Source organism: Arachis ipaensis, chromosome B9, assembly GCF_059453495.1.
Source record: "Arachis ipaensis isolate K30076 ecotype BB chromosome B9, ASM5945349v1, whole genome shotgun sequence".
In the NCBI taxonomy this organism is placed as follows: Eukaryota; Viridiplantae; Streptophyta; class Magnoliopsida; order Fabales; family Fabaceae; genus Arachis; species Arachis ipaensis.
Genome location: NC_142444.1, coordinates 107,270,376 through 107,342,464, shown reverse-complemented (window position 1 = coordinate 107,342,464; position 72,089 = coordinate 107,270,376). Strand labels below are relative to the sequence as shown.

At 37.6% G+C, this 72,089-nt stretch overlaps 3 non-coding genes and 1 pseudogene across 3 annotated transcripts; 2 read left to right on the top strand and 2 right to left on the bottom strand.

The window, feature by feature from the left end:
• Nucleotides 1-8,655: 8,655 nt before the first annotated feature.
• On the top strand, nucleotides 8,656-8,759 carry LOC148545813 (small nucleolar RNA R71). Its single transcript, XR_015901300.1, has one exon. It is a non-coding gene; the product is annotated as a small nucleolar RNA R71 (small nucleolar RNA).
• Nucleotides 8,760-18,284: 9,525 nt separating this feature from the next.
• Nucleotides 18,285-18,392, bottom strand: LOC148545812 (small nucleolar RNA R71). The gene has a single exon (XR_015901047.1). It is a non-coding gene; the product is annotated as a small nucleolar RNA R71 (small nucleolar RNA).
• Nucleotides 18,393-28,675: 10,283 nt separating this feature from the next.
• Nucleotides 28,676-28,783, top strand: LOC148545811 (small nucleolar RNA R71). Its single transcript, XR_015900738.1, has one exon. It is a non-coding gene; the product is annotated as a small nucleolar RNA R71 (small nucleolar RNA).
• A 20,156-nt stretch (nucleotides 28,784-48,939) lies between these two features.
• On the bottom strand, nucleotides 48,940-70,670 carry LOC107619798 (uncharacterized; annotated as a pseudogene).
• Between the last annotated feature and the right edge of the window lie 1,419 nt (nucleotides 70,671-72,089).

The window sequence follows — 72,089 nt, the reverse complement described above, 5'->3', positions numbered from 1 at the left end:
CTGTTACTTACTTTTCATCTCTTTTCTTTGCAATTTACAATTTCCTGTCAATTGTTCTTCTTGGATCTAGGAAGGCATTGAGATCTAGACTTGGTTTTCTAGTCTCTGGGTCCTGAGATCTGAATTTCCCATTTTCAGTTTTCTGTTTACTGCTTCTTATGTTCATTTACTTTTCTGCTTCATATCCGGTTCAATCCCAATTCCCTTTTACCCTTCTGTTTGATGCAATTTAACTTTTTCTTGTTTAAATTCTGCAAATCCACATCCCAATCCCCTTTACATTTCAAGCAATTTACATTCCTTGCACTTTAAGATTCCGCAATTTACATTTCTTGCACTCTAAGTTTCTGCCATTTAATTTCTTGTTCTTTAAGATTCAGCAATTTAATTTCCTGCTCTCTTTAATTTCATGCAATTTACATTCTGCAAATCACAAATCACCCAATCAACACTTGATTCGCTTGACTAAATCAACCACTAAACTAAAATTGCTCAATCCTTCAATCCCTGTGGGATCGACCTCACTCCCGTGAGTTTTTATTACTTGATGCGACCCGGTGCACTTGCCGGTTAGATCTGTGGTGTTTTGGGAGAGATTCGTTTCTCACCAAAATACTCATCAAGTTTTTGGCGCCGTTTCCGGGGATTGATTAGATTGACAATGATTAAGCGAGGTGGTGGTCTAGATCAAGCAACTTTTCTTTATTTTTCTTTAAATTTTGACTAACCCACTAACTGTTTGAATTTTTGCTTAAGCTAACTAAAACTTCATTCTAGCAGTAGATTGAAGTGTAACTGGTTTGTGTGCTCTTATGTTCTGCTTGTATGTCAGGTACAAGAAGAGCTATACCCAATTTTCATGAACAAGACGAAAGAACTCTCAGGAGGTTAAGAAGAGCTGAAAGAGGGAAAAGTATTGTTGGAGAAGGGGAATCAGACGAAGAATTCCACGAGATGGAAGGAGATACATCTAATCCAGAAGGAGGAGTCAATAATCAACCACAACAGAGGAGAGTATTGGCTTCCTATACCTTTGCAAATGCTAGACATTGTGGAAGTAGCATTCTCACCCCTAATGTCAATGCAAATAACTTTGAACTGAAACCACAACTCATCACATTGGTCCAGAACAATTGCTCATTTGGGGGAGGACCATTGGAGGATCCAAATCAACATCTATCTACCTTCTTAAGGATCTGTGACACTGTCAAATCCAATGGCGTGAATCCTGAAACTTACAAGCTTCTGTTGTTCCCGTTCTCATTGAAGGATAAGGCTGCACAATGGCTTGAAACTTTTCCCCAAGGAAGTATCACTAGTTGGGATGACTTGGTGACTAAATTTCTAGCAAAATTCTATCCACCCCAAAGAGTCATCAGGCTGAAAACTGAGGTGCAGACATTCACACAATTAGATGCTGAATCCTTGTATGAAGCATGGGAAAGGTACAAAGCCTTAATCAGAAAATGTCCTCCAGAGATGTTCAATGAATGGGACGTGCTACAAAATTTCTATGAAGGCCTGACATTGAAATCTCAGGAGGCATTAGATCATTCTGCTGGAGGTTCACTACAACTAATGAAAACTGCTGAGGAAGCTCAGAATCTTGTGGATATGGTGGCCAACAACCAATATTTCTTTGCTCATCAAAGAAGCCGCCAACCATCACAAAGAAGAGGAGTAATGGAATTAGAAGGAGTGGATTCAATCCTAGCTCTAAACAAGATGATGCAGCAGCAAATTCAACAACAATTTGAGCAAATGGCCAAGAGGATTGATAGTCTCCAAGTTGCAGCAGTCAACACTAGCCAACCATCAACCACATGGGGACAGAGTGAAGAAACTCAAGAAGAACAACAACAAGAGCAAGTTCAGTATATGCACAACCAAGGACCCAATGAAGTGTATGGTGATACATACAATCCATCCTGGAAGAACCACCCAAACCTCAGATGGGGAGATAACCATACCCAAAACCAACAACCATGGCAGAGGAACTCAAACCAACACAATCCAAGAAACAACCAAAATCACAACCAGCAGCAGACTAACCAAAACCCCTTCAGAAAACCTCAAAACAACTACCCCAACATCAACCAATACCAATCTAATAACCAACCCACCAACCAAAATGCCTACCATTCACCACCCACATCTCATAACCCACCTCAAGTATCACCTGAAGCCCAAAGAATCACTCACTTGGAGGCCATGATAGACAAAATGTTGAAACACCAAGAAATGGTAGCCAAGAATCAGGAAGCCTCTATAAAGAGCCTAGAGAGACAGATGGGGCAAATCTCCAAGCAAGTATCTGTTGAGAGATCTTCAAACGCACTGCCCAGTGACACAATTCCAAATCCCAAGGAGGAATGCAAGGCAATACAATTAAGGAGTGGAAGAGCATTGACAAGCAACAATGACACTACAAGGAAGCAAGCAGAAAACATCAAAGAACCAACAGAGGATGAGAATCAAACAAAGGCAGATGAGGATAAGGAGCAAAATGTGATGCCAAACAAAGACACTGAGAAACTCAAAGAGAGGAACAACCAGCCACATAGCTCAAAGGAAGTAGCTCAGGGGCAGCAGCAAATGGGAAAAAGCATCACACCCCCACTGCCTTACCCTCAGAGGTTCAACAAAGAGATGAAAGACAAGCAGTTCCACAAATTCCTTGAGATTTTTAAGAAGCTGGAAATCAACATTCCCTTGGCTGAAGCACTTGAGCAAATGCCTCTATATTCCAAGTTTCTGAAGGATCTTATCAACAAGAAAAGAAGTTGGCTTGAAAGGGAAACCATATTACTCACTGAGGAATGCAGAGCCTTGATTCAAAAGGGGCTTCCTCCCAAACTTGAGGACCCAGGGAGCTTCTTGTTGCCTTGCACCATTGGGAAATTGACAATCACTAAAGCAATGTGTGATCTCGGAGCAAGTATTAACTTAATATCATCCTCCTTGATGAAAAAGCTGCATATAGAAGAGGTCAAACCAGTACAAATGTCTCTGGAGTTGGTAGACAAGTCAATGGTATACCCCAGGGGTGTAATTGAAAATCTCTTGGTCAAGGTGGACAGTTTTATATACCCTGCTGACTTTGTGGTTCTAGAATCAAACGATGATGATGGTGACTCTGTTATACTGGGAAGGCCATTCTTGGCCACTGCTAGAGCTATCATAGACGTAGAGGAAGGGGAATTAACTCTCAGGATGCACGACCAGAGCATCACTCTGAAGGTATTACCAGAGGCACAATTCAGCAAGGAGAAGAAAGACTATATGAAGAGTGCCCAGGAAAGTCACAGCAACATCCCAATGCTAAGGAATGTGCAGACTGATGAAAAAGCCCAAAAAGATGTTAGAGTACTGGCCACTGAGAAGGGAGGTTCCCAAGGAAAGCCTACAACCAGAAAAGAAAGATCAACAAAAGGAAAGATGAAGCGCAGAAACAAAACAAAAAGGGGTTGGAAGAATAGAAAGATTCCAACAGAGGGGCTTTCTAAAGGTGACAAAGTGCAACTGGTATATCAACAGCTGGAGACAAATCAACAAACCGAGGATTACTACACTGTCAGCAACATACTATCATTAGAACATGCTGAAATTGAACACCAGAGAACAAAGAAGAGGATCACGGTCAGGGGAGACAAATTGAGGCCCTACAAGCACCAACCACCATAAAAGAAAGCTTCAATGTCAAGCTAGTGACAATAAAAGAGCGCTCCATGGGAGGCAACCCATGCTTTAAGATTCTTGTCATTTTACATTCAATAAATTATGATCACTTGATGCATGAATTCTTTTCTCTTTTCATGAACGTGTCCATTTATTGCATGCACTATTTTGAAACATATGCTAAGTTTGGTGTGTCTTCAAGCACACTTAACCAATATCATAAAGGATTTTGTTTCACATGCTTAAAATGTTTTGATAGAGCATATAGCCGAACACTAAGTTTGGTGTCCACATAGCTTCATGAAAATTTGAAATTCATGCATCAATAATCATACTTTTGTTATTTTTCAAAACTTCATAAATAGAATTTTTTTTATAATGAAGGCATTAATTGTGATGAACCCTTTGACAAGAAATAAGATTGGTGTTCATCAAACCTTGATGCACCAATTCAAGGATACAATTAATCCTTCATGAAAAAAAAGAGAAAAAGAAAGTATGATGAAAACAATTCTTATGAACATTTAAACTTCACTAATTGGAGGAAGAAACTCATTTTCTTTATATATTACCAAACATCAAGTTTGGTGTCCTCCAAAGGAAGTGTCACGGTTCACATGAGATAAGAATTGGTAGTTCACATATTTTTACTAAAAAGAACAATATTGCTGCGGTAGGATAAGACTAATGTATGTGTCTTGTTGTGATGACTAGGAGGTCAAAGAATCTTCAATGAAAAAGACAAGACAAAGGAAAGCATAGCATAAGGACAAAATCCTATCACATGCTTCAAGGAAGAAATCTGCCACTCCTTGAGAATGATCACGGCAAAGGCAAGGGAAGGAGAAGAGCAAATGGAAGAAGATGAGCCACACACGGAAGAAGAGCCACAAGAGGAGGAGGAGCAGCCACATTTTTTCGCACATGGCAATATGGATATGACTCAAATGCAAGAAGCAATAGGGAGGTTATCTCAACAATACACAAGAATCCAAGCAAGGCAAGAGGAATATCATTCTCTGTACATGCAAAACCAACAAGCACAAGAAGAAAGAGAGCTAAGAATAATAAACAAACAAAATGAATTCGAGTCAAGATTTCTTGCAATACAAGAAGAACATGCCTTTCAATCTCATGAATCTTTTGGGAAGCTAGAACAAATGCAAGCTGAAAGTTTGAAGGCTTTCAAGGAGTTCACAACACTCCAAGAAGCAAGGTATGAAGTGCAAGCTGATTATAATGTCAATAGCCAAATCAAACTAAACTATATTGGAGAACATATGCACAATATGGATCCGGCATTCCCAACCTTTGATGAATTTTTCAAAATGAGAAGTGAGATGGAAGTGAACAGGGCTATGAGACTTGAAGATAGAGTGGAAGAAGCTATGAATAGGGCTGGCTTTTGGCAAGATCAACAAGAACCAAACAAGGATGGTGGGAACACTAGCAGCCAAGTGTATGAAAGGAGAAAGAAAAGGCATGACAAATGAAAGGTGGACTTGCTCCTTGTTCATCACAACATGCATTCTATCTGTTCTAATCTGTCTTTGCATTTTTAAGTAGTCATTTAAAAGTCTTTGCATTATGTTTGTTTCTTTCAAAATAAGTAGGCTAGTTTATGTGTTTGCTTGTGTGTTCATTTTCACTTAACAAGAAGTATGTATTGTCCCCTGCATCTTTAAATTCAATAAAAGAACAGTTTGAATGTGAAGTGAAATGGTCTCTGTTAGATAGAAGTGGAATAAAAGTAAGTGGTGGTATGTGTGTGATTGTATAATAGCTCACTTTTAGTGAATAAAGAGCTAGGATATCTCCTTCTAAGTAAAGAGTGGCCTACTGTCTATGAATCTCAATTGAATTGAATTCCTTGGTTAGAAAGAAAAACAAAAAGAAGGAAAGAACAAAGAGAGCCAAAAAAATGGCAAAACAAAAGAAAAACAAAAAGAAACAAAGCTGGACACCAATAGCTTGAACCTTAGAATATATGCCTGTGGTGTCTTTGTATTAGGATCTGCTTGGATTATTAAGCTCTTTGGAGTGCATCAACACTTGGTGACTTGGGTTAACTCACCCGGGATCATCAGCTGAAAGTCCACTATCAAGAGTAACCTAACTACAAGGCATTTAGTAGCCCAAAGAGGTGCTGGGCATCAATGTTTTAAGAAGGAATGTGAGCCAAGTGTCTATGGTGAATAATGTGTCAAGTATAAAGAAAAGAAAATGAACTTGCTACACATGACACTCAAATAAAGCTTTTGAATAAAGTAATAGCCAAGGATAAAGGAATAATGAGAGGTCATAGCAGTATGTCATTTGAAGCTTGAAGGAGACTTTCTAGGCCTAGAAATCAATAAGAGGTGAGTATTTACATATCCACACAAAACCCCATGAACTATCAATAATACTCTGCTAGCATGAACTTCCTCTTCCATTTCATTCTTTCTTCTTAATAATTCATTTCTTTCTTGGGGACAAGCAAGCTTTAAGTTTGGTGTTGTGATGACAAGTCATCTTAGCCTATTTTAGCTAGTCTTTTTCTTTTGTTTTCATTAGAATTATGCACTTTCTTAAGCCACAAGCAAGCTAATTGAGTAGATTTTCATGTTTCCCTTGATTGAACCAACCATATATGAATTCATGCCATTTCATGAGGTTTTAGGCTATATTTGTTGCATATTATGAAAGATTGAATATCTCATGATTTTGAGCATAGCTTTGATTAGTTTGGTTGATCAATGATAGGTGAAGAAAGCTTGGAGAAAGGTTGAAGCAAAGAGGAATGGCTAGGAGTGAAGAGAGGACAATGGAATAAGTGAAATTGAACCGGGATGCATGAAGTTAGCCCCAACGTTAGCCCCCTAACTTGGAGGCCAACGTTGGGCATGAAAATCACTCCCTGGGCTCCCCACGTTTGAGCCAACGTTAGCCCCCTAACTTGGAGGCTAACGTTGGCACATGACATTGCAACGAAGTGGCCAACGTTGGCTCCAACGTTAGCCCCCTAACTTGGAGGCTAACGTTGGAACTTGAGAAGTTTCCCCCCTGGGCACCAACGTTTGCGCCAACGTTAGCCCCCTAACTTGCAGGCTAACGTTGTTACTTAAATTACAAAGGAGGAAGGCCAACGTTTGCGCCAACGTTAGCCCCCTAACTTGGAGGCTAACGTTGGCGCCACTAGCACTAAGCATTGCCAACGTTAGGGTCAAAGTTAGACCCCTAACGTTGGCACCAACGTCCAAACCAGAAGGATGTGGCTTGCTGCTATGAAAAGTTGGGGTCAAAGTTAGACCCCTAACTTTGGCCCTAACGTTAAGACCAGCTTTGGCCAACTTCAAAACCGGTTCAATTGGTTCAATTCGGTTCTTCTTCAAACTTCAAGAGCAATCAACCAAGGCCTCTTTCAACCCAATTTCACCAAGAACAAAGGCCCAACTCAAGGCTTGAAGATCATTTTGGAAAGTGTATAAATAGGATAGAATTCAAGTTATTAAGGGAGCTTTCCTTTTGGAATTTTCATAATAGTTTTCGGAGAGCTTTTGAACTTTAATTTCTTTGTTTCCATTGCTTTCAATTTCATTTTACTTTTGTCTTGGATCTTGGATTGGAGAATTGAAGAAATTCTGTTTCAATCTCAATCTTGGATCTCGCTGTTTATTTACTGCTTAATTGAATTTCCGTTTCTGTTACTTACTTTTCATCTCTTTTCTTTGCAATTTACAATTTCCTGTCAATTGTTCTTCTTGGATCTAGGAAGGCATTGAGATCTAGACTTGGTTTTCTAGTCTCTGGGTCCTGAGATCTGAATTTCCCATTTTCAGTTTTCTGTTTACTGCTTCTTATGTTCATTTACTTTTCTGCTTCATATCCGGTTCAATCCCAATTCCCTTTTACCCTTCTGTTTGATGCAATTTAACTTTTTCTTGTTTAAATTCTGCAAATCCACATCCCAATCCCCTTTACATTTCAAGCAATTTACATTCCTTGCACTTTAAGATTCCGCAATTTACATTTCTTGCACTCTAAGTTTCTGCCATTTAATTTCTTGTTCTTTAAGATTCAGCAATTTAATTTCCTGCTCTCTTTAATTTCATGCAATTTACATTCTACAAATCACAAATCACCCAATCAACACTTGATTCGCTTGACTAAATCAACCACTAAACTAAAATTGCTCAATCCTTCAATCCCTGTGGGATCGACCTCACTCCCGTGAGTTTTTATTACTTGATGCGACCCGGTGCACTTGCCGGTTAGATTTGTGGTGTTTTGGGAGAGATTCGTTTCTCACCAAAATACTCATCACTCAGCTGGCCCACTTGTGCTTCCAAATTTCTAATGGAAGATCTTGTTTCATTCATGAAACTCACAGTGGCCTTAGATAGATCAGAGACTAAATTTGCTAAGCTAGATGGATTCTGCTCAGAATTCTCTGTCTGTTGCTGAGTGGATGATGGAAAAGGCTTGCTATTGCTAAACCTGTTTCTTCCACCATTATTAAAGCCTTGTTGAGGCTTTTGATCCTTCCATGAGAAATTTGGATGATTTCTCCATGATGGATTATAGGTGTTTCCATAAGGTTCACCCATGTAATTTACCTCTGCTATTGCAGGGTTCTCAGGATCATAAGCTTCTTCTTCAGGAGAAGCCTCTTGAGTACTGTTGGATGCAGCTTGCATTCCATTCAGACTCTGAGAAATCATATTGACTTGCTGAGTCAATATTTTGTTCTGAGCCAATATGGCATTCAGAGTATCAACTTCAAGAACTCCCTTCTTCATAGGCGTCCCATTATTCACAGGATTTCTTTCAGAAGTGTACATGAACTGGTTATTTGCAACCATGTCAATGAGTTCTTGAGCTTCTGCAGGTGTTTTCTTTAGGTGAATGGATCCGCCTGCAGAAGTATCCAATGACATCTTTGATAGCTCAGATAAACCATCATAGAATATATCCAGGATGGTCCATTCTGAAAGCATGTCAGAAGGATACTTTTTGGTCAACTGTTTGTATCTTTCCCAAGCTTCATAGAGGGATTCACCATCTTTTTGTTTGAAGGTTTGAACATCCACTCTAAACTTGCTCAGCTTTTGAGGAGGAAAGAACTTGGCTAAGAAAGCCGTGACCAACTTATCCCAAGAGTTCAAGCTATCCTTAGGTTGAGAGTCCAACCATATTCTAGCTCTGTCTCTTACAGCAAAGGGGAAAAGCATGAGCCTATAGACTTCAGGATTTACTCCATTAGTCTTAACAGTATCACAGATCTGCAAGAATTCAGTTAAGAACTGAAAAGGATCTTCAGATGGAAGTCCATGAAACTTGCAGTTCTGCTGCATCAGAGAAACTAGCTGAGGTTTCAGCTCAAAATTATTTGCTCCAATGGCAGGAATGGAGATGCTTCTTCCATGTAAATTGGAATTAGGTGCAGTAAAGTCACCAAGCATCCTCCTTGCATTATTATTATTTTCGGCTGCCATCTCCTCTTCTTGTTCGAAAATTCTTGACAGGAGCTTGCTGGATAGTTATAATTTAGCTTCTCTTAATTTTCTCTTCAGAGTCCTTTCAGGTTCTGGATCTGCCTCAACAAGAATATTCTTGTCCTTGCTCCTGCTCATATGACAAAGAAGAGGGCACAGAAAAATAATAATAATAGGGATCCTTTTTACCACAGGTATAGAGGTTCCCCTGTGTGAGTAGAAGAAAAGAAGGAGATGAGAGAGAAAGAGAATTTTCGAAAATAATTTTTGAAAAAGAGTTAGTGATTTTCGAAAATAGTTTTTGGAAAAGGTTAGAAATTTTCGAAAATAAAAATAAAAAATTAAAATAATTAGTTAATTAAAAAGAAAAGATAAGAAGTTAGGAGGTTAGAGAAGATATTTTGAAATCAAATTTTTGAAAAAGATAAGATAAGAAGATATTTTTGAAAACATATGATTGAAATTAGTTTTTTTGAAAAAAGATTTGATTTTTAAAATCACAATTAATGACTTGATTCACAAGAAATCACAAGATATAATTCTAGAACTTAAAGTTTGAATCTTTCTTAACAAGCAAGTAACAAACTTAAAATTTTTGAATCAAAACATTAATTGTTATTGTTATTTTCGAAAATAGATAAGAAAAAATGAAAAAGATTTGATTTTTGAAAAAGATTTTGAAAAAGATAAAATTTGAAAATTTGATTTGACTCATAGAAAACAACTAGGTTTTAAAAATTTTTGAAAAAGTCAACTCAAATTTTCAAATTTTATGAGAGAAAAAGGGAAAGATATTTTTTGATTTTTTGAAAGTTTTTTTTTTTATGAGATGGAAAAACATGAAAAAGACTCAATGCATGAAAATTTTAGATCAAAACAATGAATGCATGCAAGAATGCTATGAATGTCAAGATGAACACCAAGAACACTTTGAAGATCATGATGAACATCAAGAACATATTTTTGAAAAATTTTTAATGCAAAGAAAACATGCAAGACACCAAACTTAGAATTCTTTAATGCTTAGACACTAAGAATTCAAGAATGCATATGAAAAACAAGAAAAGACACAAAATATGCAAATGCAAAGATCAAACAAGAAGACTTACCAAGAACAACTTGAAGATCATGAAGAACACTATGAATGCATGATTTTTTCGAAAAATGCAAGATGCACATGCAATTGACACCAAACTTATAACATGACTCAAGACTCAAACAAGAACACAAAAAATATTTTTGATTTTTTATGATTTTTTAATTTTTTTGTATTTTTTCAAAAATTATTTGAAAAACAAAAATAAGGATTTCAAAATCTTTAATATGAATTCCAGGAATCTTGTGCTCTTTTAGTCTAAAGCTCCAATCAAAGGGTCAGACATGGCTTAATAGCCATTCAAGCTTTAGAATGGATTTACATCCATTGAGGTGATTAGTTGAAGACCAATCCCAAAGGAGTTTGGGTATGACTTTTCAGCCAGATAGGATTCAACATGTTACCATGAAACTCTAGAATTCATTCTTGAAAGTTTTGAAGCCATAGAATAATTTATTTTTGAAAACATTATTTTTTATTATATTTTTGAAAACTTTTTTTTTAAGATTTTTTCGAAAACAAACGAGAAATTTTTGAAAGATTTTTGAAAAATTTTTGAAAACAAAACAAAAAGAAAATTACCTAATCTGAGCAACAAGATGAACCGTCAGTTGTCCAAACTCAAACAATCCCCGGCAACGGCGCCAAAAACTTGGTGCGCAGAAGTTGTGATTACACTTTGATTATGTAAAATTCATCGCTCTTTCTTTCCCTGGTAATGGCGCCAAAAACATGATGCCAATACCATGGTTCACAACTTTGCACAACTAACCAGCAAGTGCACTGGGTCGTCCAAGTAATACCTTACGTGAGTAAGGGTCGAATCCCACGGAGATTGTTTGTATGAAGCAAGCTATGGTCACCTTGTAAATCTCAGTCAGGCGGATATAAAATAGTAATGGGGTTTTCGACAATAATTAATAAAATAGTGATAGAAATACTTATGTAAATCATTGGTGAGAATTTCAGATAAGCGAATAGAGATGCTTTCATTCCTCTGAACCTCTGCTTTCCTGCTATCTTCATCCAATCAGTCTTACTCCTTTCCATTGTTGGCTTTATGTAATGCATCACCATTGTCAATGGCTACTTTCGGTCTTCTCTCGGGAAAATGATCCAAATGCCCTGTCACGGCACGGCTAATCGTCTGGAGGCATCACCCTTGTCAATGGTTACATCCTATCCTCTCAGTGAATATGGTCAACGCACCCTGTCACGGCACGGCTATTCATCTGTCGGTTCTCGATCATGCGGGAATAGGATTTACTATCCTTTTGCGCCTGTCACTACGCTCAGCAATCGCGAGTTTGAAGCTCGTCACAGTCATTCAATCATTGAATCCTACTTGGAATACCACAGACAAGGTTTAGACTTTCCGGATTCTCTTGAATGCTGCCATCATTCTAGCTTACACCACGAAGATTCTGATTAAGAGATCTAAGAGATACTCATTCAATCTAATGTAGAACGGAAGTGGTTGTCAGGCACGCGTTCATAGGGAATGATGATGATTGTCACGTTCATCACATTCAGGTTGAAGTGCAAATGAATATCTTAGAAGCAAAATAAGATGAGTTGAATAGAAAATAGAAGTACTTTGCATTAATCTTTGAGGAACAGCAGAGCTCCACACCTTAATCTATGGAGTGTAGAAACTCTACCGTTGAAAATGCATAAGTGAAAGGTCTAGGCAAGGCCGAATGGCCAGCCCCTCTGATCTAAGAACCAGGCGTCCAAAGATGTCTAATACAATAGTAAAAGGTCCTATTTATAATAAACTAGCTACTAGGGTTTACAGAAGTAAGTAATTGATGCATAAATCCACTTCCGGGGTCCACTTGGTGTGTGCTTGGGCTGATCTTGAAGTCTACACGTGGAAAGGTCATTTTTGGAGTTGAACGCCAGCTTTTGTGCCAGTTTGGGCGTTGAACTCCACTTTGCAACTTGTTTCTGGCGCTGGATGCCAGAATTGGGCAGAAAGCTGGCGTTGAACGCCAGTTTGCGTCGTCTAAACTTGGGCAAAGTATGGACTATTATATATTTCTGGAAAGCCCTGGATGTATACGTTCCAATGCAATTGGAAGCGCGCCATTTTGAGTTTTGTAGCTCCAGAAAATCCATTTTGAGTGTAGGGAGGTCAGAATCCAACAGCATCAGCAGTCCTTCTTCAACCTCTGAATCTGATTTTTGCTCAAGTCCCTCAATTTCAGCCAGAAAATACCTGAAATCACAGAAAAACACACAAACTCCTAGTAAAGTCCAGAAATGTGAATTTAACATAAAAACTAATGAAAACATCTCTAAAAGTAACTAGATCCTACTAAAAACATACTAAAAACAATGCCAAAAAGCGTATAAATTATCCGCTCATCAAAGGGCCAGTTGTGCCAAATAGTTATTACTTGAACTCTATGATGGTGAATTGTTCTGGGGCCGAATGTCAAGGTATTTTGTTGTTAACCGTGGGTGTTTCGGGTGATGATCAAAGATTGGAACAAATTCCGATTGTGTGTGAGTTTCCATAGGTGTTTCCTAACGATATTGATGAATTTCCACCTAACCGAGAAGTTGAGTTTGCTATTGAGTTTATGCTTGAGGCTGGACCAATCTCGAGTGCTCCGTATAGGATGTCACCGTTGGAAATGGCCAAGCTAAAGTCTCAGCTAGAGGATCTATTAGGTAAGAACTTTATCCGACCTAGTGTTTCTCCGTGGGGTGCGCTAGTGTTACTGGTAAAGAAGAAAGATGGGAGTATGCGACTTTGTGTGGACTACAGGTAGCTGAACTTGGTCACAATAAAGAATAAGTACCCATTTCCAAGGGTTGACGGCCTCATGGATCAGTTACAAAGAGCTAGGATTTTCTCCAAGATCGACTTGCGATTCGGTTATCACCAGATAAGGGTGAGGGGTGAGGACATTCCTAAAATCACCTTCAGGACTCGTTATGGTCATTACCAGTACACTGTGATGTCTTTTGGGTTGAGAAACGCTCCTGCAGTGTTTATGGATTATATGAACAGAGTCTTCCATCCGTTTCTGGATAAATTCATTGTTGTCTTAATTGATGACATACTGATTTACTCTAAGACGGAAGAGGAGCATGCAGAGCACTTGAGGACCGTGTTGCAGATACTAAAGGAAAAGAAACTCTATCCGAAACTGTCTAAATGTGAATTCTGGAAAAGTGAGGTGAAGTTTCTGGGTCGCGTGGTGAGTAAATAGGGGATAGTTGTAGATCTTTCTAAGGTGGAAGTAGTGATGGAATGGAGGCAACCAACCTCAGTAACTGAGATAAGGTGTTTTCTGGGCTTAGCTAGCTACTACCGAAGATTCATCGAAGGCTTTTCGCAAATAGCCTTGCCATTGACAAGGTTAACCCACAAGGATGCGCCATTTGTTTGGACTCCTGAGTGTGAGGAGAGCTTTCAGGCATTGAAGCAAAAGTTGACCACCGCGCCTGTGTTGGTGTTACCTGAGCCAAATGAATCATTTGAGGTGTACTGTGATGACTCACTGAAGGGTTTAAGGTGCGTGATGATGCAGCATTGTAGTGTGGTGACGTATGCCTCACGACAGTTGAGATCTCACGAAGTTAACTACCCTACGCACGATTTGGAACTTGATGCGGTTGTGTTTGCCTTGAAGGTGTGGAGGCATTATCTATATGGGGTTAACTTCCGATTCTTCTCTGATCACAAGATCTTGAAATACCTCTTTGATCAGAAAGAGCTCAATATGCGGCAGAGGAGGTGGATGGAGTTACTGAAGGACTACAACTTTGAGTTGATTTACCATCTGGGGAAAGCTAATGTAGTGGCGGATGCGTTAAGTCAGAAGTCGTTGTACGCTGCTTGGATGATGCTTCAAGAAGAGAATATACTCAAGGAATTCGAGATTCTGAAGATTGGTGGGTGATGAGCGGATAATTTATACGCTTTTTGGTATTATTTTTAGTATGTTTTTAGTAGAATCTAGTTACTTTTAGGGATGTTTTCATTAGTTTTTATGTTAAATTCACATTTCTGGACTTTACTAGGAGTTTGTGTGTTTTTCTATGATTTCAGGTATTTTCTGGCTGAAATTGAGGGACTTGAGCAGAAATCAGATTCAGAGGTTGAAGAAGGACTGCTGATGCTGTTGGATTCTGACCTCCCTGCACTCAAAGTGGATTTTCTGGAGCTACAAAACTCAAAATGGCGCGCTTCCAATTGCGTTGGAAAGTAGACATCCAGGGCTTTCCAGCAATATATAATAGTATATACTTTGCCCAATTTTAGATGACGCAATCTGGCGTTCAACGCCAGTTCTCTGCCCAATTCTGGCGTCCAGCGCCAGAAACAAGCTGCAAAGTGGAGTTCAACGCCCAAACTGGCACAAAAGCTGGCGTTCAATTCCAAGAAAGACCTCTACACGTGCAACACTCAAGCTCAGCCCAAGCACACACCAAGTGGGCCCTGGAAGTGGATTTATGCATCAATTACTTACTTCTGTAAACCCTAGTGACTAGTTTATTATAAATAGAACTTTTTATCATTGTATTCACAGTCTTGGTTACTCCAGTTCCCCTCTGGGGCTGAGACCAATGAACTCCATTCACTTATGTATTTTTGACGGTAGAGTTTCTACACTCCATAGATAAAGGTGTAGAGCTCTGCTGTTCCTCAAAGATTAATGCAAAGTACTACTGTTTTCTATTCAATTCTTCTTATTTCGCTTCTAAGATATTCATTCGCACTTCAACCTGAATGTGATGAACGTGACAATCATCATCATTTCCTATGAACACGTCCCTGACAACCACTTCCGTTCTACCTTCGACTGAATGAGTATCTCTTAGATCTCTTAATCGGAATCTTCGTGGTGTAAGCTAGAATGATGGCGGCATTCAAGAGAATCCGGAAGGTCTAAACCTTGTCTGTGGTATTCCGAGTAGGATTCAATGATTGAATGACTGTGACGAGCTTCAAACTCGCGATTGCCGGGCGTAGTGACAGACGCAAAAGGATAGTAAATCCTATTCCAGCATGATCGAGAACCGACAGATGAATAGCCGTGCCGTGACAAGGTGCGTTGACCATTTTCACTGAGAGGATAGGATGAAACCATTGACAAGGGTGATGCCTCCAGACGATTAGCCGTGCCGTGACAGGGCATTTGGATCATTTTTCCGAGAGAAGACCGAAAGTAGCCATTGACACTGGTGATGTATCACATAAAGCCAGCCATGGAAAGGAGTAAGACTGATTGGATGAAGATAGCAGGAAAGCAGAGGTTCAGAGGAACGACAGCATCTCTATTCGCTTATCTGAAATTCTCACCAATGATTTACATAAGTATTTCTATCGCTATTTTATTAATTTTGAAAACCCCATTACTATTTTGTATCCGCCTGACTGAGATTTACAAGGTGTCCATAGCTTGCTTCATACCAACAATCTCCGTGGGATTCGACCCTTACTCACGTAAGGTATTACTTGGACGACCCAGTGCACTTGCTGGTTAGTTGTGCGAAGTTGTGAACCGTGGTATTGGCATCATGTTTTTGGCGCCATTACCAGGGAAAGAAAAGAGCGATGAATTTTACATAATTAAAGTGTAATCACAATTTCTGCGCACCAAGTTTTTGGCGCCGTTGCCGGGGATTGTTCGAGTTTGGACAACTGACGGTTCATCTTGTTGCTCAGATTAGGTAATTTTCTTTTTGTTTTGTTTTAAAAATTTTTTCAAAAATCTTTCAAAAATTTTTCTTTTTTTTCGAAAAAAAAAAGTTTTCAAAAATATAATAAAAATAATGTTTTCAAAAATAAATTATTCTATGGCTTCAAAACTTTCAAGAATGAATTCTAGAGTTTCATGGTAACATGTTGAATCCTATCTGGCTGAAAAGCCATACCCAAACTCCTTTGGGATTGGTCTTCAACTAATCACCTCAATGGATGTAAATCCATTCTAAAGCTTGACTGGCTATTAAGCCATGTCTGACCCTTTGATTGGAGCTTTAGACTAAAGAGCACAAGATTCCTGGAATTCATATTAAAGATTTTGAAATCCTTATTTTTGTTTTTCAAATAATTTTCGAAAAAAAATACAAAAAAATTAGAAAATCATAAAAATCAAAAATATTTTTTGTATTCTTGTTTGAGTCTTGAGTCATGTTATAAGTTTGGTGTCAATTGCATGTGCATCTTGCATTTTTTCGAAAATAATCATGCATTCATAGTGTTCTTCATGATCTCCAAGTTGTTCTTGGTAAGCCTTCTTGTTTGATCTTTGCATTTGCATGTTTTGTGTCTTTTCTTGTTTTTCATATGCATTCTTGGATTCTTAGTGTCTAAGCATTAAAGAATTCTAAGTTTGGTGTCGTGCATGTTTTCTTTGCATTAAAAATTTTTCAAAAGTGTGTTCTTGATGTTCATCATGATCTTCATAGTGTTCTTGGTGTTCATCTTGACATTCATAGCATTCTTGCATGCATTCATTGTTTTGATCCATAACATTCATGCATTGCATCATTTTTCTTGTTTTTCTCTCTCATCATAAAAATTCAAAAATAAAAAAAAAAATATCTTTCCCTTTTTCTCTCATCAAATTCGAAAATTTGGATTGACTTTTTCAAAAATTTTCAAAATCAAGTTGTTTCTTATGAAGTCAAATCAAATTTTCAATTTGAAAATCTTATCTTTTTCAAAATCTTTTTCAAAAAATCAAATCTTTTTCAAATTTCTTAGTTATTTTCGAAAATTCCAGAAATATTTTTCAAAAAATCTTTTTCTCATTTTTATATCAAATTTTCGAAAATAACAATAACAATTAATGTTTTGATTCAAAAATTTTAAGTTTGTTACTTACTTGTTAAGAAAGATTCAAACTTTAAGTTTTAGAATCATATCTTGTGATTTCTTGTGAATCAAGTCATTAATTGTGATTTTAAAAAAAAAAATCAAATCTTTTTCAAAAACTTATTTCTATCATATCTTTTCAAAAATATCTTCTTATCTTATCTTTTTCAAAAATTTGATTTCAAAATATCTTTTCTAACTTCCTAACCTCTTATCTTTTCAAAATTTGTTTCAATCAACTAACTAACTCTTTGTTTGTTTCCTACCTTTTTCAAAACTACCTAACTAACTCTCTCTCTCTCTCTAATTTTTGAAAATATCTCCCTCTTTTTCAAAATTTCTTTTTAATTAACTAATTATATTTTTTTATTTTGAATTTTCGAAAATTACTACTAACCTTTTTCAAAAACTATTTTCGAAAATCACTTTCTCTTTTTCAAAAATTATTTTCAAAAATCCTTCTCCCTCATCTCCTTCTATTTATTTATTCATTTACTAACATCTCTTCCTCACATCACCAAAAATCCGAACCCTCTCTCTCTCTCTCTGAGTTCAGATTTTCTTCTTCTTTTCTTCTACTAACACAAGGACCTCTATACTGTGATATAAAGGATCCATATTATTATTATTATTTTCTTTGTGCCCTCTTCTTTGTCATATGAGCAGGAGCAAGAACAAGAACATTCTTGTTGAAGCAGATCCAGAACCTGAAAGGACTCTGAAGAGAAAATTAAGAGAAGCTAAATTACAACAATCCAGAGATAACCTTTCAGAAATTTTCGAACAGGAAGAGGAGATGGCAGCCGAAAATAATAATAATGCAAGGAGGATGCTTGGTGACTTTACTGCACCTAATTCCAATTTACATGGAAGAAGCATCTCCATTCCTGCCATTGGAACAAACAACTTTGAGCTAAAACCTCAATTAGTTTCTCTGATGCAGCAGAACTGCAAGTTTCATGGACTTCCATCTGAAGATCCTTTTCAATTCTTAACTGAATTCTTGCAGATATGTGATACTGTTAAGACTAATGGAGTAGATCCTGAAGTCTACAGGCTCATGCTTTTCCCTTTTGCTATAAGAGACAGAGCTAGAATATGGTTGGACTCTCAACCCAAAGACAGCCTGAACTCTTGGGATAAGCTGGTCACGGCTTTCTTAGCCAAGTTCTTTCCTCCTCAAAAGCTGAGCAAGCTTAGAGTGGATGTTCAAACCTTCAAACAAAAAGATGGTGAATCCCTCTATGAAGCTTGGGAAAGATACAAACAGCTGACCAAAAAGTGTCCTTCTAACATGCTTTCAGAATGGACCATCCTGGATATATTCTATGATGGTTTATCTGAGTCATCAAAGATGTCATTGGATACTTCTGCAGGTGGATCCATTCACCTAAAAAAAACGCCTGCAGAAGCTCAAGAACTCATTGGTTGCTAATAACCAGTTCATGTACACTTCTGAGAGGAATCCTGTGAGTAATGGGACGCCTATGAAGAAGGGAGTTCTTGAAGTTGATACTCTGAATGCCATATTGGCTCAGAACAAAATATTGACTCAGCAAGTCAATATGATTTCTCAGAGTCTGAATGGAATGCAAGCTGTACCCAACAGTACTCAAGAGGCTTCTCCTGAAGAAGAAGCTTATGATCCTGAGAACCCTGCAATAGCAGAGGTGAATTACTTAGGTGAACCTTATGGAAACACCTATAACTCATCATGGAGAAATCATCCAAATTTCTCATGGAAGGATCAAAAGCCTCAACAAGGCTTTAATAATGGTGGAAGAAACAGGTTTAACAATAGCAAGCCTTTTCCATCATCCACTCAGCAACAGATAGAGAACTCTGAACAAAATACCTTTAATTTAGCAAACTTAGTCTCTGATCTATCTAAGGCCACCGTGAGTTTCATGAATGAAACAAGGTCTTCCATTAGAAATTTGGAAGCACAAGTGGGCCAGCTGAGTAAAAGGATCACTGAAATCCCTCCTAGTACTCTCCCAAGCAATACAGAAGAGAATCCAAAAGGAGAGTGCAAGGCCATTGACATAAGCACCATGGCCGAACCCAAAAAAGGAGAGGAGGACGTGAATCCCAAGGAGGAAGACCTCCTGGGACGTCCAGTGATCAATAAGGAGCTTCCTTCTGAGGAACCAAAGGACTCTGAGGCTCATCTAGAGACCATAGAGATTCCATTGAACCTCCTTATGCCCTTCATGAGCTCTGATGAGTATTCCTCTTCTGAAGAGAATAAGGATGTCACTGAAGAACAAGCTGCCAAGTTCCTTGGTGTAATCATGAAGCTGAATGCCAAATTATTTGGCATTGAAACTTGGGAAGATGAACCTCCCTTGTTCATCAATGAACTAAGTGATCTGGATCAACTGACATTGCCTCAGAAGAGACAGGATCCTGGAAAGTTCATAATACCTTGTACCATAGGCACCATGATCTTTAAGGCTCTGTGTGACCTTCGTTCAGGAATAAACCTCATGCCCCTCTCTGTAATAGAGAAATTGGGAATCTATGGGGTGCAAGCTGCTAAAATCTCATTAGAGATGGCAGACAATTCAAGAAAATAGGCTTATGGACAAGTAGAGGACGTGTTAGTAAAGGTTGAAGGCCTTTACATCCCTGCTGATTTCATAGTCCTGGATACTGGAAAGGAAGAGGATGAATCCATCATCCTAAGAAGACCTTTCCTAGCCACAGCAAGAGCTGTGATTGATGTGGATAGAGGAGAATTAATCCTTCAAGTGAATGAGGACAACCTTGTGTTTACAACTCAAGGATCTCTCTCTGCATCCATGGAGAGGAAGCAGAAAAAGCTTCTCTTAAAGCAGAGTCAAACAAAGCCCCCACAGTCAAACTCTAAGTTTGGTGTTGGGAGGCCACAACCAAACTCTAAGTTTGGTGTTGAACTCCCATATCCAAACTCTAAGTTTGGTGTTGGAGAGTCTCAACAATGCTCTGAACATCTGTGAGGCTCCATGAGAGCCCACTGTCAAGCTATTGACATTAAAGAAGCGCTTGTTGGGAGGCAACCCAATTTTTCTCTAACTATATTTTTCTTAGTTATAGGTCTTTGTAGGTTCATGATCATGTGGAGTCACAAAATAAATATAAAAATTGAAAACGGAATCAAAAACAGCAGAAGAAAAATCACACCCTGGAGGAGCATCTGTCTGGCGTTCAACGCCAGAACAGAGCATGGTTCTGGCGCTGAACGCCCAAAATGGGCAGTGTCTGGGCGCTGAACGCCCAGAACAAGCATGGTTCTAGCATTCAACGCCAGAAATGGCCAGAAAATGGGCGTTGAACGCCCAAAATGGGCACCAACCTGGTGCTGAACGCCCAGAGTTGTGTGTAAGGGCATTTTACATTCCTAATTTGGTGCAAGGTTGTAATTCCTTGAACACCTCAGGATCTGTGGACCCCACAGGATCATATCAGGATCTGTGGACCCCACAGGATCACCTCAGGATCTGTGGACCCCACAGGATCCCCACCTACCTCCACTCACTTCTTCTCATCCCTCTTTCATAGAAGTTCATGAAGTCATCTCTAATGAACTCTACAAAATAGCCGAAAAATCATCCCCCATGGCAAGGCTAGCTTTTCCTCATCTTATCTGCCATCTATGTTACTCAGCTGGAGCTTTCATAGAAGGAGACATTCCTATTAAGGAAGAGAAGCCCATCACTAAGAAAAAGATGGAGCAAGCAAGAGAGCCCATTCATGGAGCTCAAGAGGCACAGGAAGCTCATCACCATGAGATCCCGGAGATGCCTCAAATGCATTTTCCTCCGCAAAACTATTAGGAGCAAATCAACACCTCCCTAGGAGAATTAAGTGCCAACATGGGACAATTAAGGGTGGAACATCAAGAGCACTCCATCATGCTCCATGAAATAAGAGAAGATCAAAAAGCAATGAGGGAGGAGCAACAAAGACAAGGAAGAGACATAGAAGAGCTCAAGGACATCATTGGTTCCTCAAGAAGGAAACGCCACCATCACTAAGGTGGATTCATTCCTTGTTCTTATTTCTTCTGTTTTTCCTTTTCTATGTTATGTTCTTATCTATGTTTGTGTCTTCATTACATGATCATTAGTAGTTAGTAACATTGTCTTAAAGTTATGAATGTCCTATGAATCCATCACCTCTCTTAAATGAAAAATGTTTTAATTCAAAAGAACAAGAAGTACATGAGTTTCGAATTTATCCTTGAACTTAGCTTAATTATATTGATGTGGTGACAATGCTTCTTGTTTTCTGAATGTATGCTTGAACAGTGCATATGTCTTTTGAAGTTGTTGTTCATGAATATTAAATATGTTGGCTCTTGAAAGAATGATGACTAGGAGGCATGTTATTTGATAATCTGAAAAATCATAAAAAATGATTCTTGAAGCAAGAAAAAGCAGCAAAGAACAAAGCTTGCAGAAAAAAAAGAAAAAAAATTAGGCGAAAAAAAATAGAAAGAAAAAGAAAAAGCAAGCAGAAAAAGCCAAAAGCTCTTAAAACCAAGAGGCAAGAGCAAAAAGCCAGTAACCCTTAAAACCAAAAGGCAAGGGCAAATAAAAAGGATTTCAAGGCTTTGAGCATCAGTGGATAGGAGGGCCTAAAGGAATAAAATCCTGGTCTAAGCGGCTAAACCAAGCTGTCCCTAACCATGTGCTTGTGGCGTGAAGGTGTCAAGTGAAAACTTGAGACTGAGCGGTTAAAGTCAAGGTCCAAAGCAAAAAAAAAGAGTGTCCTTAAGAACCCTGGACACCTCTAATTGGGGACTTTAGCAAAGCTGAGTCATAATCTGAAAAGGTTCACCCAATTATGTGTCTGTGGCATTTATGTATCCGGTGGTAATACCGGAAAACAAAGTGCTTAGGGCCACGGCCAAGACTCATAAAATAGCTGTGTTCAAGAATCATCATACTGAACTAGGAGAGTCAATAACACTATCTAAACTCTGAGTTCCTATAGATGCCAATCATTCTGAACCTCAATGGATAAAGTGAGATGCCAAAACTATTCAAGAGGCAAAAAGCTATAAGTCCCGCTCATATGATTGAAGCTATGTTTCATTGATATTTTGGAATTTATAGTATATTCTCTTCTTTTTATCCTATTTGATTTTCAGTTGCTTGGGGACAAGCAACAATTTAAGTTTGGTGTTGTGATGAGCGGATAATTTATACGCTTTTTGGTATTATTTTTAGTAGAATCTAGTTACTTTTAGGGATGTTTTCATTAGTTTTTATGTTAAATTCACATTTCTGGACTTTACTAGGAGTTTGTGTGTTTTTCTGTGATTTCAGGTATTTTCTGGCTGAAATTGAGGGACTTGAGCAGAAATCAGATTCAGAGATTGAAGAAGGACTGCTGATGCTGTTGGATTCTGACCTCCCTGCACTCAAAGTGGATTTTCTGGAGCTACAGAACTCAAACTGGCACGCTTCCAATTGCGTTGGAAAGTAGACATCCAGGGCTTTCCAGCAATGTATAATAGTTCATACTTTGCCCAAGTTTAGATGACGTAATCTGGCGTTCAACGCCAGTTCTCTGCCCAATTCTGGCGTCCAGCGCCAGAAACAAGCTGCAAAGTGGAGTTCAACGCCCAAACTGGCACAAGAGCTGGCGTTCAACTCCAAGAAGGACCTCTACACGTGCAACACTCAAGCTCAGCCCAAGCACACACCATGTGGGCCCCGGAAGTGGATTTATGCATCAATTACTTACTTCTGTAAACCCTAGTGACTAGTTTATTATAAATAGAACTTTTTATCATTGTATTCACATTCTTGGTTACTCCGGTTCCCCTCTGGGGCCGAGACCAATGAACTCCATTCACTTATGTATTTTTGACGGTAGAGTTTCTACACTCCATAGATAAAGGTGTAGAGCTCTGCTGTTCCTCAAAGATTAATGCAAAGTTGGTGCACGAAATTGTGATCTCCAGGCTCGAACAAATCCTGGTAATGGCTCCAAAGCTTGGTGCTCTGATCTTAATTCATAATTGTCACAACTTCGATACAACTAACCAGCAAGTGCACTGGGTCGTCCAAGTAATACCTTACGTGAGTAAGGGTCGAATCCCACGGAGATTGTTGGTATGAAGCAAGCTATGGTCACCTTGCAAATCTCAGTCAGGCGGATTTAAACATGATACTTTATTAGATTAAAATAAACAATAAAAGGGATAGAGATACTTATGTAGATTCATTGGCAGGGATTTCAGATAAGCGAATGGAGATGCTTTTCGTTCCTCTGAACCTCTGCTTTCCTGCTATCTTCATCCAATCAGTCTTACTCCTTTCCATGGCTGGCTTTATGTGATACATCACCACTGTCAATGGCTACTTTCGGTCATCTCACGGGAAAATGATCCAATGCCCTGTCACGGCACGGCTAATCGTCTGGAGGCATCACCCTTGTCAATGGCTTCATCTTATCCTATCAGTGAATAATATGCTCACGCACCCTGTCACGGCATGGCTACTCATCTGTCGGTTCTCGATCATGCTGGAATAGGATTTAATATCCTTTTGCGTCTGTCACTAACGCCCTGCAATCGCGAGTTCGGAGCTCGTCACAGTCATTCAATCATTGAATCCTACTCGGAATACCACAGACAAGGTTTAGACCTTCCGGATTCTCTTGAATGCCGCCATCATTCTAGCTTACGCCACAAAGATTCTGGTTAGGAGATCTAAGAGATATTCATTCTAGCTTAATTCATGTAGAACAGAAGTGTTTGTCAGGCACGCGTTCATAAGGGAGATGGTGATGAGCGTCACACATAATCATCACCTTCATCACATTCTTGGGTGCGAATGGATATCTTAGAAGCGAAATAAGATGAATTGAATAGAAAACAGTAGTACTTTGCATTAATCTTTGAGGAACAGCAGAGCTCCACACCTTAATCTATGGAGTGTAGAAACTCTACCGTTGAAAATACATAAGTGAAGGTCCAGGCATGGCCGAGATGGCCAGCCCCCTAAAACGTGATCAAAGGATCATAAGGTAATCCAAAGATGCCTAATACAATAGTAAGAGGTCCTATTTATAATAAACTAGCTACTAGGGTTTACATGAGTAAGTATTTGATGTATAAATCCACTTCCGGGGCCCACTTGGTGTGTGTTTGGGCTGAGCTTAAGTGTTGCACGTGCAGAGGCCATTTGTGGAGTTGAACGCCAGTTTTTGTGCCAGTTTGAGCGTTCAACTCTGGTTTTGGATCCTTTTCTGGCGCTGGACGCCAGATTTGGGCAGAAGGCTGGCGTTGAACGCCAGGTTACGTCGTCAATTCTTGGCCAAAGTATAGACTATTATATATTGCTGGAAATCCCTGGATGTCTACTTTCCAACGCAATTGGAAGCGCGCCATTTCGAGTTCTGTAGCTCCAAAAAATCCACTTTGAGTGCAGGGAGGTCAGAATCCAACAGCATCAGCAGTCCTTCTTCAACCTCTGAATCTGATTTCTGCTCAAGTCCCTCAATTTCAGCCAGAAAATACCTGAAATCACAGAAAAACACACAAACTCATAGTAAAGTCCAGAAATGTGAATTTAACATAAAATTTAATGAAAACATCCCTAAAAGTAACTAGATCCTACTAAAAACATACTAAAAACAATGTCAAAAAGCGTATAAATTATCCGCTCATCACAACACCAAACTTAAATTGTTGCTTGTCCCCAAGCAACTGAAAATCAAATAGGGTAAAAAGAAGAGAATATACTATAAATTCCAAACCATCAATGAAACATAGTTTCAATCATATGAGCGGGACTTATAGCTTTTTGCCTCTTGAATAGTTTTGGCATCTCACTTTATCCATTGAAGTTTAGAATGATTGGCATCTATAGGAACTTCAGATTTCGAATAGTGTTATTGACTCTCCTAGTTCAGTATGATGATTCTTGAACACAGCTTCTTTATGAGTCTTGGCCGTGGCCCTAAGCACTTTGTTTTCCAGTATTACCACCGGATACATAAATGCCACAGACACATAATTGGGTGAACCTTTTCAGATTGTGACTCAGCTTTGCTAAAGTCCCCAATTAGAGGTGTCCAGGGTTCTTAAGCACACTCTTTTTTTTGCTTTGGACCTTGACTTTAACCGCTCAGTCTCAAGTTTTCACTTGACACCTACACGCCACAAGCACATGGTTAGGGACAGCTTGGTTTAGCCGCTTAGACCAGGATTTTATTCCTTTAGGCCCTCCTATCCACTGATGCTCAAAGCCTTGGGATCCTTTTTATTTGCCCTTGCCTTTTGGTTTTAAGGGTTATTGGCTTTTTGCTCTTGCCTCTTGGTTTTAAGAGCTTTTGGCTTTTTCTGCTTGCTTTTTCTTTTTCTTTCTATATTTTTTTTTCGCCTATTTTTTTTTCTATATTTTTTTTTTCTGCAAGCTTCGTTCTTTGCTGCTTTTTCTTGCTTCAAGAATCATTTTTATGATTTTTCAGATTATCAAATAACATGTCTCCTAGTCATCATTCTTTCAAGAGCCAACATATTTAACATTCTTAAACAACAACTTCAAAAGACATATGCACTGTTCAAGCATACATTCAGAAAACAAGAAGCATTGTCACCACATCAATATAATTAAGCTAAGTTCAAGGATAAATTCGAAACTCATGTATTTCTTGTTCTTTTGAATTAAAACATTTTTCATTTAAGAGAGGTGATGGATTCATAGGACATTTATAACTTTAATACATAGTTACTAACTACTAATGATCATGTAATGAAGACACAAACACAGATAAGCACATAACATAGAAAACGAAAAACAGAGAAAGTAAGAACAAGGAATGAGTCCACCTTAGTGATGTCCTTGAGCTCTTCTATGTCTCTTCCTTGTCTTTGCTGCTCCTCCTTCATTGCTTTTAGATCTTCTCTGATTTCATGAAGGATGATGGAGTGCTTTTGATGTTCCACCCTTAGTTGCTTCCAATAATTGTGTGGAAGAAAATGTATCCCCTGAGGTATCTCAGGAATCTCTTGATTTGCAGTCAAATGTTCTACCACTGAGCTATAGATCCTTGATGGAAGCTTTTGTCTTCCCTTTCCTCTTTCTAGAGGCTTCTCTGGCCTTAGGTGCCATCAATGGTTATGGAAAAAACAAAAAAGCTATGCTTTTTACCACACCAAACTTAGAATGTTGCTCGCCCTCGAGCAAAAGAAGAAAGAATAGAAGAATAAGAAGAAGATATGGAGGAGATGGAGGGAGATGTGTATTCGGCCATATGGGTGGGATTGGGTGTGAAAGAGATGTTGAATTTTGAAGGAAAGTGGGTGTTTGGATGTGAGTGGTAAAGTGTTAATAGGGAAGAGTGTTTATTGGGAATAGAGGATGATTGAGAAGAGAGAAGAGAGTGAGTGGAGGTAGGTGGGGATCCTGTGGGGTCCACAGATCCTGAGGTGATCCTGTGAGGTCCACAGATCTTGAGGTGTCAAGGCATTTACATCCCTGCACCAATTTAGGCATGCAAAATGCCCTTGCACACAACTCTGGGCGTTCAGCGCCAGGTTGGTGCCCATTTTGGGCGTTCAACGCCCATTTGCTGCCATTTCTGGCGTTGAACGCCAGAACCATGCTTGTTCTGGGCGTTCAGCGCCAGGATGCTCCCATTCTGGGCGTTCAGCGCCAGAACTATGCTCTGTGCTGGCGTTTGAACGCCAGACAGATGCTCCTCCAGGGTGTGATTTTTCTTCTGCTGTTTTTGATTCCGTTTTTGAATTTTTTGTATATTTTGTGACTCCACATGATCATGAACCTAATAAAACATGAAAAAAACAATAAAAAAAAGAATTAGATAAACATTGGGTTGCCTCCCAACAAGCGCTTCTTTAATGTCAATAGCTTGACAGTGGGCTCTCATGGAGCCTCACAGATGTGCAGAGCTTTGTTGAGACTCTCCAACACCAAACTTAGAGTTTGGATATGGGAGTTCAACACCAAACTTAGAGTTTGGTTGTGGCCTCCCAACACCAAACTTAGAGTTTGACTGTGGGGGCTCTGGTTGACTCTGCTTGGAGAGAAGCTTTTTCTGCTTCCTCTCCATAGTTGCAGAGGGAGATCCTTGAGTTTTAAACACAAGGGAGTCCTCATTCCATTGAAGGACTATTTCACCTCTGTCAACATCAATCACAGCTCTTGCTGTGGCCAGGAAAGGTCTTCCTAGGATGATGGATTCATCCTCTTCCTTTCCAGTATCCAGGACTATGAAATCAGCAGGGATGTAAAGGCCTTCAACCCTTACTAACACGTCCTCTTCTTGTCCATAAGCCTATTTTCTTGAGCTGTCTGCCATCTCTAATGAGATTTTAGCAGCTTGCACCCCAGAGATTCCCAGTTTCTCTATTACAGAGACGGGCATGAGGTTTATCCCTGAACCAAGGTCACACAGAGCCTTAAAGATCATGGTGCCTATGGTACAAGGTATTATGAACTTTCCAGGATCCTGTCTCTTCTGAGGCAATGTCAGTTGATCCAGATCACTTAGTTCATTGATGAACAAGGGAGGTTCATCTTCCCAAGTTTCAATGCCAAATAATTTGGCATTCAGCTTCATGATTACACCAAGGAACTTGGCAGCTTGTTCTTCAGTGACATCCTTATTCTCTTCAGAAGAGGAATACTCATCAGAGCTCATGAAGGGCATAAGGAGGTTCAATGGAATCTCTATGGTCTCTAGATGAGCCTCAGAGTCCTTTGGTTCCTCAGAGGGAAGCTCCTTATTGATCACTGGACGTCCCAGGAGGTCTTCCTCCTTGGGATTCACGTCCTCCTCTCCTTTTTTGGGTTCGGCCATGGCGCTTATGTCAATGGCCTTGCACTCTCCTTTTGGATTCTCTTCTGTATTGCTTGGGAGAGTACTAGGAGGGATTTCAGTGATCCTTTTACTCAGCTGGCCCACTTGTGCTTCCAAATTTCTAATGGAAGACCTTGTTTCATTCATGAAACTTACAGTGGCCTTAGATAGATCAGAGACTTGATTTGCTAAATTAGAAGCATTTTGTTCAGAGTTCTCTGTCTGTTGCTGAGTTGATGATGGAAAAGGTTTGCTATTGCTAAACCTGTTTCTTCCACCATTATTAAAGCCTTGTTGGGGCTTTTGATCCTTCCATGAGAAATTTGGATGATTTCTCCATGTTGAGTTATAGGTGTTTCCATAAGGTTCACCTAAGTAGTTCACCTCTGCTATTGCAGGGTTCTCAGGATCATAGGCTTCTTCTTCAGAAGATGCCTCTTGAGTACTGTTGGATGCAGCTTGCATTCCATACAGACTCTGAGAGATCATATTGACTTGCTGAGTCAATATTTTATTCTGAGCCAATATGCCATTCAGAGTATCAACCTCAAGAACTCCCTTCTTCATAGGCGTCCCATTACTTACAGGATTCCTTTCAGAAGTGTACATGAACTGGTTATTAGCAACCATGTCAATGAGTTCTTGAGCTTCTGCAGGCGTTTTCTTTAGGTGAATGGATCCACCTGCAGAAGTGTCCAGTGACATTTTTGATAGCTCAGATAAACCATCATAGAATATATCCAGGATGGTCCATTCTGAAAGCATGTCAGAAGGACACTTTTTGGTCAACTGTTTGTATCTTTCCCAAGCTTCATAGAGGGATTCACCTTCTTTCTGTCTGAAGGTTTGAACATCAGCTCTAAGCTTGCTCAGCTTTTGAGGAGGAAAGTACTTGGCTAAGAAAGCCGTGACCAGCTTATCCCAAGAGTTCAGGCTGTCTTTAGGTTGAGAATCCAACCATAATCTAGCTCTGTCTCTTATAGCAAAAGGGAAAAGCATGAGCCTGTAGACTTCCGGATCTATTCCATTAGTCTTAACAGTATCACATATCTGCAAGAATTCAGTTAAGAACTGAAAAGGATCTTTAGATGGAAGTCCATGAAACTTGCAGTTCTGGTGCATCAGAGAAACTAATTGAGGTTTCAGCTCAAAGTTGTTTGCTCCAATGGCAGGAATGGAGATGCTTCTTCCATGTAAATTGGAATTAGGTGCAGTAAAGTCACCAAGCATTCTCCTTGCATTATTATTATTTTCGGCTGCCATCTCCTCTGCCTGTTCGAAAATTTCTGAAAGATTATCTCTGGATTGTTGTATTTTAGCTTCTCTTAATTTTCTTTTCAGAGTCCTTTCAGGTTCTGGATCTGCTTCCACAAGAATGTTCTTATCCTTGCTCCTGCTCATATGACAAGGAAGAATGGCCAGAAAATTGATAATAATAATAGAGATCCTTTATACCACAGTATAGGGATCCCTTTGTGAATGGAGGAAAAGAGGGGGAGACAAAGAATGTAATGTAATGGAAGAAACACAACTGTGAGGAGGCTTTGATATGTGAGATGAGATGTTAGGATATGAATGAATAAATAGAATGAGATGAGGGAGGGATAATTTTTGAAAATTATTTTGAAAAAGAGTTAGTGATTTTCGAAAATGGTTTTTGAAAAATGTTAGTAATTTTCGAAAATTTTTGAAATCAAAAATAGAAAATAAAAATAATTAGTTAATTAAAAAGAAATTTTTGAAAAAGAGGGAGATATTTTCGAAAATTAGAGAGAGAGAGTTAGTTAGGTAGTTTTGAAAAAGTTAAGAAACAAACAAAAAGTTAGTTAGTTAGTTGAAACAAATTTTGAAAAGATAAGAAGATAGGAAGTTAGAGAAGATATTTTGAAACCAACTTTTTGAAAAAGATAAGATAAGAAGATATTTTTGAAAAGATATGATAGAAATTAGTTTTGAAAAAGATTTGATTTTTAAAATCACAATTAATGACTTGATTCATAAGAAATCACAAGATATGATTCTAGAACTTAAAGTTTGAATCTTTCTTAACAAGTAAGTAACAAACTTCAAATTTTTTAATCAAAACATTAATTGTTTATGTTATTTTCGAAAATTTGGTATAAAAATAAGAAAAAGATTTTTGAAAAATATTTTTGGAATTTTCGAAAATAACTAAGAAATTTGAAAAAGATTTGATTTTTGAAAAAGATTTTGAAAAAGATAAGATTTTCAAATTGAAAATTTGATTTGACTCATAAGAAACAACTTTGATTTTTAAAAATTTTTGAAAAAGTCAACTCAATTTTCGAATTTGATGAGAGAAAAAGGGAAAGATATTTTTTTGATTTTTGAAATTTTTATGAAAAACATGAAAATTATGCAATGCATGAAATTTTTAGATCAAAACATGTGATGCATGCAAGAATGCTATGAATGTCAAGATGAACACCAAGAACACTATGAATGTCAAGATGAACATCAAGAACATAATTTTGAAAAATTTTTAATGCAAAGAAAACATGCAAGACACCAAACTTAGAATTCTTTAATGCTTAGACACTAAGAATTCAAGAATGCATATGAAAAACAATAAAAGACACAAAACAAAAAAAAATCATCAAGATCAAGCAAGAAGACTTACCAAGAACAACTTGAAGATCATGAAGAACACTATTAATGCATGATATTTTCGAAAAAATGCAAGATGCATATGCAATTGACACCAAACTTATAACATGACTCAAGACTCAAACAAGAAACACAAAAATATTTTTGATTTTTATGATTTTCTAATTTTTTGGATTTTTATTTTATATTTTTCAAAAAAATTATTTAGAAAAAGGAAAAATAAGGATTCCAAAATTTTTAATATGAAATCCAGGAATCTTGCCATGTTAGTCTTAAAGCTCCAATCAAAGGGTCTGGTTTTAACATATAATTACATGGGCTGGAGTGATTAGTTGAATACCAATCCCAAAGTAGTTTGGGTATGGCTTTACAGCCAGATATGATTCAACATATTTCATGAAACACTAGAATTCATTCTTAAAAATTTTGAAGCCATAGAATAATTTATTTTTGAAAACATTTTTTTTCTTTTTTTTTTTGAAAACTTTTTTTTTTTCGAAAACAAAGAAGAATTTTTGAAAGATTTTTGAAAAATTTTTGAAAACAAAACAAAAAGAAAATTACCTAATCTGAGCAACAAGATGAACCGTCAGTTGTCCAAACTCGAACAATCCTCGGCAACGGCGCCAAAAACTTGGTGCACGAAATTGTGATCTCCAGGCTCGAACAAATCCTGGTAATGGCTCCAAAGCTTGGTGCTCTGATCTTAATTCATAATTGTCACAACTTCGATACAACTAACCAGCAAGTGCACGGGTCATCCAAGTAATACCTTACGTGAGTAAGGGTCGAATCCCACGGAGATTGTTGGTATGAAGCAAGCTATGGTCACCTTGCAAATCTCAGTCAGGCGGATTTAAACATGATACTTTATTAGATTAAAATAAACAATAAAAGGGATAGAGATACTTATGTAGATTCATTGGCAGGGATTTCAGATAAGCGAATGGAGATGCTTTTCGTTCCTCTGAACCTCTGCTTTCCTGCTATCTTCATCCAATCAGTCTTACTCCTTTCCATGGCTGGCTTTATGTGATACATCACCACTGTCAATGGCTACTTTCGGTCATCTCACGGGAAAATGATCCAATGCCCTGTCACGGCACGGCTAATCGTCTGGAGGCATCACCCTTGTCAATGGCTTCATCTTATCCTCTCAGTGAATAATATGCTCACGCACCCTGTCACGGCACGGCTACTCATCTGTCGGTTCTCGATCATGCTGGAATAGGATTTACTATCCTTTTGCGTCTGTCACTAACGCCCTGCAATCGCGAGTTCGGAGCTCGTCACAGTCATTCAATCATTGAATCCTACTCGGAATACCACAGACAAGGTTTAGACCTTCCGGATTCTCTTGAATGCCGCCATCATTCTAGCTTACGCCACAAAGATTCTGGTTAGGAGATCTAAGAGATATTCATTCTAGCTTAATTCATGTAGAACAGAAGTGTTTGTCAGGCACGCGTTCATAAGGGAGATGGTGATGAGCGTCACACATAATCATCACCTTCATCACGTTCTTGGGTGCGAATGGATATCTTAGAAGCGAAATAAGATGAATTGAATAGAAAACAGTAGTACTTTGCATTAATCTTTGAGGAACAGCAGAGCTCCACACCTTAATCTATGGAGTGTAGAAACTCTACCGTTGAAAATACATAAGTGAAGGTCCAGGCATGGCCGAGATGGCCAGCCCCCTAAAACGTGATCAAAGAATCATAAGGTAATCCAAAGATGCCTAATACAATAGTAAGAGGTCCTATTTATAATAAACTAGCTACTAGGGTTTACATGAGTAAGTATTTGATGTATAAATCCACTTCCGGGGCCCACTTGGTGTGTGTTTGGGCTGAGCTTAAGTGTTGCACATGCAGAGGCCATTTGTGGAGTTGAACGCCAGTTTTTGTGCCAGTTTGGGCGTTCAACTCTGGTTTTGGATCCTTTTCTGGCGCTGGACGCCAGATTTGGGCAGAAGGCTGGCGTTGAACGCCAGTTTACGTCGTCAATTCCTGGCCAAAGTATGAACTATTATATATTGCTGGAAAGCCCTGGATGTCTACTTTCCAACGCAATTGGAAGCGCGCCATTTCGAGTTCTGTAGCTCCAAAAAATCCACTTTGAGTGCAGGGAGATCAGAATCCAACAGCATCAGCAGTCCTTCTTCAACCTCTGAATCTGATTTCTGCTCAAGTCCCTCAATTTCAGCCAGAAAATACCTGAAATCACAGAAAAACACACAAACTCATAGTAAAGTCCAGAAATGTGAATTTAACATAAAAACTAATGAAAACATCCCTAAAAGTAACTAGATCCTACTAAAAACATACTAAAAACAATGTCAAAAAGCGTATAAATTATCCACTCATCAAAAGTACTACTGTTTTCTATTCAATTCTTCTTATTTCGCTTCTAAGATATTCATTCGCACTTCAACCTGAATGTGATGAACGTGACAATCATCATCATTTCCTATGAACGCGTGCCTGACAACCACTTCCGTTCTACCTTCGACTGAATGAGTATCTCTTAGATCTCTTAATCGGAATCTTCGTGGTGTAAGCTAGAATGATGGCGGCATTCAAGAGAATCCGGAAGGTCTAAACCTTGTCTGTGGTATTCCGAGTAGGATTCAATGATTGAATGACTGTGACGAGCTTCAAACTCGCGATTGCCGGGCGTAGTGACAGACGCAAAAGGATAGTAAATCCTATTCCAGCATGATCGAGAACCGACAGATGAATAGCCGTGTCGTGACAAGGTGCGTTGACCATTTTCACTGAGAGGATAGGATGAAACCATTGACAAGGGTGATGCCTCCAGACGATTAGCCGTGCCGTGACAGGGCATTTGGATCATTTTCCCGAGAGAAAACCGAAAGTAGCCATTGACAGTGGTGATGTATCACATAAAGCCAGCCATGGAAAGGAGTAAGACTGATTGGATGAAGATAGCAGGAAAGCAGAGGTTCAGAGGAACGAAAGCATCTCTATTCGCTTATCTGAAATTCTCACCAATGATTTACATAAGTATTTCTATCGCTATTTTATTAATTTCGAAAACCCCATTACTATTTTATATCCGCCTGACTGAGATTTACAAGGTGTCCATAGCTTGCTTCATACCAACAATCTCCGTGGGATTCGACCCTTACTCACGTAAGGTATTACTTGGATGACCCAGTGCACTTGCTGGTTAGTTGTGCGAAGTTCTGAACCGTGGTATTGGCATCATGTTTTTGGCGCCATTACCAGGGAAAGAAAAGAGCGATGAATTTTACATAATTAAAGTGTAATCACAATTTCTGCGCACCAAGTTTTTGGCGCCGTTGCCGGGGATTGTTCGAGTTTGGACAACTGACGGTTCATCTTGTTGCTCAGATTAGGTAATTTTCTTTTTGTTTTGTTTTCAAAAATTTTTCAAAAATCTTTCAAAATTTTTCTTTTTTTTTCGAAAAAAAAAAGTTTTCAAAAATATAATAAAAATAATGTTTTCAAAAATAAATTATTCTATGGCTTCAAAACTTTCAAGAATGAATTCTAGAGTTTCATGGTAACATGTTGAATCCTATCTGGCTGAAAAGCCATACCCAAACTCCTTTGGGATTGGTCTTCAACTAATCACCTCAATGGATGTAAAGCCATTCTAAAGCTTGACTGGCTATAAAGCCATGTCTGACCCTTTGATTGGAGCTTTAGACTAAAGAGCACAAGATTCCTGGAATTCATATTAAAGAATTTGAAATCCTTATTTTTGTTTTTCAAATAATTTTCGAAAAAAAATACAAAAAAATTAGAAAATCATAAAAATCAAAAATATTTTTTGTGTTCTTGTTTGAGTCTTGAGTCATGTTATAAGTTTGGTGTCAATTGCATGTGCATCTTGCATTTTTTCGAAAATAATCATGCATTCATAGTGTTCTTCATGATCTTCAAGTTGTTCTTGGTAAGCCTTCTTGTTTGATCTTTGCATTTGCATGTTTTGTGTCTTTTCTTGTTTTTCATATGCATTCTTGGATTCTTAGTGTCTAAGCATTAAAGAATTCTAAGTTTGGTGTCGTGCATGTTTTCTTTGCATTAAAAATTTTTCAAAAATGTGTTCTTGATGTTCATCATGATCTTCATAGTGTTCTTGGTATTCATCTTGACATTCATAGCATTCTTGCATGCATTCATTGTTTTGATCCATAACATTCATGCATTGCATCATTTTTCTTGTTTTTCTCTCTCATCATAAAAATTCAAAAATAAAAAAAAATATCTTTCCCTTTTTCTCTCATCAAATTCGAAAATTTGGATTGACTTTTTCAAAAATTTTCAAAATCAAGTTGTTTCTTATGAAGTCAAATCAAATTTTCAATTTGAAAATCTTATCTTTTTCAAAATCTTTTTCAAAAAATCAAATCTTTTTCAAATTTCTTAGTTATTTTCGAAAATTCCAGAAATATTTTTCAAAAAATCTTTTTCTCATTTTTATATCAAATTTTCGAAAATAACAATAACAATTAATGTTTTGATTCAAAAATTTTAAGTTTGTTTCTTACTTGTTAAGAAAGATTCAAACTTTAAGTTCTAGAATCATATCTTGTGATTTCTTGTGAATCAAGTCATTAATTGTGATTTTAAAAAAAAAATCAAATCTTTTTCAAAAACTAATTTCTATCATATCTTTTCAAAAATATCTTCTTATCTTATCTTTTTCAAAAATTTGATTTCAAAATATCTTTTCTAACTTCCTAACCTCTTATCTTTTCAAAATTTGTTTCAATCAACTAACTAACTCTTTGTTTGTTTCCTACCTTTTTCAAAACTACCTAACTAACTCTCTCTCTCTCTCTAATTTTCGAAAATATCTCCCTCTTTTTCAAAATTTCTTTTTAATTAACTAATTATATTTTTTATTTTGAATTTTCGAAAATTACTACTAACCTTTTTCAAAAACTATTTTCGAAAATCACTTTCTCTTTTTCAAAAATTATTTTCGAAAATCCTTCTCCCTCATCTCCTTCTATTTATTTATTCATCTACTAACATCTCTTCCTCACATCACCAAAAATCCGAACCCTCTCTCTCTCTCTGAGTTCAGATTTTCTTCTTCTTTTCTTCTACTAACACAAGGACCTCTATACTGTGATATAAAGGATCCATATTATTATTATTATTTTCTTTGTGCCCTCTTCTTTGTCATATGAGCAGGAGCAAGGACAAGAACATTCTTGTTGAAGCAGATCCAGAACCTGAAAGGACTCTGAAGAGAAAATTAAGAGAAGCTAAATTACAACAATCCAGAGATAACCTTTCAGAAATTTTCGAACAGGAAGAGGAGATGGCAGCCGAAAATAATAATAATGCAAGGAGGATGCTTGGTGACTTTACTGCACCTAATTCCAATTTACATGGAAGAAGCATCTCCATTCCTGCCATTGGAGCAAACAACTTTGAGCTGAAAACCTCAATTAGTTTCTCTGATGCAGCAGAACTGCAAGTTTCATGGACTTCCATCTGAAGATCCTTTTCAGTTCTTAACTGAATTCTTGCAGATATGTGATACTGTTAAGACTAATGGAGTAGATCCTGAAGTCTACAGGCTCATGCTTTTCCCTTTTGCTGTAAGAGACAGAGCTAGAATATGGTTGGACTCTCAACCCAAAGACAGCCTGAACTCTTGGGATAAGCTGGTCACGGCTTTCTTAGCCAAGTTCTTTCCTCCTCAAAAGCTGAGCAAGCTTAGAGTGGATGTTCAAACCTTCAAACAAAAAGATGGTGAATCCCTCTATGAAGCTTGGGAAAGATACAAACAGCTGACCAAAAAGTGTCCTTCAGACATGCTTTCAGAATGGACCATCCTGGATATATTCTATGATGGTTTATCTGAGTCATCAAAGATGTCATTGGATACTTCTGCAGGTGGATCCATTCACCTAAAGAAAATGCCTGCAGAAGCTCAAGAACTCATTGATATGGTTGCTAATAACCAGTTCATGTACACTTCTGAGAGGAATCCTGTGAGTAATGGGACGCATATGAAGAAGGGAGTTCTTGAAGTTGATACTCTGAATGCCATATTGGCTCAGAACAAAATATTGACTCAGCAAGTCAATATGATTTCTCAGAGTCTGAATGGAATGCAAGCTGTATCCAACAGTACTCAAGAGGCTTCTCCTGAAGAAGAAGCTTATGATCCTGAGAACCCTGCAATAGCAGAGGTGAATTACTTAGGTGAACCTTATGGAAACACCTATAACTCATCATGGAGAAATCATCCAAATTTCTCATGGAAGGATCAAAAGCCTCAACAAGGCTTTAATAATGGTGGAAGAAACAGGTTTAGCAATAGCAAGCCTTTTCCATCATCCACTCAGCAACAGACAGAGAACTCTGAACAAAATACCTTTAATTTAGCAAACTTAGTCTCTGATCTATCTAAGGCCACCGTGAGTTTCATGAATGAAACAAGGTCTTCCATTAGAAATTTGGAAGCACAAGTGGGCCAGCTAAGTAAAAGGATCACTGAAATCCCTCCTAGTACTCTCCCAAGCAATACAGAAGAGAATCCAAATGGAGAGTGCAAGGCCATTGACATAAGCACCATGGCCGAACCCAAAGAAGGAGAGGAGGACGTGAATCCCAAGGAGGAAGACCTCCTGGGACGTCCAGTGATCAATAAGGAGCTTCCCTCTGAGGAACCAAAGGACTTTGAGGCTCATCTAGAGACCATAGAGATTCCATTGAACCTCTTTATGCCCTTCATGAGCTCTGATGAGTATTCCTCTTCTGAAGAGAATGATGATGTCACTGAAGAACAAGCTGCCAAGTTCCTTGGTGTAATCATGAAGCTGAATGCCAAATTATTTGGCATTGAAACTTGGGAAGATGAACCTCCCTTGTTCATCAATGAACTAAGTGATCTGGATCAACTGACATTGCCTCAGAAGAAACAGGATCCTGGAAAGTTCATAATACCTTGTACCATAGGCACTATGATCTTTAAGGCTCTGTGTGACCTTGGTTTAGGAATAAACCTCATGCCCCTCTCTGTAATAGAGAAATTGGGAATCTATGGGGTGCAAGCTGCTAAAATCTCATTAGAGATGGCAGACAATTTAAGAAAACAGGCTTATGGACAAGTAGAGGACGTGTTAGTAAAGGTTAAAGGCCTTTACATCCCTGCTGATTTCATAGTCCTGGATACTGGAAAGGAAGAGGATGAATCCATCATCCTAAGAAGACCTTTCCTAGCCACAGCAAGAGCTGTGATTGATGTGGACAGAGGAGAATTAATCCTTCAAGTGAATGAGGACAACCTTGTGTTTACAACTCAAGGATCTCTCTCTGCATCCATGGAGAGGAAGCAGAAAAAGCTTCTCTTAAAGCAGAGTCAAACAAAGCCCCCACAGTCAAACTCTAAGTTTGGTGTTGAACTCCCATATCCAAACTCTAAGTTTGGTGTTGGAGAGTCTCAACAATGCTCTGAACATCTGTGAGGCTCCATGAGAGCCCACTGTCAAGCTATTGACATTAAAGAAGCGCTTGTTGGGAGGCAACCCAATTTTTCTCTAACTATATTTTTCTTAGTTATATGTCTTTGTAGGTTCATGATCATGTGGAGTCACAAAATAAATATAAAAATTGAAAATGGAATCAAAAAGAGCAGAAGAAAAATCACACCCTGGAGGAGCATCTGTCTGGCGTTCAACGCCAGAACAGAGCATGGTTCTGGCGCTGAACGCCCAAAATGGGCAGTGTCTGGGCGCTGAACGCCTAGAACAAGCATGGTTCTGGCGTTCAACGCCAGAAATGGCCAGTAAATGGGTGTTGAACGCCCAAAATGGGCACCAACCTGGCGCTGAACGCCCAGAGTTGTGTACAAGGGCATTTTACATTCCTAATTTGGTGCAAGGTTGTAATTCCTTGAACACCTCAGGATCTGTGGACCCCACAGGATCACCTCAGGATCTGTGGACCCCACAGGATCCCCACCTACCTCCACTCACTTCTTCTCATCCCTCTTTCACATAATTCCATAAACACTCTTCCCCAAAACCCTTCACCAATCACCTCAATCCATCTTCCCCATCACCTCTTCACCACTCACATCCATCCACTCTTCCCCATAAACCTACCTCATAAACTCCACCTACCTTCAAAATTCAAAACCAATTTCCCACCCAAACCCACCCTAAATGGCCGACCCTTAACCCCCCTCCCTCCCCTATATATAGCCCTCCATTCTTCCTCATTTTCACACAACACAACCCTCTCCTCTCTACTTGGCCGAAACACACTTCACCCCACTTCTTCATATTTTCTTCTTCTTCATCATCTATTCTTTCTTCTCTTACTCGAGGGCGAGCAAAATTCTAAGTTTGGTATGGTAAAAGCATAAGCTTTTTTGTTTTTCCATTACCATTGATGGCACCTAAGACCGGAGAATCCTCTAGAAAGGGGAAAGGGAAGATAAAAGCTTCCACCTCCGAGTCATGGGAGATGGAAAGGTTCATCTCTAAAGCCCATCAAGACCACTTCTATGATGTTGTGGCCAAGAAGAAGGTGATCCCTGAGGTCCCTTTCAAACTCAAAAGAAATGAGTATCTGGAGATCCGACATGAAATTCAAAGAAGAGGTTGGGAAGTTCTAACAAATCCCATCCAACAAGTCAGCATCTTAATGGTTCAAGAGTTCTATGCCAATGCATGGATCACCAAGAACCATGATCAAAGTAAGAACCCGGATCCAAAGAACTATGTTACAATGGTTCGGGGGAAATACTTAGATTTTAGTCCGGAGAATGTGAGGTTGGCGTTTAACTTGCCCATGATGCAAGGAGATGAACGCCCCTACACTAGAAGGGTCAACTTTAATCAAAGGTTGGACCAAGTCCTTATGGACATATGTGTGGAAGGAGCTCAATGGAAGATTGACTCCAAAGGCAAGCCGGTTTAACTAAGAAGATTGGACCTCAAGCCTGTGGCTAGAGGATGGTTAGAGTTCATTCAATGCTCAATCATTCCCACTAGCAACCGATCTGAAGTTACTGTGGATCGGGCCATCATGATTCATAGCATCATGACTGGAGAGAAAATAGAAGTTCATGAAGTCATCTCTAATGAACTCTACAAAATAGCCGAAAAATCATCCCCCATGGCAAGGCTAGCTTTTCCTCATCTTATCTGCCATCTATGTTACTCAGCTGGAGCTTTCATAGAAGGAGACATTCCTATTAAGGAAGAGAAGCCCATCACTAAGAAAAAGATGGAGCAAGCAAGAGAGCCCATTCATGGAGCTCAAGAGGCGCAGGAAGCTCATCACCATGAGATCCCGGAGATGCCTCAAATGCATTTTCCTCCGCAAAATTATTGGGAGCAAATCAACACCTCCCTAGGAGAATTAAGTGCCAACATGGGACAATTAAGGGTGGAACATCAAGAGCACTCCATCATGCTCCATGAAATAAGAGAAGATCAAAAAGCAATGAGGGAGGAGCAACAAAGACAAGGAAGAGACATAGAAGAGCTCAAGGACATCATTGGTTCCTCAAGAAGGAAACGCCACCATCACTAAGGTGGATTCATTCCTTGTTCTTATTTCTTCTGTTTTTCCTTTTCTATGTTATGTGCTTATCTATGTTTGTGTTTTCATTACATGATCATTAGTAGTTAGTAACATTGTCTTAAAGTTATGAATGTCCTCTGAATCCATCGCCTCTCTTAAATGAAAAATGTTTTAATTCAAAAGAACAAGAAGTACATGAGTTTCGAATTTATCCTTGAACTTAGCTTAATTATATTGATGTGGTGACAATGCTTCTTATTTTCTGAATGTATGCTTGAACAGTGCATATGTCTTTTGAAGTTGTTGTTCATGAATATTAAATATGTTGGCTCTTGAAAGAATGATGACTAGGAGACATGTTATTTGATAATCTGAAAAATCATAAAAAATGATTCTTGAAGCAAGAAAAAGCAGCAAAGAACAAAGCTTGCAGAAAAAAAAGAAAAAAAATTAGGCGAAAAAAAAATAGAAAGAAAAAGAAAAAGCAAGCAGAAAAAGCCAAAAGCTCTTAAAACCAAGAGGCAAGAGCAAAAAGCCAGTAACCCTTAAAACCAAAAGGCAAGGGCAAATAAAAAGGATCCCAAGGCTTTGAGCATCAGTGGATAGGAGGGCCTAAAGGAATAAAATCCTGGTTTAAGCGGCTAAACCAAGCTGTCCCTAACCATGTGCTTGTGGCGTGAAGGTGTCAAGTGAAAACTTGAGACTGAGCGGTTAAAGTCAAGGTCCAAAGCAAAAAAAAAAGAGTGTGCTTAAGAACCCTGGACACCTCTAATTGGGGACTTTAGCAAAGCTGAGTCACAATCTGAAAAGGTTCACCCAATTATGTGTCTGTGGCATTTATGTATCCGGTGGTAATACCGGAAAACAAAGTGCTTAGGGCCACGGCCAAGACTCATAAAATAGCTGTGTTCAAGAATCATCATACTGAACTAGGAGAGTGGTGCACGAAATATGAATCACACTTTTCACAACTCGTACCACTGACCAGCAAGTGCACTGGGTTGTCCAAGTAATACCTCACGGGAGTAAGGGTCGAATGCCACGGAAATTGTTGGTTTGAAGCAATCTATGGTTATCTTGTAAATCTTAGTCAGGAAGTCAATTATGTTTATCAGTTGAATTGCAACTAAACAATAGAGCATGGATTAAAGGTTACTTGTTATGCAGTAATGGAGAATATGTTGGAGTTTTGGAGATGCTTTGTCTTCTGAATCTCTGCTTTCTTCTGTCTTCTTGTTCACGCACGCACGTCTTCCTATGGCAAGCTGTGTGTTGGTGGATCACCGTTGTCAATGGCTACCTTCCATCCTTCCAGTGAAAACTACGCTCACGCGCTCTGTCACAGCACGGCTAATCACCGGTTGGTTCTCGATCCGGTTGGAATAGGAATTACTATCCTTTTGCGTCTGTCACTAACGCCCAGCCTTCAGGAGTTTGAAGCTCGTCACAGTCATTCAATCCTTGAATCCTACTCGGAATACCACAGACAAGGTTTAGACTTTCCGGATTCTCATGAATGCCGCCATCAGTTCTAGCTTATACCACGGAGATTCTGATTAAGGAATCTAAGAGATGCTCATTCAATCGTATATAGAACGGAGGTGGTTGTCAGGCACACGTTCATGATTTGAGGAAGGTGATGAGTGTCACAGATCATCACCTCCATCACAGTTAAGCGCGAATGAACATCTTAGAGAGAAACAAGCGTGTTTGAATCGAAAACAGAAATACTTGCATTAATTCATCGAGACACAGCAGAGCTCCTCACCCCCAACAATGGGGTTTAGAGACTCATGCCGTCAGAGAATACAAAGTTTAGATCTAGAATGTCATGAGATCCAAAATAAGTCTCTAAAAGTTGTTTAAATACTAAACTAGTAGCCTAGGTTTACAACAAATGAGTAAACTATGATGGATGATGCAGAGGCCCACTTCTGGGGCCCACTTGGTGTGTGCTGGAGCTGAGAATTAAGCAATCCACGAGCAGAGGCCATTTGTGGAGTTGAACGCCAGTTTTTGTGCCAGTTTGGGCGTTCAACTCCAGCTTTTGATCCTTTTCTGGCGCTGGACGCCAGAATTGGGCAGAGAACTGGCGTTGAACGCCAGTTTACATCGTCTATCCTTGTGCAAAGTATGAACTATTATATATTGCTGGAAAGCCCTGGATGTCTACTTTCCAACGCAATCGGAAGCATGCCATTTCAAGTTTTGTAGCTCCAGAAAATCCACTTTGAGTGCAGGGAGGTCAGAATCCAACAGCTTCAGCAGTCCTTTTTCAGCCTGAATCAGATTTTTGCTCAGCTCCTTCAATTTCAGCTAGAAAAATACCTGAAATTATAGAAAAACACACAACTCATAGTAAAGTCCAGAAATATGAATTTTTCCTAAAAACTAATGGAAATAAACTAAAAACTAACTAAAACATACTAAAAACTATATGAAATTAACCCCAAAAAGCGTATAAAATATCCGCTCATCAGAGAGTCAATAACACTATCTAAACTCTGAGTTCCTATAGATTCCAATCATTCTGAACCTCAAGGGATAAAGTGAGATGCCAAAACTATTCAAGAGGCAAAAAGCTATAAGTCCCGCTCATATGATTGAAGCTATGATTCATTGATAGTTTCGAATTTATAGTATATTCTCTTCTTTTTATCCTATTTGATTTTCAGTTGCTTGGGGACAAACAACAATTTAAGTTTGGTGTTGTGATGAGCGGATAATTTATACGCTTTTTGGTATTGTTTTTAGTAGAATCTAGTTACTTTTAGGGATGTTTTCATTAGTTTTTATGTTAAATTCACATTTCTGGACTTTACTAGGAGTTTGTGTGTTTTTCTGTGATTTCAGGTATTTTCTGGCAGAAATTGAGGGACTTGAGCAGAAATCAGATTCAGAGATTGAAGAAGGACTGCTGATGCTGTTGGATTCTGACCTCCCTGCACTCAAAGTGGATTTTCTGGAGCTACAGAACTCAAAATGGCACGCTTCCAATTGCGTTTGAAATTAGATATCCAGGGCTTTCCAGCAATGTATAATAGTTCATACTTTGCCCAAGTTTAGATGATGCAATCTGGCGTTCAACGCCAATTCTCTGCCCAATTCTGGCGTCCAGCGCCAGAAACAAGCTGCAAAGTGGAGTTCAACGCCCAAACTGGCACAAAAGCTGGCGTTCAACTCCAAGAAGGACCTCTACATGTGCAACACTCAAGCTCAGCCCAAGCACACACCAAGTGGGCCCCGGAAGTGGATTTATGCATCAATTACTTACTTCTGTAAACCCTAGTGACTAGTTTATTATAAATAGAACTTTTTATCATTGTATTCACAGTCTTGGTTACTCCGGTTCCCCTCTGGGGCCGAGACCAATGAACTTCATTCACTTATGTATTTTTGACGGTAGAGTTTCTACACTCCATAGATAAAGGTGTAGAGCTCTGCTGTTCCTCAAAGATTAATGCAAAGTACTACTGCTTTCTATTCAATTCTTCTTATTTCGCTTCTAAGATATTCATTCGCACTTCAATCTGAATGTGATGAACGTGACAATCATCATCATTCCCTATGAATGCATGCCTGACAACCACTTCCGTTCTACCTTCGACTGAATGAGTATCTCTTAGATCTCTTAATCGGAATCTTCGTGGTGTAAGCTAGAATGATGGCGGCATTCAAGAGAATCCGGAAGGTCTAAACCTTGTCTGTGGTATTCCGAGTAGGATTCAATGATTGAATGACTGTGATGAGCTTCAAACTCGCGATTGCCGGGCGTAGTGACAGACGCAAAAGGATAGTAAATCCTATTCCAGCATGATCGAGAACCGACAGATGAATAGCCGTGCCGTGACAGGGTGCGTTGACCATTTTCACTGAGAGGATAGGATGAAACCATTGACAAGGGTGATGCCTCCAGACAATTAGCCGTGCCGTGACAGGGCATTTGGATCATTTTCCTGAGAGAAGACCGAAAGCAGCCATTGACAGTGGTGATGTATCACATAAAGCCAGCCATGGAAAGGAGTAAGACTAATTGGATGAAGATAGCAGGAAAGCAGAGGTTCAGAGGAACGAAAGCATCTCTATTCGCTTATCTGAAATTCTCACCAATGATTTACATAAATATTTCTATCCCTATTTTATTAATTTCGAAAACCCCATTACTATTTTATATCCGCCTGACTGAGATTTACAAGGTGACCATAGCTTGCTTCATAGCAACAATCTCCGTGGGATTCGACCCTTACTAACGTAAGGTATTACTTGGACGACCCAGTGCACTTGCTGGTTAGTTGTGCGAAGTTGTGAACCATGGTATTGGCATCATGTTTTTGGCACCATTACCAGGGAAAGAAAAGAGCGATGAATTTTACATAATTAAAGTGTAATCACAATTTTTGTGCACCAGTGGGCAAGAAGTATCTGGCACTCTATGTTTCAGTCGATTGCAGATCTCAAGTGACTTTAAATCTGAACTCCTAAAGGCTCATGAAAACGATAATGTGTTACCGAAGGTGTTCCCAACTATTGAGCAAGGAAAGCGGTGGAGAGTGTCAGAGGATCAGGATGGGCTATGGAGATTCAGGGATAGGAACGTTGTGCCGGATGTTGGCACTTTGCAATAAGATATCTTAAAGGAAGCACACAAAAGCAGATTCTCTATTCACCCGAGGAGTACTAAGATGTACCATGATCTAAAGGCAATGTTTTGGTGGCTGGGTATGAAGAATGATGTGGCGGAATATGTTTCAAAGTGTTTAACCTGTCAAAAAGTAAAGATCGAACACTAGAGACCTTCTAGGGTGTTGCAACCTTTAGAGGTTCCGCAACGGAAGCGGAAAAGCATTACAATGGACTTTGTGTCGGGATTGCCAAGGACTATAGCCGGTTTTGATGTTGTCTGGGTGGTCATGGACCGACTAACGAAGACAACTCACTTTTTACGCATTCGGATGAATTACACTATCAAGGAGCTAGCACGGTTATACATAAAGGAGTTTGTGAGACTTAATGGTGTACCTGCTACTATAATCTCTTATAAAGATCCTCGTTTCACATCAAGGTTTTGGGGTGCATTTTTAAAAGCTTTTGGGACCCGCTTAAGCTTGAGCACGGCTTACCATCCTCAGACAGATGTTCAATCTGAGAGGACAATCCAAACACTAGAGGATATGTTGAGAGCTTGTGTTCTGGACCAATCGGCGAGTTGGGATTGACATATGTTGTTAGTAGAGTTTGCATACAATAATAGCTACCATGGGAGCATCGGAATGGCTCCGTATGAGGCTTTGTATGGGAGGAAATGTCAATCTCCGCTATGTTGGTATGAAGCTGTGGAGAAAGGCTTGTTGGGGCTGGAAATGATAGCTGAGACCATGGAACAAGTCAAGAAAATCTGAGATAGGATACTCACTGCACAGAGTCGTCAGAAAAGTTACGCCGATTAGAGGCGGAAGCCCTTGGAATTTGAGGAAGGAGACCATGTTTTCCTTAAAGTTACTCCAACCACGGGAGTAGGTAGGGCAATTAAAGCAAAGAAGTTGAATCCTCGGTACATTGGTCCGTTTCAGATCCTGGAGAGGGTTGGACCGGTGGCGTATCGAATGGCTCTACAACCTCACTTTTTGAACTTGCACGATGTATTTCATGTGTCACAGCTTTGGAAGTATAATCCTGATGCTAGCTATGTGTTAGAACCTGAATCAGTTCAGTTAAAAGAAGATTTGACGCTTCGGGTGACTCCGGTCAGAATTGACGATACTAGTATCAAACGGTTGCGTAGGAAAGAGGTTTCGTTAGTCAAACTGGCATGGAGTTGAGCCGGTGTTGAGGAGCACACATAGGAGCTTGAGTCGGAGATGCGAACTGATTATCCGTACTTATTCTCAGGTGATTGAATTTGAATTTTGTGGGCGAAATTCCCAATTAGGTGAGTAGAATGTAAAACTCAGTTAATTAATGACTAATTAGCCCATAAATGAGAATTTATTTTAGAAAGCCAAAAATGTAATTTTTATGGCTTAATATGATAAAGGAGATTGAGACGAGAATTTCGATACCAATTTTATAGAAATCAGCCCAAGATTGGACCGAACAGTCCAAACCGGGCCAACCGGACCCATATTGGCCCAACCAAACTAAACCTAAAACCCTCATTTCAGCACTCTCTCTCTCCTCACTAACACTAAGAACACGTTGGAAATGGAAGGAGAAAGGGGAAGAATACTCTCCCAAGTTTCTACCCTTGTTTGATCTTCAAACCACTATAACTTCTGATCCAGAGCTCCGATTACCGCACCGTTTCAGGCATGTGTTCACCGTGACAAGCTCTACAAAACCCACCACTTTATTCTTGAGGTAAGCCACGAATTTGGTCCAGTTTTCTCAACCTTAAATTCGAATTTTTGGGAAAAAAGTGTTGAGATTTTGGACTCTCTGATATTATAAGACCAACTAGCTTGAAGGAGAAGAGTAACCTTGTCTTCTTGACCCTTGGGTGTGCTAAGATTCTCAACCCTAGTGGAATTTGTTGATTTATGATGTTGGGTATTGAGTTGTTGTGTTTGGATGTGATAATTGTGGCTTAGGTAGTGTGTATGTGAATATTAAAACTTGATTGAGATTTTGGAAAGCTTGGAAAAGGGATTTGGTGTGCTAAAAATCTGTTCTTGGAGGTGTTGAATCTTGGTGAGCTTGTGAAAAAGTGATTTGGAGGTGTTCCGGGTTAAGCGAAAAAGCAGCTATCGGTTTCCTGTATCTAAAATGTAATGTGGTGTGAAAACTTAGACTAGAGGCCCTATGATAGGAATTGAATTATTGATGTTGTTGAATGGTTTAGATATATGGTGTGGTCATATATGTGATTATAAATATTGGTATTTTGATGGTATGATGCATGAGAGGTATGAATGTTTGATATATGTTTGATGATTGGTTGATGTTGAATTGTGAGGAAAACCATGTTGATGGTGGGGATGATATTGATTATATGTAATGATGGTTGATTGGTAATGGTGTTGTGGGAAATTGGGATGAGGAAGAACATATGGCATGTTAATGTATTATGAGCCGAATGGCTGAGATATTGCCGTGTTACGGCTGAGCTATTATTGAATTATGGCTGAGTATGATTGTATATATGCATATTTAATAAAATGTGAATGTTGCACTTCCACTATCTAAGATACGAGTTTTCTTGGGAGAAAGCAATGGCTAGCCACCATGTGTTCCAGGTCGAGACTCGATACTCTGCTGACCCTATGTCGTAAGTGTGGTCGGACACTGTGAAAGTTCCGGATGAGCTTGCCCTCGTGAATATACACTAGTGAGGGTGTTGGATATGAATTATGACTTATGTTGTGAATAACTCGAGTTGGGGATGCACGACAGAAGGACAGTCCAATGGTTAGCTACCAGGACTTGTCGGGTTGGCTATATAACCGACAGATGATATCATCAGCCATTAGATAGGCATGCATCATATGCATATTATGTGAATTATTTGGAATTGTCTATTTGACTGCATATTACTTGCTAATTGTCTAAATGACGTACCTGTTTCCTATTTGTATATCTCCTTGTCTGATATAATTGTGTTTGCCATATTATATTACTGTTGGCGGTTGCGAGGTCTACAAGAATTGGAAACGGAAGTATTAGTTAAACTGAAGATCTTTAGTTAGTTGCCATTTATGGTTTAGTCTGTTTATAAGCTTTGAATTATCTGGTGAAAGTTCTAGGATTGCCTTCGGCTTTCCCAGGACATTACATGTTAGATATGTGGGCACTGTTACCATACTGAGAACCTCCGGTTCTCACCCATGTGGATTTTGTGGTTTTCAAATGCAGGACTTGAGGCTTCTCGCTGAGGCATGCTATAGACTCTGGGATTAGCGAAGATCCTTAGTTCTTGGGACTTTACTTTGGTTTTATGTTTTCACTTAGATAATTTTATCTCCATTAAATAATGTATATAAATATACTATTTTGACTCCTCTTAGAGGTTGTTTTGGAGAATAGGTTTTGTTTTTCGCCCCATGGGTTTCCTTTGGGTTTCTCGCTTTATAAATATATTGTATATACTTCTATGCTCGGACCGGTCATCTTCGCAACTGGATCTTGAGTTTTGGATATTTGTGTTTTTGGCACTCTTTATATATTTTTGCGTTAGTCTATCCTTTATCTGTTTCCGTTACGTTATTTTATCGATCGGAGTGTTGCGCTTTCGAATTACGATTTTGTTTTACCCCTTTTTCTTCAAAGGCTCCTAGTTATAAACATTCTTCACAATACTATATGTACTAAATTTTATTTTTACAGGTCATAATACCTTGCCACTTCTGTCTTATGAGTTAAGCATAAGACTTTGTATGGTAGGGTGTTACAAAAATCAACGGCAGCTTCAAAACACAGCCCCCAACATTTTCGCGGCAGCATAAACAGCTCTAAATCACAACAAGCAACCTCAGTTACTAAATCCTAGGAACATTAATATCGTAAAGGCTTTAATACACGTACAGGACACTAACGCAGGGCTTTCGAAACATGATTACTTACCGAAATAACAAAATGAAGCAGTTGCGATTCCAAACTGACCCGGCAACAGCTCTGGTAGTAGCCAGAAACTCCGGTGGATCAACTATAATAACCACGCAGAATCAAAACCTTCTCGCAATCCAAAAAGACAGAAACCTCAATTAAAACCCTTACCGGTAGTGTTTTCTGGCAACGGCAGTGGGGTTTTCGGCAGAAGGAGCGGCGGTGGCTGGCGCAGGCCTCCCCTCTCTCTCCTTTGCTCCCGTGCGTTCTCTCTCTCTTACTCTGTGTGGCTGGACAGCCATTTTCTCAATAGCACGGCGGTGGCAGGGACGACTGGAAGATGCGGCAGCGTCTTTTCCTCACCAGCGGCCAACCCTCGTCGGTGACAAACCCTAGCAGTGGCGGCGGATGCTCAGCAGGGACGAGTTCCTCCGGCTCATGTGCAGCGGCGCCGTTGGGAAACATGGAAGCAGCGGCGGCCGAACGCGAACGCGACGAGGCTGACCACGGCCTTTCCTCCTTAACAAAATAATTTCTGAATTTAAAACTGTAGATAACTATATGATTTGAACTTTGATCATAATAAGACTTTTCAAAAGTTCTGGGTCTTACAGAATACACATCCAGTAATGGTTCGATTGCTTAATTATATGTTTTCACCTATGATCATCTCCTTTCTTGCAAGTTGTTAAAATCTTTTCAATAACTCAATTCAATTTTGGATTTGATTTGATTATGATTACTTTAGCCCTTGTGTTCATATATGTATTCTTGGGATTTGATTTATTTTGACCAAGTAGTTGCATTCATTTTGATTGATTGCATTTAGATAGAGTGCATATAGATAGTTTGCATTAAATGAATGTTGATACCCTTTGTCTCTTTCTTGAGTTTAGCATGAGGACATGCTTAGTTTAAGTGTGGGGAGGTTTGATAAACCCCAATTTTGTGGTTTATCTTGTGTTGAATTTAGGGGATTTTATCAACTTATCTCACATTTATTCAATGAAATAGCATGCTTTTGTAATTCTTCCTAATTTGTGCTTAAGAGTGTGATGAGCGGATATTTTATACGCTTTTTGGGGTTAATTTCATATAGTTTTTAGTATGTTTTAGTTAGTTCTTAGTTTATTTTCATTAGTTTCTAGGCAAAATTCGTATTTCTGGACTTTACTATGAGTTTTTGTGTTTTTCTGTAATTTCAGGTATTTTCTGGTTGAAATTGAGGGAGCTGAGCAAAAATCTGATTCAGGCTGAAAAAGGACTGCTGATGTTGTTGGATCCTGACCTCTCTACACTCGGAATGGAATTTCTGGAGCTATAAGAGTCGAATTGACGCGCTTTCAATTGCATTGGAAAGTAGACATCTAGGGCTTTCCAGCAATATATAATAGTCCATATTTTGCTCAAGGATAGACGATGTAAACTGGCGTTCAACGCCAGTTCCATGTTGTAGTCTGGCGTCTAGCGCCAGAAACACGTTACAAGTTGGAGTTCAACGCCAGAAACAGGTTACAGCCAGGCACGTGAGAAGCTTTAGTCTCAGCCCCAGCACACACCAAGTGGGCCCCAGAAGTGGATTTCTGCACTATCTATCATAGTTTACTCATTTTCTGTAAACCTAGGTTACTAGTTTAGTATTTAAACAACTTTTAGAGATTTATTTTATATCTCATGATATTTTAGATCTAAACTTTGTAATCTCTGACGGAATGAGTCTCTAAACTCCATTGTTGGGGGCGAGGAGCTCTGCTGTGTTTTGATGAATTAATGCAACTATTTCTGTTTTCCATTCAAAAATGCGTGTTCCTATCTAAGATAATCATTCGCGCTTAATTATAGAGAAGGTGATGATCCGTGACACTCATCACCTTCCTAAATCCATGAACGTGTGTTTGACAACCACCTCCATTCCATATCAGATTGAATGAGTATCTCTTAGATTCCTTAATCAGAATCTCCGTGGTATAAGCTAGAATCCATTGGCAGCATCCTTGAGAATCCAGAAAGTCTAAACCTTGTCTGTGGTATTCTGAGTAGGATTCTGGAATTGGATGACTGTGACGAGCTTCAAACTCACGAGTGCTGGGCGTAGTGACAGACGCAAAAGGATAGTAAATCCTATTCCGGTATGATCGAGAACCTATAGATGATTAGCCATGCGGTGACAGCGCACCTGGACCATTTTCACTGAGAGGAAGGATGGTAGCCATTGACAACGGTAATCCCCAACAAACAGCTTGCCATAGGAGGGACGTGCGTGCGTGAAGAAGAAATTAGGGAGAAAGCAGAGAGTCAAAAGATAAAGCATCTCCAAAACTCCAACATATTCTCATTTACTGCATAACAAGTATTTATATCATGCTCTTTTATTCCTCGTAATTCAATTTGATAAGTGAATTATTTTCCTGACTAAGAGGTACAAGGTAACCATAGATTGCTTCAAGCCAACAATCTCCGAGGGATTCGACCCTTACTCACGTAAGGTATTACTTGGACGACCCAGTGCCCTTGCTGGTTAGTTGTGCGGAATTACATAGTGTGAAGTAATTTTCGTGTACCAAGTTTTTGGCGCCGTTGCCGGGGATTGTTCGAGTTTGGACAACTGACGGTTTATTTTGTTGCTTAGATTAGGAAAAATTTTTTCTTTTTTGTTTAGAGTCTTCTATTATCATTTTTGGTTGAAATTTTCTTTTTAAAATCCTTATTTTCTTTTTTTTCTTATTTATTAAAAATACTTCTTCAAAACAAGTGTTACATTTACTGCCCAATTGGCTAGAGCGTTGGTCTATGTTCTTGGTAATTGGGTATATTCTTTTCAAAATCTTCTTTTTCAAAAATAATTTTTCTATTAAATCTTGTGCCAAACTTTAAGTTTGGTGTTTTCTTGTTGATTTTTCTTTGGTTTTCGAAAATTTTAGTTTGGTTTTCTAAAAATTTTAAGTTTGGTGTTCTATCTTCATGTTCTTGTTGTTCTTGTGAGTCTTCAAGGTGTTCTTGACTTTTCCTTGTGTCTTGATCTTGAAATTTTTAAGTTTGGTGTTCCTTGGTGTTTTCCCTCCAAAATTTTCGAAAACAAGGAGCATTAGATCTAAAAATTTTAAATCTTGTGCTATTTTATTGTTTTTCTCTCTCCTTATCAAATTCAAAAAAAATATCTTTTCTCTCCATTTTAAAGCAAATTTTCGAAAATTGCTCTTAAAATCCAGATTTTTATTTCAAAATTTAAAACCTTTTTCAAAAATCATATCTTTTTCAAAACTTCCTAAACCACTTCAAAAATCTTCAACCATTTTTATTTATTTTATTTTAATTTATTTTATTTTCAAAATAAATAAATAAATAAATAAAAATATTTTTTTATCATCTCCCTTTCTCCATCATGGATCTAAGTGGAAATGAACAGTCCAGAAGGACTATAGGGTCATATGCTAACCCCACTACTGCTTCATATGGGAGTAGTATCAGTATACCCTCCATTGGAGTCAGTAGCTTTGAGTTGAATCCTCAGCTCATTATCATGGTGCAGCAAAGTTGCCTGTATTCTGGTCTTCCACAGGAAGAACCTACAGAGTTTCTGGCACAGTTTTTACAAATTGCTGACATAGTACATGATAAGGAAGTAGATCAGGATGTCTACAGATTATTACTGTTCCCATTTGCTGTAAAAGACCAAGCTAAGAGGTGGTTAAATAACCAACCTAAGGCTAGCATAAAGACATGGAAACAGCTGACAGAAAAATTCCTGAATCAATACTTTCCTCCAAAATGGATGACACAGCTAAGGCTGGACATCCAAGGCTTTAAACAAGGAGATAATGAATCTCTTTATGATGCCTGGGAGAGATACAGAGATATGCTAAGAAAATGCCCCTCTGAAATGTTTTCAGAGTGGGTTCAGCTAGACATCTTCTATTATGGGCTTACAGAAAGGGCTCATCTTTCTCTAGATTACTCAGCTGGTGGATCTATCCACATGAGAAAGACAATTGAAGAAGCTCAAGATATCATTGATACAGTTGCCAGAAATCAGCATCTGTACCTAAGCAGTGACCCTTCCATGAAAGAAGAGGCTAAAACAGTGACTACTGAACTCCTGCTGAACAAGCTACTGAATTCAATCAGCAATTGGATTTTCTAACAAAACAGTTAGCCGGATTCAAGGAGAGAATACAAGAGACAAGGATGGCTAATATAAATATGGAAGAACAATTAAAGCAAACAAAGCAGTAGCTATCAAAACAAATAACAGAAGAATGCCAAACAGTTCAATTAAGAAGTAGGAAAATATTAAATACCCCACCTCAAGGCAGCAGGAAGCCAAGAAATGAGCAAACTACCCAAATTCCATCTGAGGACAGTAAGAGCCCGGGGAAAAATGATTCTGGCGCTAAAATGCCAGAAATTGGGTGGAAGGCTGGTGCTGAACGTCCAAACCATGCTCAGGACTGGCGTTCAACGCCAGAAACAAGCAAGGAACTAGCGTTGAATGCCCAAAGGAAGCACAGTTCTGGCGTTCAGACACAGGAAGAGGAAGCACTAATTCAAGTGCTAAGGACACACAAGACAGCTCTTGGGTGGTCCATAAGTGACCTTAAGGGCATAAGCCCAGCTAGATGCATGCACAAGATCTTATTGGAGGATAATGCTAAGCCAGTGGTTCAACTACAGAGGCGGCTAAATCCAGCCATGAAGGAAGTAGTGCAGGAAGAGGTCACCAAATTACTGGAGGCTGGGATTATTTATCCTATTTCTGATAGCCCCTGGGTGAGCCCTGTCCAAGTCGTCCCCAAAAAGGGAGGCATGACAGTGGTTCATAATGAAAAAAATGAACTGGTTCCTACAAGAACAGTTACAGGGTGGCGCATGTGTATTGACTACAGAAGGATCAATACAGCCACCAGGAAGGATCATTTTCCTTTACCATTCATAGACCAGATGCTAGAGAGACTAGCAGGTCATGATTATTACTGCTTTTTGGACGGCTATTCAGGCTACAACCAAATTGCAGTAGATCCCCAGGATCAAGAGAAAACAGCATTCACATGCCCATCTGGAATATTTGCTTACAGAAGGATGCCATTTGGGCTGTGTAATGCACCTGCAACCTTTCAGAGATGCATGCTCTCTATTTTCTCTGATATGGTGGAAAAATTTCTGGAAGTCTTCATGGATGACTTCTCAGTATATGGAGACTCATTCAGCTCCTGTCTTGATCACCTGTCACTGGTTTGAAAAGATGCTAAGAGACCAACCTGATTTTAAACTGGGAAAAATGTCACTTTATGGTGACTGAAGGGATTGTCCTTGGGCATAAGATTTCAAACAAGGGAATAGAGATGGATCAAGCTAAAATAGAGGTAATTGAAAAATTACCACCACCTGCCAATGTTAAGGCAATCAGAAGCTTTCTGGGGCATGCAGGATTCTACAGGAGGTTTATAAAGGATTTTTCAAAAATTGCAAAACCTCTAAGCAATCTGCTAGCTGCTGACACGCCATTTGTGTTTGATACAGAGTACCTGCAGGCGTTTGAAACTCTGAAAGCTAAGCTGGTCACAGAACCAGTTATCTCTGCACCAGACTGGACATTGCCATTCGAATTAATGTGTGATGCCATTGATCACGCTATTGGTGCAGTACTGGGGTAAAGGCATGACAAACTTCTACATGTCATTTATTATGCTAGCCGTGTTTTAAATGATGCCCAGAAAAATTACACAACCACAGAAAAGGAATTGCTTGCAGTGGTCTATGCCATTGACAAGTTTAGGTCATACTTAGTAGGATCAAAAGTGATTGTGTACACTGACCATGCTGCTCTTAAATATCTACTTACAAAGCAGGATTCGAAACCCAGGCTTATAAGATGGGTATTGCTTCTGCAAGAGTTTGATATAGAAATAAGAGACAGAAAAGGGACAGAAAATCAAGTAGCTGATCATCTGTCCCGAATAGAGCCAGTAGAAGGGGCGCCCTCTCCCTCTATTGAAATCTCTGAAACCTTTCCGGATGAGCATCTGTTCGCCATTCAGGAAACACCATGGTTTGCAGACATTGCAAACTATAAAGCTGCAAGTTTCATACCCAAGGCGTACAGCAGGCAACAAAAGAAAAAATTAATTTCTGATGCAAAGTACTACTTGTGGGATGAACCCTATCTCTTTAAGAGATATGCAGATGGAATAATCCGTAGGTGTGTACCTAGAAAAGAAGCACAGAGGATCCTATGGCATTGCCATGGATCACAATATGGAGGCCATTTCGGAGGTGAGCGAACAGCCACCAACGTCCTCCAATGTGGTTTCTACTGGCCTACACTCTACAGAGATTCCCGAGAGTTTGTAGCCAGAGAGCTGGTAATTTGCCTCATAGTTACGCCATGCCTCAACAAGGAATCTTGGAGATTGAGTTGTTTGATGTATGGGGAATTGATTTCATGGGGCCTTTCCCACCATCATACTCAAACACTTATATTCTGGTGGCAGTTGACTATGTATCAAAATGGGTAGAGGCCATTGCCACACCCACCAATGATACTAAAACAGTACTGAAGTTTCTCCAGAAACATATATTTAGCAGATTTGGTGTTCCTAGGGTACTAATCAGTGATGGGGGCACTCACTTCTGCAATAAATAGCTTTACTCCGCCATGGTCCGGTATGGGATTCGCCACAAGGTGGCGACTCCATATCATCCATAGACAAATGGGCAAGCTGAAGTTTCTAACAGAGAACTAAAAAGAATCCTGGAACGGACTGTAAGTACCCGTAGAAAGGATTGGGCACAAAGCTTGGATGATGCTCTGTGGGCTTACAGAACAGCATTCAAGACTCCTATAGGGACCTCTCCGTACCAACTTGTGTATGGTAAGGCTTGTCACCTGCCCGTGGAACTGGAACATAAGGCCTACTGGGCAACCAGATTCCTAAACTTTAATGCCAAACTAGCTGGAGAAAAAAGATTGCTCCAGCTGAATGAGCTAGAGGAATTCAGATTCACTGCTTTCGAAAATGCCAAGCTTTATAAAGAGAAATAAAAAAGATGGCATGACAGAAAGCTATCTTCTAGAATCTTTGAACTAGGACAAAAGGTTCTGTTGTTTAACTCTAGGCTCAAGCTATTCCCCGGGAAACTGAAGTCCCGGTGGAGGGGACCATATGTGCTTACAAGTGTATCACCATATGGTTATGTGGAGCTTCAAGACATTGACTCTGATAGGAAGTTCATTGTTAATGGACAGAGAATCAAGCATTATCTTGAAGGTAATGTTGAGCAAGAATGCTCATGGCTGAGGCTAGATTAAAAAGCTCAGCAAGGTCCAGCTAAAGACAATAAAGAAGCGCTTGCTGGGAGGCAACCCAGCCATTGGCATCACTTCCTCTAGCATTTTGCCCTATTCTTGATTTTATTTGTTTATATAAAGTTCATTGATACTAAGGTAAAGAGTCAATTGCATAAGTTTACAGGGTTACAGAAGGATTCAGCACACAAAACAGAGAAAAAGAGCTCACTGGCAAGAAAACGCCAGTAAGAGGCACAATTGGGCGTTCAACACCCAAAAGAAGCATCCACTGGGCGTTGAACGCCAGTAAGGATAGCTATATGGGCGTTTAACGCCAGATTTACAGCGTCCTGGGCGTTCAGAAAAACGCCCAGTGACAAAGGAGTTCCTGGCGTTCAACGCCAGAAAGAAGCAGCAGCTGGGCGTTGAACGCCCAGGAGAAGCAGCAATTGGGCGTTAAACGCCCAAAACATGCAGCGTTTGGGCGTTTAACGCTAGGATGGTGGGGAGGAGGTAAATTCGTTTTTACTTCATATTTTTTATTTTAATTTTAATTTTCATGTTTCAATTCATGATTTCTTGCATAAACATGTTACAAACCCTGATTTCTAAGAACCCTAATTTCTAAAACCCTACTTTAAAAATATCAAATGTATCTTAATCCATAAACACAAATACTTTTTCAATCCAATCTAACTCTTTTTCAAATTTTCCAAAACAAATCTATCTCTTTTCCTTCTAAAATCTTTTCAACTCATCAATATCTTTTTCAAATCTCCACATTATCCTTTTCAAAATCCAAATTTATCTTTTTCAAATATCTTTCATATCTTTTCAATTTTAAATCACATCTTTTTATATCATATTTTTTTTAAATCATATCTTCTATCTTATCTTTTTAATATTTTCGAAAATCCTACCCCCTCTCTTTTTAAAACCACATTCGGCCCCCTCCCCTCTCATCCACCATTCGACACAAGCTCTCCTTCTACCCATCTCCTTTCTTTTCTTTTGCTTGAGGACAAGCAAACCTCTAAGTTTGGTGTGTTTATCTGTGATCACTAAACCATACCCACTAAGATCATGGCTCCTAAAGGAAAACAACCCACTCCAAGAGGCAAGAAAGAAAGCATTCCAAAACCACTTTGGAATCAAGGGAGGTTCTTAACCAAAGAACATTCAGACCATTACTACAAAATAATGGGTCTAAGATCAGTGATCCCAGAAGTCAAGTTCGATCTGAAAAAAGATGAATATCCGGAGATCCAAGAGCAGATTCTAAACAGGAACTGGGAAGTCCTAGCTAATCCTGAAACGAAAGTGGGAAGGAATATAGTTCAGGAATTCTACGCTAATCTGTGGCAAACAGACAGGCAGAGAATATCTAGAACTGCCCTCTATGACTATCGAACTTTGGTCAGAGGAAAGATTGTTCACATCCACCCTGACAAAATCAGGGAGATCTTTAAGCTACCTCAGCTGAAAGATGACCCAGACTCCTTCAATAGGAGAATGATGAGAACAAACAAGAGCCTGGATAAGATTCTAGAGGATATATGCATCCCTAGAGCCAGGTGGACCACCAGCAGCAAGGGTGTCCCAAATCAACTCAAGAGAGAAGATCTCAAACCAGTCGCCAGAGGTTGGCTGGACTTCATTGGGCGTTCTATATTGCCCACAAGCAACCATTCTGAAGTCACTGTTAAAAGAGCAGTGATGATCCATTGCATTATGTTGGGAAAAGAAGTAGAAGTTCATCAACTGATCCCATCTGAATTTTACATACTTGCTAACAAGAACTCCAAGGATGCCAGGTTGGCTTATCCAAGCTTAATATCTATGCTCTGCAAAGATGCTGGAGTAAAGATGGGAATAACAGAGTATATCTCAGTGGAGCAACCAATCACTAAAATCACAATGGAAAAACAATAATTGCAGGATGACCCCACCAAGAGGAGGGCGCAAGAATTCCTCCCAAGAAGTCCCTCAATTTGAATATTGGGAACAGCTTGAAGCATCTGTTACCAAGTTGCAGGAATCTATGGACCAAATAAAGGAAGAACAGCAAAATCAAAACAGTATGCTCTGCAAACTGCTCAGGGAACAAGAAGAGCAAGGGCGTAACTTAAACATGAATAAAATAGAAGATTTTCTTTAGGATAAGGAGGCAATATTTTTCGAGTTTTTAATACAAGAAATTCTAATTAATTACATGTGGTGGCAATGCTTTCTGCCTTCTGAATGAATGCCTGAACAGAGCATATGTCTTTGGAATTTGATGTTCTTGAATGTTAAATATGTTGGCTCTTGAAAGAATAATGAACATGAGACATGTTATTGATAATCTGAAAAATCATAAAAATGATTCTTGAAGCAAGAAAAAGCAGTGAATACAAAGCTTGCAAAAAAAAAGGGGCAAGCAGAAAAAGCCAATAGCCCTTAAAACCAAAAGGCAAGGGTAATAAAAAGGATCCAAGGCTTTGAGCATCAGTGGATAGGAGGGCCTAAGGGAATCAAATCCTGGTCTAAGCGGCTAAACCAAGCTGTCCCTAACCATGTGCTTGTGGCGTGAAGGTGTCAAGTGAAAACTTGAGACTGAGCGGTTAAAGTCAAGGTCCAAAGCAAAAAGAAGAGTGTGCTTAAGAACCCTGGACACCTCTAATTAGGGACTTTAGCAAAGCTGAGTCATAATCTGAAAAGATTCACCCAATTATGTGTCTGTGGCAATTATGTATCCGGTGGTAATACTGGAAAACAAAGTGCTTAGGGCCACGGCCAAGACTCATAAAAGTAGCTGTGTTCAAGAATCAACATACTAAACTAGGAGAATCAATAACACTATCTGAATTCTAAGTTCCTATAGATGCCAATCATTCTGAGCTTCAATGGATAAAGTGAGATGCCAAAACTGTTCGGAAGCAAAAAGCTACTAGTCCCGCTCATTTAATTAGAATCTGAGCTTCACTCAAAAACTCTGAGATATTATTGCTTCTTGACTTATTTGTATTCTATTTTATTTGTCTAGTTGCTTGGGGACAAGCAATAGTTTAAGTTTGGTGTTGTGATGAGCGGATATTTTATACGCTTTTTGGGGTTAATTTCATATAGTTTTTAGTATGTTTTAGTTAGTTCTTAGTTTATTTTCATTAGTTTCTAGGCAAAATTCATATTTCTGGACTTTACTATGAGTTTGTGTGTTTTTCTGTAATTTCAGGTATTTTCTGGCTGAAGTTGAGGGAGCTGAGCAAAAATCTGATTCAGGCTGAAATAGGACTGCTGATGCTGTTGGATCCTGACCTCTCTGCACTCGGAATGGAATTTCTGGAGCTATAGGAGTCCAATTGACGCGCTTCCAATTGCGTTGGAAAGTAGACATCCAGGGCTTTCCAAAAATATATAATAGTCCATACTTTGTTCAAGGATAGATGACGTAAACTAGCGTTCAACGCCAGTTCCATGTTGCAGTCTGGCGTCCAGCGCCAGAAACACGTTACAAGTTGGAGTTCAACGCCAGAAATAGGTTACAGCCTGGCGTTGAACGCCCAAAACAGCCCAGGCACGTGAGAAGCTTTAGTCTCAGCCCCAACACACACCAAGTGGGCCCCAGAAGTGGATTTCTGCACTATCTATCATAGTTTACTCATTTTCTGTAAACCTAGGTTACTAGTTTAGTATTTAAACAACTTTTAGAGATTTATTTTGTATCTCATGACATTTTAGATCTGAACTTTGTAATCTTTGACGGCATGAGTCTCTAAACTCCATTGTTGGGGGTGAGGATCTCTGCTGTGTTTTGATGAATTAATGCAACTATTTCTATTTTCCATTCAAACATGCGTGTTCCTATCTAAGATATTCATTCGTGCTTAATTATAGAGAAGGTGATGATCCGTGACACTCATCACCTTCCTCAATCCATGAACGTGTGTTTGACAACCACCTCCGTTTTATATCATATTGAATGAGTATCTCTTAGATTCCATAATCAGAATCTCCGTGGTATAAGCTAGAATCCATTGGCAGCATCCTTGAGAATCCGGAAAGTCTAAACCTTGTCTGTGGTATTCCGAGTAGGATTCTGGGATTGGATGACTGTGACGAGCTTCAAACTCACGAGTGCTGGGCGTAGTGACAGACGCAAAAGGATAGTAAATCCTATTCCGTTATGATCGAGAACCTACAGATGATTAGCCGTGCGGTGACAGTGCACCTAGACCATTTTCACTGAGAGGAAAGATGGTAGCCATTGACAACGGTAATCCCCAACACACAGCTTGCCATAGGAGGGACGTGCGTACGTGAAGAAGAAATTAGGGAGAAAGCAGAGATTCAAAAGACAAAGCATCTCCAAAACTCCAACATATTCTCATTTACTGCATAACAAGTATTTATTTCATGCTCTTTTATTCCTCGTAATTCAATTTGATAAGTGAATTATTTTCCTGACTTAGAGTTACAAGGTAACCATAGATTGCTTCAAGCCAACAATCTCCGTGGGATTCGGCCCTTACTCACGTAAGGTATTACTTGGACGACCCAGTGCACTTGCTGGTTAGTTGTGCGGAATTACATAGTGTGATGTAATTTTCATGCACCAGAGTGAAAACATGCTTTTTAGACCTTTAAATTGCTAATTTTAATTCACTTTAATCTATGTTTGTTGAGTAATTTCAGGCTTATAAGATAAGGATTGGATGGAAGAAGTGAAGAGAAAAGCATGCAAAGTAGAGAATTAAGGAAGAAATGAGCATTTGGAGGATCCAAGGCCACGCGCGCATGCGTCACCCACGCATACGCGTGAGTTGGGAATTTGCAAGGCGACGCGCACGAGTTGACAACGCACACGCGTGACGTTGGTCACGTGACCTCATTAAAGGCAACACGCTGGGGTGTTTTCTGAGCCTTATAGGCCCAAATCCAACTCATTTCTGAAGCTATTTGATGCAGAATTCAAGAGGGAACAAAGGGGGAGCAATTAGATGCTTAGGATCATGCTTTAGGTAGTTTTCTAGAGAGAGAAGCTCCTTTTTCTCTCTAGAATTAAGGTAGAATTAGGTCAAACTCTCTTAGATTTAGGTTTCAATTCTTGTTTTCATTTAGTTTTCTTTACAATTTCTTGTTCCTACATCTTTATTCTCTTAGTTTGTTTTATTAACTTCTCATTTATGTCATTTTTAGTTTATGAACCCACTTGTTAATTTCAATTTCTATTAATGCAATTTTTATTGTTATTGATTTCTTGCATTAGGTAGTGGTAGAATTTACTATTCCTTGCAATTTTACTATGCTTTCATTTTATGCCTTTCAAGTGTTTGATAAAATGCTTGGTTAGATTTTAGAGTAGTTTTTAAGCATTATTGGCTTGGAAAGAGAAATTGAGTAGTCTTGAGTCATTAAAACCCAATTTAGATTGGTGATCTAGAGTTATTAGTTAGTCTTGTGTCTATTAATATCACTTATTGATTGGGATTAACTAGTCCTATTTGACTTTCTCTCAATATAAAGATAACATTATACCTTCTTCCGATGTTGGAGATGACGAAATAGGATTAGCTCTTGTTAACTATTGTATGATGATTAATGACTAGGATAGAAAGCCTTGATTCTCAATTCTTGCCATGGATGCCTCTTTTTAGTATTTGCTATCCTTAGTTGTTTTCTTTATTTTCATGTCATTTAGATTATAGTCTTCTTATTTACAAACCCCTTGGACCTCATAACCAATAAAACGCATACCTCATTGCAATTTCTTCGAGAGACGACCCGAGATCTAATACTCTCGATATTTTTATTGGTTTGCACTTGTGACAAGCAAAATTAAACTTTGATGTAGGATTGGTTGTTGGTATAGACTATACTTGTAACGAAGTGATTCAACTTTATTCAGAAATTCTATATCAACGTAAAGTCTTCTTTCAGTCATGTTCGTTAATTTTAAAATAAAAGTCATTTCCACCCATGGTTCGTCGACAATGTGACGATAATAGAATAAGGGTTAATGCATCATCAAAAAAATCGACGACTTGAATGTTGATTTTAATATTTTATTTTTAGTTATCTTCTTTTAACAATATAGACAGCAAGCTGTCGAAAAATATCAGTAAAAAGTATAATCGTTGTTTTTTAGCGTTAAAAGATACGTTTTTTTTTTTTTGTAATGGTAATTCGTTAATCTTTAACCAAATCCTGTTGAATCTTATTTAGCTGAATAATAATTCTATCATATGTAAAGCATGCAAGGCAACTTTAATATAGAGAGAACCAAAACGTTGAAGATTCAAACAAAGTAATTGATTTTATTCTTAATAAGTTCTATACGAATAAATAATCTTAAATTGCTTTCTTTATTACTTAAAGAGAAAGTTTAGAAAATTAATTAGTAGTGCAACCAATTTGAATAACTTTTTAAAAATTTCAAAAAATTTGATTTAAAATTTAAATTTGCATTCAAAAAACTTCATTTTATAAAAAATAATGTAGTGTCATTCCTCTCCTCTCCTGATGTGGCATTGCTTCTCCTCTCCCCATGTAGTGATTTGCATGCTCCATATTGCATCGCGCTATCGTTTGCGACGGGACCCTCTCCAGCCGCATCACTTATCGACGTTCAAGCTCTTCTCGCAGAGTTGCGATCTGTGCACTTCTTGACGTCCAGCACGTGCGTCGCCAAGTCGAACCACTCTCGCTCACATCGTCTCGCATTGTCATGGCACTGCTTGTGGGAGTTCGACTATCGCAATGACGATGCAGAACGCAACAGTGCGATCAACCATTCCATCTCCTTGCACAAGAACATCGCGGCCTCTCCCTCTATCTCCTCGCGCAAGATTCTTCTTCTTGGATGTTTTTTTTTCTATGTTTCCGATTTTTTCCCTTATTTTCTTCTTTTTAGATTTTGGAGGACTTTCTTAATCTTTATAGAAGCTTCTTGCTTAGTTTTTTTATGCTCTTTTTCTAATTTTTTTTTTATGTTTCATTTTGTTAGTGTCAAATTTTTAAAATGATTTTAGATATCTCATTTGTTTTTAGGTTTTGGATTTTTTTCTTATTACGTTTTGGATGTCTTTTATTTTGAAATTTTTAAAATAATTTTAGAATTTTTTAAATGGTATTTGGAATATTTAAAATAAATTTTTAAAATAATTTTACAATGATTTTAGATGTTTATTATTATTTGGGTTTAGATATTTCTTTTCTAAAATTTTGATTTTTTTTTGTTAGGTTTTTGGATGTTTCTCATGATAATTTGAATTAACGTTTTTTTCAAAAAAAATTTAAAAAAAATTTTGAATATCTCATTTTTGTTAGGATTTAGAATGAATTTTTAAAATGATTTAAAAATTTTAAAATAAATTTTTAAAATAATTTTAAATCTTTGTTATTATTTGGTTTTAGATTTTTTTTGGATCTTAGATTTTTTTTAGGTTTGGAATGTGGTAATTTGAATTGACGTTGCTTAAAAAAATTTTAAAAATTACTAGTTAGTTAATTGTACTTGATTACACCTCTTGTTAACCACCTAAGAGATTTGAATTTTTAAATAATCTCTCACTTGATGTATACATTATTGTGAATTAATAGTATCTTTTAAAATTTTATGTGCTCATCCTGATGAATGCGCTATTTTTCTTAATTAATTTTGCAATATTATTTTTCACGTATATCAATTATAAAATTATCGCATATTTTACCATTTCACGAGAAGGAAACTATTTGTCTCACTCAAATAGTTCTGTTTAACAAATCATCACAATGAACTTGATAAACGGGTCTAGTTCTCTAATGGAGATGATGATCATGGACTAGATTGACATTTTATTTCAATACATAAAAGAGTAGATGGCCGTTTCATGAGATGGACAGGGATCAGAGTGAAATTTTACTGAATAGTTTATTATCACTTTTGTAAACATTTAATTATTCAAGTACTCCTAGTAAAAGTACGCATGAAAGTATACAATAATAAAACTCGAAACTAGCTAATATATTAATATATGGTAAATTTTACCCAATCTTTCGTAAATTAAAGGATAAATTATTCTTTATAACATGTTTTATTATTATTAAATAAAATAAAATAAATTATTTTATTATAGTTAAATTTAATTTTTATCTAACCTAAATTTTGTTAATCTAATTAGTTAATCATGATATAATTTTTTGCAAATTATAAAAATTATTAAAAAGTTTAATTTTGTAATTTTTTATTTTTTTCAAATTATATATTTATTAATCAATTTCAATTACACAATAAAAAAATTCAAAGAACAGAAAGAATAAATAAAAAAAATCAAAAGGCATTAAAAATTTAAAATTCTCAAATGTTTCTCTCTTTTGTTTTCTTAATTTTTTTTTCTCAAAAGTCTTTTTTCTTGTTCTTATTAACTAATTATATCTATTTATTATCAATTATTTTTATAGATCAATTAAAAAGTTATTTCACATGACATACACATGCATTAATTCATAGTAACTACATTCTGTTCGCATTTCAGTATTTGTTTTATCTTCTTGTTGCACATACGTATCTTTCAGTGCATTTTAATTTGTCGACATCGTAAACATGCCTTCATGGCTATGTTTAGCAATAGTGGTTATTCTGAAAGAATTTCGAATTAAAATTCTTTCGGTTTTCAACTTTTCATTACTTTAAAAGCGAAGTATTTAAAAAATCTTATTGTTTTGAAATGCTTTTGACGAATCTAATTTCATTGTTAAGAGGAATGAAGAAGATTTTTGAATGAATAAAGAAAGTAAGAGAAAATTATTAAAAAGGTGTTTTAGAAATTTTAAATTTTATGTTTCTTTGATTTTTTGTATTTGTCTTTTTCTTTTAAGATTTTTTTATTTTGTGATTGAACGTAATTAATAGAGTGTGATTTGAAAAAAAAAGTTATAAAATAGAACATTTCTACTGATTTTATAATTTGTAAAAAAAATTATATCACAGTTAATTAATTAAGTTAACAAAATTAAGATTGAATTAAGAATTTAACCATGATGATAAGTCAGCCTATTTCATCCAATAATAATAAAATAGAAAAGTATAGGTAACGAATAACATTGGTACGGTGAACAATGTGAACAATAGATATATCAGATGTTTATTTTATTAGATGTGCAAATGGTTATTCTAATATTAAGTTTAAGTTTTAGGTGGATAATTTGAAAGTGTAGTGTGTTTTTATTTTATTGCTTTTAAAAAAATCATTGATTACTTAGCATAATCCTAATAAAATATGTTACTTAACTTTTAGAATTTACCTTTATATAATTATTCACATCAACCAGTGATAAACAAATAGTAGAATTCTCTAATTGCTTACCTCTTCACACAAACAAAACCACAAGAGAAGATATTATAAATTGAAGTGGCAGATAATAAAGATGCTCTGAAACTAACGTACACATATATGCAACACATACAATACAAGCAAGATGTTGATTAAGGTAGTTGTCTTGCTTTTCCACGTTGGATTTTCAAGCACAGCGATTGCATCTGATCCCCAGTTCAAAGAACAAGGATTGACAACCACAAAGAAAATGTTTAACAATGATGATGCAAGTAGTCACGACTACTTTGTTAGATCACCGTCCGATAAAGATTGCTGTAAAAAATGCTTTCACCATCAGGATTATTTCTTTGGTTACTACCAGTGTCTAGACGGAGGTGAATCTTGTTATGAATCTTGCAAAATTTGTATTTGTAACCGCTCTAGTCCTCGACGATGTTACTGTGCAGATTTATCTTCCGACATATGTCCTATACCAGAATGCAAGTGAAAATTTTTCAATAAGCTACTTGAAGTGTGGTTTGCGTGTCAATATATAATTATTTTACAATAAAAACTTTTAATTTCTTGAAACACCTTAAATGCATGATATAATACATGATCAGAATTTAGTATAAACTTTTACCCTAATGTGTGGTGTACAATAAAGTATCAAGTAAGCAATTGAAGCTTGTGTTACCTTTTCTTCTAATAACATAAATAAGATGGTAAAACTTGACACTTTGAGAGATATCGTTATAGAACATTCAAATCAAATATGTTTATTAGAACAAGGTAATATTACATAAAAAATGACAACTAATTCTTACCCCACTAGAAAAGTCAAATTTAATTGACTAACTATATATCAGATAAAATCATATAATACACAAGATAAGAATAATTGTCTACGCCGTTATATATTTCAATCTCTTATCTCTGATCAGTTTAAAAAAAAAAATATTTGGTTAATATTATGATATGTTACAAGAATATTTATTTGAAAATATTAATGGTTAGAAACAACAAAATATTATTTGTTCAATGATGAATCAGAACATAGAGCATTTTAATCAGAAAAATTAAACAAGAACTCGTTTTAATTAAAAAAAGAACTTGGTAATAGTTTTTTTTTTATTTATGCATGATTTTAATAATATGGAGAAAATGAATCAAGAAGAAATTAAAGAGCTTTTATGAAGTTTAATAATATCAAAACTATAATCATGAGTTGGTATCTATTCAATTTTATGGTGTCTATAGTTTAGTTGGCTAAGGTATTTATACAATTTTAAAAATATTTAAAAATTATTTTGAAAATAAATATAAGAGGTGTTATCAAAATGAAAAAAAAAATTATAACTTTAAATTTTATAATACTTTTTAAGTATTACTAAAATTGTACAACCACCATATTCATCATAAACAAAGATATTATAGACTATTTTATTTATATATTGTTAGAAACAAACTAAGAGAGTAATAAAGAGTGGCGCAATGCGGAGCTGTTGATCCTGGACGTTGATCCATCGAGAACCTCAAATGGACAGAGGACTTTAGGTGGTGTGTGGCGGTGCGTCCGGTAGAATCCGACAACGATTCTGGATGTGTTGGAATCGTAACGATAAGACGAACATGGTGGTAATAATAGTGATGAACCAAAGCATCAGAAATGGATCGAAAAACGAGGGCAAAGAACACTGTCAGAAGAGAAAAACAAAGGGCTAGAAACGAAGTTTCATAGAACAAAAAATAACCTATGCTTTGATACCATGTTAGAAATAAGAGAATAATCTGAAGAGTGTATTATTGAGTGTGTGTCAAAAGGTAAAATATACAAGGATATATATATAGGTGCTAAAAAAATAAAAGAAATAAAAGCACAAAATCCTACAATAAATATACAGATATGTTATATAAATATAGAATCCCGCTAGGGAAACATTGGGGTATCACTACAAAAATCACTTTTAGCGGCCATTTATTTTACTTTTAGCGGCAATAAAAATAGCCGCTAATACATTTACCGGCAATTAGACATTAGCCGTCTTATGCTTCGCCGCTAAAAAGTTTTAGTGGCCATTATAACATTTGCCGGTAAAGACCATTTTAATGGCCGCAAAAAGTATATAACTTTTAGGGGCAATTTTCTTGGCAATTTATATTGCCACTAAAAGTAATTCTAAGATGGAAACATTGTTCACTTTTAGTTGCCATTACTATTTCCGCTAAAATCTATTTTACCGGCAATTTATATGGCCACTAAAAAAATTCTAAAATTATACTATTATTCACTTTTAGCTGCCATTACTATTACCGCTAAAATTTTAAAGTTTTTTTAATTATACTCACTTTATTAATTAGAACTAACAACCTATATTTTTTCTATGATGATGATGATGATGATGATGATGATGATGATGATGATGATGATGATGATAATTTGCATTTGAAATTTGACCAGAAAAATTTGAAATAAGCTTTCTATTAAAATACTCCTTTTGACAAACTAGAATGCTAAAAGTGGTATTTGTCAATACATAATAAAAGTTTGTTTGTCATTTCATTGACTTTAAATACATTTTGCAGAAAATAAAAAAAAAGGTCAAAATATGCTCAATTCTTCTAGGCCAATGCTGCAGCAAAGCCACAAACTATGAGTCTCACAGCAGTTGCAGTGATGCCAATTACTATAACACCATTTGCATAACAAATTGAAATTTAAGTTAATGTTCCAATGCAGGGTGAGAAAAGCTTGAGTAAGAAACAGGTGCATTATGTGAGAACAGATTCCATTATATCTATTTATTATAAGTGCATAGATTCAGGTGCCTCATCTGAATGGGAGAACAGAAAACGACAACCCAGGAAACAAGGCATGTCTACAAACCACGTGTTGAAATATTATCACAAAAATAAAATAGAAAGTTACTCTAACAAGAGCCAGGCAAAATTTTCGATAACTTTGGACTTCTTTATCTATATGCACAATGCACTAGCTAGAGCGTGCTATTAATAATTAATTTATATTCTCAATACATGCTACTTCAAATTCAAATCAAACAGCACTCCCTGCATAGGCATGTTTGAAATTTATACATATACACGTAGCAAAAGAATTTGATGGATGGAGAAGTCTTGTATAATGATTTATAAACATACATTAAAGGAAAGCAAAATATAAAAAGAAAAGTAATCTTAATGAGCAGTTGGTATAATATTATGTACGATATTAGTTAATTAGTACTGGATTCAAACAATAATAGATAAAGATATAATCTTTCAAGAAAATAACTATTAGCATCAAACCTGATTTCAGGTGTTGGATGGTGCTAACTCATGACCACTATTAGCATCAGGAAGCTAATAAATGCAGTAATGTCAAATAAAAAAAATAGTTCACAAGAAAAAATTTTAAATTTTAAAAATTACCTGCATAAAAGAATTTTCATTGAAATCTTGAGTCATAGATGAACCTGTTGAAACAAACTTACACAAAATTTATCTCATAAAAGATAATTCAGCCAACATTTTATTTTGATTTTCTTTCATTAACTTCATTTCTTCATGTTTCTCCTTTAGCACCTTTATTTTTTGTTGTAATTTTTGAGCAACCTTACTAGCAAAAGCATCTGAAGCAAATTTACCATAAGATGATTTATTACCCCACAATAAAGAAGGTGTTGGACCAAGTCCTAAACCACGTACGTAACCACTTCTATTACTTCCCAATACTTGAGAATAAACATCTCCTTCCCAAGCAACACCATTATTAGATTATTCATTAGATAGCTCGCCATTGTTCAACTTCTCTTCAATTAGTTCCTATATAGAAAGAACTAAATGTCACAATTGAGTGAAGCTAAAAAGGAGGATACATGTATGTTCCTATTTTACAACTAAATGCATGATTTAGTTCCTTTATACTTTTCAATCACAACAAAAAGAAGATACAAATTCATAAATTTTACCACTACTTTTGCAGACTCCTCTTCCAATGGTCTACCATCCTTACGCCTTTTATGAATTTTGAGAAAAATCTCTCGTGAAGGTTCGATTCCATCCATGGCCTAACAAAAGGACAAAGTCAAAAGATTATATATACTGTGCTGCTTTGCTAATGGTTCAAAAAAGGACAAATTTTCAATGTTCTCATATTATATATACTGTGCTGTGTTGCTAATGGTTCCAGAAAAAAAAAACAGTGCATTGTTTTATAAAATATCTGAAATAAAAATTACGCATAAGTACCTGTTCATTCATCAATGTTGCAATGCTTTTGGATCCTCCCGTGTGAGGCATTTTTTGCTTTGCCCTATTAATCCTATTTGCTTGGGTACGTTTCTATCATAATACATTATGGATTAGTAAAATACACTACTACCCACACATGCCATTATTTCTCTATTTTCCTATTTTCTATATCTATACAGTTTCAGTAAAATAGTAAGTTCTATACAGTTCAATAAAATCTACTTTGGCCTAAGTAATTTGCTGCAGTTATGGCAGAATTAGAAATAAAAAATAAGAAAATGCTAATAAAACAAATAAAGACAATCCTTATCAGATTCAGTAATAATATTTATCTTATATTTACATGTTAGTTAAGGCTTTCAAAGTACCTTTGCTTTATCGAGAACTAATATGAGACAAGACCAATCCATTGATCTCTTGGGATTCGTTCCGGTCTATTCTTCAATAAAACATTTTTAGTTTTGTATTGTCCCAAACACATACCCTTTAAGTCATATTTATAATCTTTCCATTTCTTCCCAATTGATCTTTTTACAAATTCCACACCACGTATTGGGATAGAAAACTTCTTCTACAAAACATTAAAGCAATTTCTTAATGAATCAAATAAAATTAAATTAGAATCCATTAAGAATAATAAAATTCTTACCCTCACAATTTTCAGCAACTTATTTTTCTCCTCTTTATCATAACATCTCCAGTCATCTATGTTTAAAGGCATTATTGAAGGAGTTCTAGCTAGAATACCAAGAAAACTAGCAAGTTTTCTGCTTTCTTTTCTTATAGCTTGGTTGAAGTTATTAAATTGCACATCAATTGTCTTTTCATGAGGCATGTTCCAAATTTTTTTCAACAATGTAGGTCCTCTAACCTTCTTTGTCTTTGGATGACCTAACAAAAGAAATGCAATTATTCAGTGAAAAGAAATATGAAAATATAATAATATCACCTAATTCTTCATCTTGCTCAGAATTTATACTATTAGAAATACTAGGAGTTTGACACAAATCCTTATCATTCAATAGTTGCTCCATAAAAGGCAGCACTTCATCAGCATAATTTTTCTCTTCAACAAATCTCACACGACTCTTTTTAGGAACTCTTAAATCTATACTTGAGACAGCACTCTCAAGATCATTATCCTCAATAAGTTTGTTCCAATCTCTTTCTCTTCTTTTTTCTACTTGTGAAGCCCTCTTCTTCCCAGTTTCTTGTAGCTTCCCCATTAATTTCATGCCTTCTCTTTCCCTTCTTATGTTTTCCCTTTTTATTTGACTCTAATTATTTTCCAAATTGTTTCCTTCAATATTTGACTTTTTATAGTTGTTCTTTGATGCATCCATATCCTACAAAGTCAATAGAATTTAAAGTATAAAACCTTTACACTTAACAAAACAAAACAAAAAATAGATTATGGAAAAGGGTAAAAATTATAAAAAAATAGAACCCAAAGATTCTACCCTGAGTTTCCAAAGCTTCCATGTAATAACTGTAACACCCTAACTATCAAAATGTCACGCTTCCTGCTGCGCCACTCTGATAGCTCGGGTATTACGACTCTTAAAATATTTAATACTAAAACATGAGCTTGCTTAAACATTAAACTGAATTTTCAAAAACATACATCCATAACCAATCACAGAAATCCAAAACTTAGTTTTTCCTATAAAAGAAAATTAAAAGTTTCCTATCATTATGAATGACCAATCATAGCCTTCAACTCAGCGACTCAAACAATTCCACAACCAAATCATCATCTCATCATCAATAACCAAACTCAAAGGTACCACAACAGAAACAAGCACAGACAAAACATACAAGGAAAACACAGGTATAGATTACAGTTACAGAAAATAGCTCAGAAAGCAGTTAATAACAGTTAAGCAATTAGGCAAACTTAAACAAGTTCAAACCCAAGCAAAGCATACAATTGCATATGATGAATGGCTATCCTATGGCTGTTGATATCAACTGTCAATTACGTAACCATCCCGACATGTTCTCAACTCAAACTTACACCATGGGGGAAATCTCCAAGCTTACATGGGGAAGAGAAAGCCCCCAAACTCAATAATATCCATGGGACGAATCCCAAGCTGACATGGGGAGAAGAGACAACAACAAGCTGACATGGGAAAAATAATACCCCAAGCTGACATGGAAGAAATAACACCCCAAGCTCAATAGTAACCACAGGAAAAATCACGGCTGACATGGGGACAACGCCCCAAGCTCAATATATTCAATAATTTCTCATAATTATCATTTCCATTTCTGATACTAATTCATATATCATTTTCACATTCATCCTCATTGTCATTCAATTATTTAAAAATCATACTCAAAAATCAATCTTCACTCATATTCATTCTCATCATACCACTTGTTACAGTCTTTATTAATTCAGGTTCAAAATATAATTCATTCTTTTCTAAATAAATCAAACACCAAACATAAACTTTTTCTTCATAATTCCCGAAAGTCAAATTATAAAATCCTTGAAAATATAAATCTTTCTAAATAACCATTTTTAAACAAGTCTGCAATTTTTATAAAAATTTGGGCAGCATCTCCTCTAAAATTCAAAACAGGAAACAACTTACCGAACTTTTGAATGGCCGAGAAAACGGAATGGCGGCAACTCC